General features: G+C 37.8%; 5 protein-coding genes across 7 annotated transcripts; 2 read left to right on the forward strand and 3 right to left on the reverse strand.

Moving 5' to 3' along the window:
• Positions 1–2,214: 2,214 nt before the first annotated feature.
• On the forward strand, positions 2,215–5,426 carry apof (apolipoprotein F). 2 transcript variants are annotated; one of them, XM_082137277.1, is made up of 2 exons: positions 2,215–2,366; positions 3,184–5,426. In XM_082137277.1, exon 2 carries the CDS (start codon positions 3,226–3,228, stop codon positions 4,459–4,461), a length of 1,236 nt encoding a protein of 411 aa, XP_081993403.1. In that variant the 5' UTR covers positions 2,215–2,366; positions 3,184–3,225; the 3' UTR covers positions 4,462–5,426. The 2 variants fall into 2 exon arrangements, with proteins under 2 accessions (XP_081993403.1, XP_081993404.1); XM_082137278.1 differs by having other exon boundaries at positions 2,269–2,372.
• A 1,678-nt stretch (positions 5,427–7,104) lies between these two features.
• stat2 (signal transducer and activator of transcription 2) lies at positions 7,105–22,460 on the forward strand. 2 transcript variants are annotated; one of them, XM_082137236.1, is made up of 24 exons: positions 7,105–7,262; positions 8,266–8,397; positions 8,548–8,695; positions 10,153–10,248; positions 10,347–10,439; positions 10,520–10,598; positions 10,685–10,761; positions 11,554–11,705; positions 11,790–11,948; positions 12,030–12,119; positions 12,963–13,022; positions 13,190–13,210; positions 13,297–13,390; positions 13,525–13,572; positions 15,630–15,713; positions 15,816–15,914; positions 16,007–16,142; positions 16,252–16,304; positions 16,403–16,497; positions 16,590–16,729; positions 16,837–17,025; positions 17,443–17,497; positions 18,342–18,403; positions 20,227–22,460. In XM_082137236.1, exons 2-24 carry the CDS (start codon positions 8,267–8,269, stop codon positions 20,601–20,603), a joined length of 2,538 nt encoding a protein of 845 aa, XP_081993362.1. In that variant the 5' UTR covers positions 7,105–7,262; position 8,266; the 3' UTR covers positions 20,604–22,460. The 2 variants fall into 2 exon arrangements, with proteins under 2 accessions (XP_081993362.1, XP_081993363.1); XM_082137237.1 differs by having other exon boundaries at positions 18,345–18,403.
• Positions 22,071–27,441, reverse strand: gpr84 (G protein-coupled receptor 84). Its single transcript, XM_082137275.1, has 2 exons — positions 27,256–27,441; positions 22,071–25,701 (listed from the first exon to the last, which is right to left on the reverse strand). The coding sequence occupies exons 1-2, from the start codon at positions 27,276–27,278 to the stop codon at positions 24,462–24,464; spliced, it is 1,263 nt and encodes a 420-aa protein (XP_081993401.1). The 5' UTR covers positions 27,279–27,441; the 3' UTR covers positions 22,071–24,461.
• A 15,733-nt stretch (positions 27,442–43,174) lies between these two features.
• Positions 43,175–49,440, reverse strand: prss60.2 (serine protease 60.2). The gene is made up of 8 exons (XM_082137287.1): positions 49,301–49,440; positions 46,841–46,861; positions 46,572–46,740; positions 46,195–46,463; positions 45,958–46,103; positions 44,517–44,730; positions 44,322–44,435; positions 43,175–43,547 (listed from the first exon to the last, which is right to left on the reverse strand). Exons 1-8 carry the CDS (start codon positions 49,347–49,349, stop codon positions 43,543–43,545), a joined length of 987 nt encoding a protein of 328 aa, XP_081993413.1. The 5' UTR covers positions 49,350–49,440; the 3' UTR covers positions 43,175–43,542.
• Positions 49,441–51,292: 1,852 nt separating this feature from the next.
• Positions 51,293–55,936, reverse strand: LOC309474705 (trypsin-like). The gene is made up of 8 exons (XM_082137288.1): positions 55,818–55,936; positions 55,084–55,104; positions 54,823–54,988; positions 54,441–54,709; positions 54,204–54,349; positions 53,684–53,897; positions 53,489–53,602; positions 51,293–51,859 (listed from the first exon to the last, which is right to left on the reverse strand). The coding sequence occupies exons 1-8, from the start codon at positions 55,864–55,866 to the stop codon at positions 51,855–51,857; spliced, it is 984 nt and encodes a 327-aa protein (XP_081993414.1). The 5' UTR covers positions 55,867–55,936; the 3' UTR covers positions 51,293–51,854.
• Positions 55,937–71,854: the final 15,918 nt, after the last annotated feature.

Genomic DNA, 71,854 nt, shown 5'->3' on the forward strand with positions numbered 1-71,854 from the left:
AGCTGCTGTTCCTTTTACATTGTTATATCACAGGAAGAGTGCTTTATTTCTGAATCCCTTTTTTTTTAAGCCATGGCCAGTGTTACAAGGCTGGGGAAGTGTACCTAGTCCAATGGAGAGGGATGTTATCGAGGCCACATCCTATCCATAGGGAGAAACATGTGAAAATACACATATGAACTGACCCATAGGGCAGTGCTACATTTGGAAAGATCACTGCGGTACATCCTGCCTAGACAGGAATGGAACTACTAGATGCAGAGACGGGGCAGAGCAATATCTGCCCAGGGAAAGACACAGGTTTACCGACAGGAAAACTGTACCATGGAAGAATACACATATGGGATTAACAAAGGTGAGTAAAAACACATGGGGCATCTAGCCCAGTACAGGCGCTGACCAAGCGTGCATGCATTGGGTAATCACTGGGGAGTCAGTTGCTCAGGGGAAACTCAATCCAGGGTTCGCCAATGGACAGCCTCCACTCCAACACTCCTTGCAGGAAGGAAAGCACTGAACCGATTGGGCCTCTCCGGGGGTCTTCCTCCGGGGGACTCCACTTCAAAGCATAAGCTTGCCTGGTAAGTGAGCTCTGGCTTGAGAGATAGTGTCTACAACCGCTGGTAGTTGGCCACTTTAGTCCACCTTGTCCTGTCAAGAAGCCACACGTGGAGGTTCCAGAGATGGTTCCCATCCCTGAGAAAGAAGGTCCTTCCTCAGGGGAATTCGGGAGGGAGGGGCTGTCGCAAGGAGCATCAAGTCCAAAAACCTAGTAGATTTACTGGATGAAACATGTTTTTGCGTAGGCCCCAGGTTCAGCTATGTGCCAACACGTCCATGCCAAGGTGGGCCTCAGTCAGGGAGTAAAAGAGCTGGTAGTGTGATGACTCCTCTGAGGCAAACAGGTCTACCTGTGTGTCCCTGAATCAACTCCAGATCAGCTGGACCACCTCGTGAGCGTGAGCTGTCGCGAGAGCATGTCGGCCGCACGATTGAGCTTGCCCGGAATGTAAATGGGACAGAGTGACCCGAGCCTCTGCTGACTTCAGAGGAGTTGAGACATGCGACATGAGCGTACACCGCCCTGGTGGTTGCGACCACAGTGTCAACATGGTCATGCCCTCGCAGCATGCTCTTGCCCCAGGCATGTGAGACAGTGTTCGTGGCTGTCAAATGAAGACATGAAACGACTGCATCCAGAAACACATGGACGGAAAGACATCTTTAAAAAGATGCTCGCTGACCATGCTTGCTCTTTTATGGAAATCTGCTCTTTGCGCTGAAGTGCCCAGGGGAATTTCGTTGCACTTAACTGTGCACTGGTCTTTTAAGATGGCAAAACCCGCTGAATGTGCCTTCTCCATCAGAGAACGATGTCTGTATCCTTTTGTTGCTTGGGGATTGGAAGAGTGGATGCGTGCCACCATCTTATATACCTGTATTTTTCTTTTTAGCAACATTAAAGCAACACTATGGGACTTTTCCTCTGCGGCCCCCCTACAGGTTGGAAGCGGAATTGTCCATTTCCGCTGTCGTAAATCATTTAGCCTACCGCAACCTACTGTCGCACGCACGCCCACTGGTTATCCAGCACCGGCTTTGGAATGAACGATGTCCACAGACAAGGTAGAGTATGATGCATGATTTTATGAAAGTATGATGTATTGCAACATCAGAAACGAAGAAAAACAAAATAATGACTATTGTAACGCTTGCCGTAAAGCAAGTCAAATTTGTAGTTTTCTTATGTCTCATTAGAACTACAGAAACGCGACCGGATCTGGCAATCTTACATAGTATGGTTATAGCAGATAAAGGACCACAAAGCGGAGGCATAAGTGCCTTTCACCCTGTAACGACTTCTTGAACCACTGAAACGATTTTGGAAACATTTATTTTAAGGTAAACATTTTTTACATAGTGTTGCTTTAAGTTAACTGTAAACAGATATTGGATGTTGCATTGAACGCAGATTCAAATATATGGTCTGAGCAGCATGTTTAATGACAGAACCAAGTGGAATTTTGTAAACGGGTGCACAGTCCTGTTCTCTCTCACTGTCACACACACTCACATGCATGAAATGAGTGTTCAGCAATTTATCTGGGTCAAACACAAAGCCCCCACACCCCCACATGGTCTTCAGAGAAAAAGCAGAGCGAGAATGAGAGGAAGAGAGGGGACATGAGGGTAAATAAACAAAACGTCCACTGAACACATTGATCCTCTCCACGTGATGTCACATTCAGGGCAATTGGGCCAGCGAGAGAAAGAGAGAGAGAGGGTATAACGAGGGATAGGGAGATGTACATGTTTTTCATGAAGGCTGGATTCTATCACAGAGGTACTATCGGGATTGTTAGAAGGTAAGAGTCTTATTAATCTCATATTAATATAAAGATCAATAATTCCAAGTATACCATTCAAATGACTTGAAATATAATTTCCTCTGTAATTTAGATAAAATGTAATAAAAAGTAAGGCTATAATCTTTTTCAACTAAATCTGACAGACTGCATGTTTGAGAAATGTACTTAAAATGATATGATGAAATTTATGAGGAACGATTTTTATTTAATTAATATTCCATTTTAAACTATTTTATAATAACATTTTACTTATTTTATTTCAATAATTTGAACGTATTTTAAATATATAAGATGTATATAGAAGTGAAAAACATTAGGGAGGGAGAAGTCTTACCAAAAAAAAAGTGCTCATCCCGTTCCTTCCTTTCTTTTTTCCCAGCTGCACAATGACAAAGACAAGCACAAAAATACCCACTTATCTCATGGTCTCACCCCATGATGTAGCTACAGCTGCAGATATTTGTATAGATACACAGGTCAAAAGTTTGGAATAATTAAGATTTTGAAATCTTAAAAATGGTTGCTGGAAATTCAGCTTTGCCGTCACAGGAATAAATTACATTTTGTAAACATATTACAATAGAAAACAGATATTTATATTATAATTATAATAATTTATAATATTACTATTTTTACTGTAATCAAATAACATCAAATAAATGTAGACTTGGTGCTCATAAGACACTTCTTTCAAAAATATTAAAATAATCGTAATTGTTCCACACTTTCAAAGTGCACATAAACAGCTTCATGTACACTGCACATACAGTTAAACTTCTCTTTTTTTCTTCTTCTTCTTAAAAAAAAAATCCAGAATCCGCGATTTGCTTGGTGCTGCACGACTCCACAGTTCAACATGGCTAAATGGGGCTCAAAACTCAAAATGTTACTTCTCATCCACCTCTTACTGTCTGAAGTAGTATTTGGCAGAGCTCCACTCCCTCAAAGCAGCCTGAGGCCCTCAGTCACTTCAAAAATATCTCAAACAGAGCAAGTAGAAACACAAGTGGTTAAAGATGGTCTTCGTGCCGCCCATCAGTTGGTCTTAAACCTCTCAGCCTCTCTACAAGGTCAGCTGGATCTCCAAAGCAATGCAAGCTGTTCAGAGCTCGCCAATGGAGGCTGGAGAGGGAAGGGTTTCTCTCAGGAGCTATTGGGGTTGGCAATGGTGCCTGTGTTGGTGTCAGCAGGATGTTTGTCAGAAGCCCAGGCCTTGGTAATGCAACTCTATGCAGTGTTGGGCCAAAATGATACATGTGAATTTTTGCAGGACGTGCTGGTGCTGATCAAGAGAGGCAAAGAGAGGGAATTAGCACACATTGTCCATCACACCTTTACCAGTGGATTCCAAACCCCGCCATCTCCTCTAATGCTCAACTCTGAGTCACAGTGCCACTTGCAGGCTGTTATATTTAACATCCATCAGCTAGCTGAGGTAGGTGAGAGAGCTGATGGTTATAAGGGTAAAGTTGGGCCTATGGGGAAATGCAAGGGATGGGTGAGGATGAAAGGCACTCAGTTACTGGGACAGGCTGCAGAACAGAGCAGGCCATTGCGTATTGGGGAAGCACAGCAGGCTTGTCGAAGCTTGGGAATCCAATGTGCAGGTGTGACCCAAGATGTCAAATCTGAATATTATCAAGTTATCTTGAGGCCTGGAAGCAGCATAGTGCCTTCATCTAACTCTGAGAGCTGGACTCAGAATTGTAAGGTGGGTTCTGTACGTTGGCGCAGAAATGGGGTTCCTCAGCATCACTGTGTCAATGAAAAAGAGGAGCAAGTGTATAGTGTTGTGGAGTGGATTCCTGCAGTTTCCACGCTGTATAATCTGGGAACAGCCGTTTACTATGCTTCGATTAACTGCTATGATACTGCAAAAGAGAGAGCCATCTTCAGCACTTTGGATCTGGGCACAGATGCCCTCATGGCTGTAACCGGGGGAACAGCAGGGGTTGCTGGTTATGCGTTGGGAGCTGGTTTAAAAACGGGTGCGAAGGCAGGGATCAGATATCTGCTGAACAACATGAAAGAGGATGGCGACCTGCTAATGAACCAGAACAGCTTGGAGGATGGAAGTATCACTGTCCAATGAAAACCAATGAGGAAATTCAAGAACAGAAAGCATTGCTCTAGGATTTTTTCCACCAGCAGTAAATGATGTTTAAGAAGCTCTATTTTATATGTGTTGTCATAGTTTGCTACTTTACAGTTCACAATATCAGTCCCATAAACATAATATTGAGAGTTAAATCTCTTAATTTCTATTGAAACTAATTAACTCAAATTTAATTTCTATTTAAATGCTGTTTTAATTGCTCGTTTTAATTGGGTTTTCATATGTCCTAAATGTCACTTTCCATTTTGATTGTAATATTATTAATATCCAAAAGGTATGACATTAGCAGGAAGTAACAATTTTTTGGTGGGTAAAAAAATAACGATAGCACTTACATGAGCTTATTGTAGCAATGGATTTTTCTCAATTTAAAACATTCCATTCTGTTAGATAAAGTTACAGAAATCTGTATGATATTTTAATGATGTTCACCAAATGTGAAATTCATGTTTGTTTGTTTTCTGTAAGGAATATTATCAATATTTTAAAAGACATCCCTTTGATGCATCATGTTAAATTGTAAGTCATTGTGTAAATAATGCCTGAGCTTGACCAGAGCATGTTTCTTAAAGTCTGGTATGTCTATTCATAAAAATACTTTTAAAGTTTATTTCGACCTCAAAAGGTTCTGATAACAAGAATGGCCAGTATCCATTTACAACCTACTCAACATATCATTTCTTCGTCAAACAACATGGGTAACATTTAACTATTATAGGGCAGTTATTTAAATCAATAACAGAAGAGCAGAACACAAGACAAGTAGAATATAAGATACTCAGACATAGCTTAAAGTCAAGACTTTAATTTGTAACTGTCATTTTGAATATTGTCATGTATGACGTGTACATGTTGTATTGTAATAATGGAGTGAATGCTGTGAGGCGCGTAATCTTTATTATAAGCATGACGCGAGTAAAAGCCAGTTGAGTTTAATCATATGCAGTCTCCTGTCATCAATATACTGTACATAAACAGGGCTGGACTGGGACAAAAAAATCGGCCCTGGCATTTTGGCCCAGACTGGCCCACTACATATGATCATAAACACCACCCATCTATGCACACCCTTGAATATGTAACTCCTATTCCTTAAAACCACTAATGCCATGTAATGAGAGTATAGGAACGAGTGAGAGTTAACAGATGAAATAAGTACAAAATTATCATTTATTAATACAATTGAACTTTACTCCACAGGTGATGAATCCAAAAAATAAACCACAAGCTGCATTGGCATAGCAATACCTCTGTTTCTCACAGGATTTTTGGTATAACTGTGGTGGGTGGACCTCGGGCCTTGGGGGGTTCGGGTGCATGCAAAACAAATGCACTGAAAAATAAAGGAAACTTTCATAATTAGTTTTGTACTAACTTCTATACTTGAAAGAGAAACACTAACACACGATCTTTCATTTTGACGGAAACTGCATCGAGCTTTTATTTTGGCGGAAAACATGTTTTACAAACACGTCTCATTACAATTCTAGTAAAACGCGGTAACGTTATCGTCAACTACGCAGATGTGGAAATAATGCGTAACTGGGTAGGCCTAATGGGTTCGTGTATAATTTGTATATGAACCCATTAGGCCTACCCAGTTACGCATTATTTCCACATGACATTGACATAGCCTAGTGTTTTGAAAGTGTTCTGCATACCGCGGACTCTACACTCACTCATCTCTCTCCTGATCTTCCTCACTATCATCATCTGCCACAGGAGCTGATGAAGGTCCTGCTGCTGCAGAAAACATATCTGTTATTTTGACACATTTAAGGGTATTCTGCTTGAAGGGCCTGTTTCTTTTTTTCACGCTATTTCTCTGCACATTCCTTGCATTTTATTCTCCATCTCTCTGACTATTTTGACAGACACACTCACGGCACGTGCGAAAGGAGCCCAAAGGAGGAGGTGTTTAAAGATGTGATTGGGCCAGCCCAGTGTCAATCAATAAAATAACCAATGGGCCGCTGATCTGCGTGTTTCATGGTCCGGTCTGTGAGATAGTTTTTTTTTTTTAGATGTATCGTCCCAAAAAGCACGGCGGCCCACCGGGAAACTGCCCGGTCTGTCAGATTCAGTCCGCCCCCGATTACAAATATGAATATGTAACAGTTACACGTAAAATCAGTTAGAACTATTTCTACCAGTAGCCAATTTCAGTTGATAAATTATTTGTTTTTTTAATAAATAAATGTATAATCATGTTTTATATATGCATAGTGTAAAATAAATAAATGTAGAATAAACTTATTACATCTATCCCTTGTTGATCACAAAATGATTTCGTAAAGAGAATGTATGGCTTTTTAAATTTCCGCGGTACATGATCTTCCAGAACATAACTTTCATTTCGTAATTTCTCGGAATGCCAGAAGAGACATCGTGAGTTTCGTTTCTGCTGCTGTTCTACTAAAACCCCTCCGTTGTGAAGAATTTCATTGGCGGGTGCTTCAACCAATGGTGGTGGCCAGTGTGCCTGTCCGCGCCAATGAACGAACGCGAGGGTTTCATACGTAAGTAAATGGGCGGGACTTCATGATTCAGTGGGTGGGCTAAAGATCATCGCGTTGGAAGCAGAAATGGACAGCAGAGGGAGGTTTATAGAACAGCCGTCCGTTTCCTGAGAAGCGCTGGAAGTGTGTTTATTTACTCGCCAGCTGATGTTCGGTCTAGTGCTGTGTTCTTGTCTTTCCTGTGTATGCCTGCAAAAGGCGCTTTATAAGACTAATATTTGAGGATCATTTCTTCAAAAGTGTAGACGATTGTTTCAGGTAAGTTATTGATAATCAACTTACATGCTAACGTAACTTATTTACAATGAGGTGCTCATTACTTTGCAACATAAACATCACTATGCTGTCAAATGTCTAGGCCTAGGCCTAAACCTAGGTTGCGATTACTGTATATAGTAGCCTTTATCATTATTATGACGAGGTATCACGTTTTGTCTTCGCATGATTAGAAACGCAATTCTTGACTCAGTTTTTCCGCTGTTGTTTGAGGAGGAGTGTGCAGGTGTGGAGAACTTTATTACTGCTGGGCCAGAGTGTATGTAACGTTAATGTTTTTCATTTTTTGGCCCTGTAAACACTTTTACACTCTCACTAGTTAGTTTAATTTGTCTACCAATTGAATACGTGAAATAGTCCAAATCTATTCCTGTGATGGCAATGCTGAATTTTCAGCAGCCATTAATTCAAGTCTTCAGGGTCACATGATCCTTCAGAAATCATTCAAGTATGCTGATTCTGTACTCAATAAACATTTCTTTTTATTACTATCAATGTTGATTTCTTTTTAAAGTTCTGTAATTAATTGTTTACTCAAACTTATGTTTTATTTCCATCAAAACAAAGTACTTTTCGAAGAAAACAGTGTTTTTTATACAAGAACAATTGTTACTTGGCCAAAAAAAAAAAAAGCACCATAAAGATCAGTTTTACAGTGGACCTAAAGAGCAAATGAAATCCACAAAAAAATCAGATTCACAGCAAATCAGAAAACTCATTTGACTTTAGATTTTTTTTAAAATTCACATTGATGAGTCTCATCATATTTTACATTAATACCATACACTATTATTTTGTGTTCCAACTTCCAAACTCAGAATTTGGAATTTTCTCACCATGACTTGTATTTGAAAATAACCACTGTTAATGGTGCTTAAACTCAAGCATCTCACTTCTAAAGATTAGAGAGAACAGGTCAGTCCCAGTTCTGTAACAAGGCATCATTTAACCTATCAGCAGACATGAAATCTGTTTTATTTTGTAGGATGACACAGTGGGAGCGATTGCAGCAGCTGGATACAGTGTATTCGCAGAGGGCTTTTGATCTGTACAACGGAGATGAATTCCCAATGGAAGTGAGACATTTCTTGGCATCCTGGATCGAGGCCCAGGACTGGTGAGTGCAAGAAGTCTGCAGATTGTTTTTTTTTATAACTCTCAATTCCAGAATGTATTAATAAACCATGGATAAAGAGATGCAAATAAACTGCATCAAGGAGCGTCAACCTGGCATTACAAGTAATGTGTCTGTCTGTGTGTGTTGCAGGGAGCGTGCTTCTCGGGACTCTTCCCAAGCCGCGTTCCTGTTTCAGGTGCTTTTGGAGAATCTGGACAACCAGTTCAGTCGTTTTGCGCAAGAGAAAGATAGTTTCCTATTGCAGCGTAATTTCAGACGCTACAAACAAAACTTTCAGGTAAGTGTACTTCTGCTGCCAAAAGCATCATTCCTGATGCCCTCCTTGGATTTCTGAAGAAAATACTAAACATGCTAAACAAAAACTATACTGATAGACTTAAGTCCTGTTCACACCAAGAAAAATAACTATAACCTCAACTACTGTACAGTATGTTATCATCCACACCAATTGACGATAATGTGACGCAAGTAAGTGCGCTGTGAGCATAATTGCAGCACACGCTTTAAAGGCACAATATGTAAGATTTTTGGATTTAAAATACCCCAAAACCACTAGAACAATGTTATTTTGTTAACTGGTGTACTTCCATTATCCCAAATATTTCCAATAACGTCTAAATCCGGAGAAATCAGCCATTTTAACCAACTAAACCTGTGACAAAGGCCGTCTTTGAACCTCTCTCACGGTACAATGTAGGACCACCATTTAGGAGCCACGACCACAGAAATCACCACGATTGGTCATCTTTCGTCTGGGACAGCCCAAAATCGTACAATGTGTACCGCCCATAAGTTTCCCTGGCTGTTAATTAGTTTCCACACACCTGTTTCTGTTCACCTTGATTACATTCCTCATGTATTTAAGGCCTGAGTTTCATTCTGTTCCTTTGTCCAGTATTGTCTATGTTAAAAGTGGTTGTCTTAACGTTTGCTCCTACAATCTCCTGAGACTGTTTTTGTTTTCTATCTTTTTTCGTGCTATCTATTACGGCCACCCGTGACGCATACCATACTGAGCTAACGCACAGAGTAACGTTATAACATGACTTTCAGGTTTCAACACACTCAAATCAAATGTGTTTTTAGTATGATTGTTTTGACCTAGTAAAACAGTGCTGTTACCCCACAATTTTAATACGTCAAATAAAGTGACCTGAATGAGTAGTAATTCAGCACTTGCAGCTGTTTCATTTGAATGAAATAAAATAATTTGAATTTTAGTGTTCAAATGTAACTGTAACTGTTTAACATCCGGCTCCTTCTTGCCTGAACTTGAACTTTGTGTTCAAGTTCAGGCAAGAAGGAGCCAGATGTTAAGCGTAACTTTAAACGTTAATAAACATAAACAACAGCGGCTTACTGCGTCATATAAGCATAATAAAAACAGCAACGTAAAATGGCTCTGGGCCCTGCCCTGCTTCATACCACAGTAGCGTTATTACAATTTTAATACATTAGCTCATCCATGAGCAGGATTTCTGCCTGAGTCCCGTCGGATTGCTTTCCATTGGCTGTGGAGGTTAAGACAGCAACTCACATGATTCCACTCATTCATGGCGTCATCAAGCTGCTCCTCAATGTTTTTATTTTTCATCAACTGGAAAAAATTGCTCTTTTTTTCCATTTATATAACTTTATGGTTATGATTATTGTTGTAGTTATGAGCTATTTAGAAAACTGCTGGGTTAATCAGTGACAGCTGTGGGATCATTGGTCACATTATCTTGTTTGCAGAAGTACCAAGAGGAGCCCTATACTCTTGCTGCTATTATCAACTGGTTCCTGGTGAAGGAGAAAGAGATCTTGAATGATGCAGAGCTTGCACAGCAAGTCAGTACCTTAAAGTGTCCATCATCATCATCATCATCATCACCCTTATTATCAACATCACCATCAGCATATTCTGATTCTCTCTCTCAATGTTTCAGGTGCAGACGTTGCAGGTTCAGACGGTTACAATGGAGTTGGAGAGCCAGAGACAAATGGAAAAGAGATTAAAAGAACTCAAGATCAAAGTAGAGGTGTGTGTGTGTGTGTTTGTGTGTATCTGCTTGTATGTGTGTGTTTGTTCAAGAGCATGATTATTTTTTTCTTTTGGCAGGTGATGGAGCACAGCATAAGGTCTTTGGAGGAGCAGCAGGATGAGTTTGATTTTAAATTTCAAACACACAAAATGGACTGTGAGGCTCCGCACTCTTAAACACACTGTCATTGATTTCATTATCTGTCGTGGTATTAATATATGTGTATGTATATGTGTGTTTAGCTTGCACAAAGGAAGAGAAGAACAAGCAAGTAGAAGGGCTTCAGAAGATGCTCAATGCACTCGATAAGTGCAGAAAGGTGGGCAAATTGTTTTGTGCACGTCTGATCTATTCTATTCTATACTATTTATGGTTATTATTGTTAAAGGGGTGGTTGAGTATGATTTCACTTTTCTAACTTTAGTTAGTGTGTAATGTTGCTGTTTGAGCATAAACAACATCTGCAAAGTTCAAAGCAAAGGGAGATATTTGCATTTAAAGAAATCGTTTTTTAAGGACTACAACAAACGGCTGGTATGGACTACACGACATTCCTCCGAGTTAGTGACATCACCAACCCTAAAATGTACATAATTTGTACATCTTTGTCTGACTCAGTTTAAACATAAAAGGCAGAACAGTTTCTGTAATTTTAGTGTGTGTCTGCGTGAGGTAACCGGAGCTGCTAACACACAAGCTCTTGAAACCTGAGCAGCATCTCATTTGCATTTAAAGGGCCAGACACAAAACGGTGCATTTTTGCTAACCCTCAAAATGACAACTTTAACTTGCTATATAAAAATATTTGTTGGGTATTTTGAGCTAAAACTTCACACACACACTCTGGGGACATCATAGATTTATTTTACATCTTGTGAAAAGGGTATTATACCACCCCTTTAATTACACCTAATACTAGAAAAGCAGTTTTGTTAAATGAAAATTAATGGAAACTAACTGAAACAAGGTTAAGTTGAAACACTAAAATTACTAACTGGAATTAAATAAAAACTAAAAATGAAATCTAAATAGTAATATATAAAAACATTTTTTTTTAAATGACAATAGCATTATGTTTCTTGACCCAACTTCTCTCGTATCATTGTCTCAGAACTTCCTGTCTGATATCACGGCTACGTTGGATGCTGCTGATGGTCTAAGCTCAGTGCTCATAGATGAGGAACTGGTGGACTGGAAGCGGAGACAACAGAAGTCCTGCATTGGGGCTCCTGATGATACAAGTCTGGAACAATTAGAGAAATGGTAATGGCACAAGAACTTCTCTGATCAATTGTCTGTACGAACACCATTTGGATCTGTTTTTAAGCCATTATTGGCCTTTGACAGGTTCACTCAGATTATAGAGTGCATGTTCCAGCTGCAGAAGTTCTTACAGAAGCTTGATGAGCTGCTTGGGAAGATGACCTACGCAAATGACCCCATCCCAGTCCTTAAACCCTCTTTAAAGAGTAAAGTGGACACTCTGCTGACTAACCTGATTAAGAGGTATACTCAAACACATACGCAGCATATCCATTACTCTCTCTTCATGCATGTACACTTAATTATTTGTTGGTGTGTTGTTAGCTCATTTGTTGTAGAGACTCAGCCATCCATGCCCCAAGGACGAGGCCCCCTAGTGCTGCGCACAAGTGTCCAGTTCTCAGTCAAAGTCAGGTCAGGCTCTGACATTTCCGCAACATTACACACCACCTGTAAAATAGTGTATACCAGTATTGCTTCTATTTAAAACAATAATGATGGATGTAGATGCTTTTTTTGTCTTACATTGCTTGGGACAGGGGTATATCCTTTTAAACATTATGAAATTTGAGAATATGCACATTCATTATAGTGTATTGTCTTGTACATAGGACTTAATCCTTTACTTAGGAACTAAGTACTTTGTGAGGAACCAAGTACTTTTAAATATTTGTGAAAGTGACCTACTCTCGTGCAAATGTCAGTACTGCTTTTGAATAATTGTGTCTTTATTATGCATGCACAGACCTGTTTATGTAACCAAATCTTTGTTACATTTGCATACATGTGCCTGGGGTGAATGTAATGACTCAAATACAAAGGAAATATTTCGGTTAAGAATTTTATTTTTCAAATTATGACACACAGCCCCAAGCAGAAATTTGTGCCCTGAATAAATTGTAAATTTGCGCTAAACAGAAAAAAATCTTGTACAGTTTTGTTTTTGTTTTTTTTAATAGGTTATTAATATACAGTAGTCAACATTTGAAGTGGATCAAAAAAGTTACTCAAAGATGTCCCAAGACAAGAATGGGTATTGTTCAAAATTCATGTATAACTTTGATAAAAAGGTTTTGATCCACTTCAAATGTTGACTACTTTATTTACCTTTTAAAAAGAATTCACCCATTTAAGCTTTTCCATATATATTTTTATCATATATTTTATTTAAAATATTTAGTTTGGGTTGATGAGATAGAAATGCAGAAAAAAAATGCCCTCACAGACCTGAAAGGACAGTCATTCTCCTCTCTACAGGTTCCTGTATAAAGTTCCTGAACTCAACCATGTTATGAAGGTGTCTGTTTCTATTGACAAGTAAGATCACTGTCTCTCTTACTTTCTTCATTAGGTACAATCTGAATCATATGTGAGAATGCGTTTGCTTGTAAGGGTTGTGTGGTTTGATATAGTTTTAAATTAGTCTGTTGGTGGTTAGGACTCTGAATTCTTACTCTCATCCCTCTCTCCATCTTTTGTTTCAGCACTGTCTCACAAATGAAAGGGTGAGTGTTTCCATACATGCGTTCTGAACACACACTTCCCTCATCACGCCTCCCACCAGAAATTCATGAATACGTGTTTATCGTAGGTTTCGTAGGTTTAATGTGCTGGGCACTTCGAGTAAAGCCCTTAACATGGCTGAGAGTACGAACGGGGGCATGGTCGCTGATTTCAGACATTTGGTGAGTTGATATTAAGTGAATGCACAACAACATCATCTGAGATATTTATAACTGGGTAGACAAGTGATATAAATATAAAGAGGTAATAAAAAGTTAAAGAATTGTGTATGTGATTTGTTTCTTTTTTTTCACAGACGTTGAAAGATCAGAAAGTTGGTGGTGGAGGAAAAGGAATCAATGATGTGAGTTTAAGGAGATTGTTAATAATATTTGCTAGAAACTACATTGCTGCATGTAGCAAACATAAAACCAGCAGTTAGTAACAGAAACAAAACTGGTTTTTAGAGTCAATACTGATTAAGGGTGTTTCCACATCTGTAGATCTTTTGCTTTGTTCCAAAACACGGACCTTAATTATTACAATATTGCATTTCTCCTTCACTTGGTGCATTTCAAAACTTACCCAAAATGTGTTTATGCAAGTCACATGTGCATAACACTGTTCTTTCATTGGTCAGAGTGCACCTGTTAAAGCGGTCAGCCAGTAAAGATGGATTGACAAGACTGACTAGCTGTCGTTAAACACACAAACCAATGTATATAAGGCTACGTTCACACTGCAGGCTGAAACGACCCAATTCCGATTTTTTTGCCCCTATGCGACCTGTATCTGATCTTTTCATGACAGTCTGAACGACACAGATCCGATCTTTTCAAATGCGACCCAGGCCACTTGGGTATGTGGTCCCAAATCCGATACATATCCGATCTTTTGAAATGCGACTTCAGTCTGAACGGCCAGGTCGCATGTATCCGACCCGCACGTCATTGATACGCGGAAAACGTCATAATTCTGCGTTGAAGTAGTCGTCGGTTTGAAAACGGACTGCATATTCGTCGAGCTGAGGTAAATCTGCCGAACGGGTCGACCTCGACGAGCCCGTTAATAATAATAAAAAAAAATCCCACGGCCATTATATATACGTTATGTTAACTTATTTGTGCTGAATCTGATATTAGATAGGTCAGCGGCTGCTGTCTGGCTCTTGTGTAACGGTCGCTGCGCGCGCTCGTGTGTGTGTGTGTGAGAGAGAGAATCACAGTTAAAGTTTGGCTACTTGCCTACTTCCGCAAACAACAAGTGACGTCGTTGACCGTTGAGTACTCTTCTGCGCATGCGGGTCACTTCTGGGTCATTTCACGTTCACACAGGAGATCACAAAAGGTCGCATTTAATTGGAAATGTGAACGGCCTTGCAAAAAAATCGATTTTTTTCAAAAAATCGGAATTGAGCATTTAGCCCTGCAGTGTGAACGTAGCCTAAGGCTTGATTCCCACTCTTAACTGATACAGCTCGATTTGTTGGTACATTGAGTCCGATTGCTTTTTCACCACAAGCAAACTATTTTCATATATGCCTAATGAATTGAACTGAACTACGGGAGAAAATGTGCAGTCAAAATGAGCCAGGTGTGAAAACATCCTAGAGTTATGGGCCTTTCACACAGGACGCGGTATGCGACCAAAGCGCAACCGCAGCGGTGCGCATCATTGGCGAGCTCGCGCGCACGCCGCGGTCAAAGTTCAAAATAGTTCAACTTTTGCCGCTGCGCTCTGTGACGATTACCAGCGCAGCCAATAGAATCGGGGGATCCAAACAAGCACGGAAATCAAAATGGATGAACGTCTAGTCTTGTGTGTGTCGGAATTTCCTGTGCTGTACGATACAAGTTTGAGGTCGTATAGGGACATCGTCAGGAAAGCTGTATTCACAAATCAGTATTTTATGAGGATTTGATGCTCAAGAAACATTTATGATTATTATCACTGTTGAAAACCGTTATTTACATTTTTATGAATGGAAAGTTCAAAAGAACAGCATTTATCTGAAATAGAATCTTTTGTAACATTATAAATGTAGAACGGGACAGATACATTGTTTGCTGCTGACCGAAAGGAGGAACAACAGACGTAATAGAGCTCCCGCTAAAAGTTTTTAAAACTCCGCCTACGTCATAGCGCAGCGCAAATCGCGTTGTATCTGAAGGGCAACGCAGAACCCAGCGGCAAGCGCCGCGCATACCGCGTCCTGTGTGAAAGGCCCATTACTCCTAATAAAACAAATTTGATTACAGTGCTGAAGATAATAATTCCACAAAATAGTTGATTTCCTTATTATTATTATTATTATTATTATTATTTAGTAGTTAATTAAAACAAGTAGAATTGAGTGACCAACTAATAAGTAGAGTTCTGTTTGTATGCATGTGTATAAATCGTGTTGTGTGTTTCCTGCAGCTATCTCTGAGTGTGACTGAAGAACTACACAATATAAACTTTCAGACGCAGTTTGACTATCAAGGCATGTCTGTCTCTTTGGAGGTGAGATGTCTTTTCCTCATTCAAAGCATTCTCAGGGAAGTTTGAATATTCCAGAGATTTGGCTCTACAATTTTTATAACCATACTTCCTTTTTTCTTTCAGACCTCTTCTCTTCCTGTTGTGGTGATTTCAAACTCCAGTCAGCAGCAGAGCGCCTGGGCGTCTGTTCTATGGTTCAACATGCTCTGTTCAGATCCCAAGGTCAGGAGCAGGAGTTACTCTTGGATAATAATTAGCCTTAATCATCATAAAATAATCTGTTTTTTAATTATTATTATTATTTGCATCACTAGAACATCAAGTTTTTTGAAGGCTCTCCTCCGGCCTCCTGGGCACAGTTTGGGGAAATGCTGAGTTGGCAGTTTCTCTCCTCTGGGAAGCGTGGTCTAGACAGTGACAAGTTGGAAACTCTCGCCATCAAGCTCTTTGGTATGCACACATCAACCCCTTTCATGCATTAATAGACCATATTATGTAAAGTAATATTAAGGCCATAAAGTAATCTGGTGTTTGTTAATGATGTAATATTTCTTATCAGGTAAACAACAGAGCTATGACCACTGTACGATACCCTGGGCCAAGTTCAGTAAGGTAAGAACAGATGAACACAGTTATGTAGCTCTTTGTGAAATGCCAGATACTGACACATGAGTGTTTTGTTTACTCATTGTTGTCTGTGTGTGTTTTAGGAGAACCTCCCTGATACAAACTTCACCCTGTGGGTGTGGCTGGATGGAATTCTAAACCTGGTTAAAGGCTACTTGTCAGACCTGTGGAGTGATGGGTATGAATCCTATAGATAGACTGTGAAAATCAAGTTTTCAACACAAAGAAAGTGTGTTTTTTATTTCAACACAAGTATGTTTGTTTCTGTAGCTCTATAATGGGTTTTGTCAGCAAGGGGAAGGAGAGAGTTTTACTGAAGAAGAAGCAGAACGGCACTTTCCTGTTGCGTTTTAGCGAAAGTATCAAAGATGGTGGAATCACGTTCAGCTGGGTGCAGTACTCTAACGATGGTAAAACATGTCATAAAAAGATATACTTCTCTAAGACATTGTTCAATCTCTGAAATCACAAAGCCCAGTGAATGTCGGACTGAATACACACCTTCTTTTTTTGCTAGGCAATCCGAGCGTGCAAACAGTGAAGCCATTTATCAGTACTGACCTGAAGCAGATTGCTTTACCTGAAATCATCTCCAACTTTCGGATCATGGTAGCAGAAAACGTTCCAGTTAACCCATTGTGTTACCTTTACCCAAACACTCCTAAAGACCAGGCCTTTGGCAAATACTACAGTGAAAAGACTGGAGGTGAATTATTTATTGAGAATGTGGTGCATTTTTTTTTGCAATTCCCCAAGTCTAATTAAGGGAGGCATACATTGTATTTTTATGGGCATTTAGTTTGGTGTTTACCTAATGGCAACATCTATTTACAACTTTCACTATTAGGGTCACAAAAAAAGTTAATGTTCAATGCAATGTATGTCAACTTAGATTTGAACTGGGAAAGGCTTTTGCTCAATTTATGTTACTGCTAAAAACAGCTGTATACATCCACACAGCCATGTAAAAAATGATGTTAGATTTCTTTTTCCAAAAGGAATATATAATATATTTCTTCCCAGCTCGCACTTGAGCTAATGTAGAATGTAATAAAAGCTTTGCTTATGCTGTATTTACTTAACCACAAAATAATTTTCTTGATCTTGTGATGTTTTGTTTCAGAGGAGAATCCGTACCTGAGGTACCTCAAAACCAAACTGGTTTTTGTCTCTAAAGAGTAAGTCCTGTTTTGATTTGTTTATTGGTTTAAATTTGTGTGTTGTGTGCATGCAAATAATTTCAAAAGCATGTGAGGTTGTGTGCTATAGGTAATATTTGTGACAGTGCACATGTGCTGTATAGTGCTGGTGTTTAATGCATTAATCATATTGTATGGTGTTATGATGAGGTTTAAGTTCATATTGTGGGCTGGGTGATGTAGTGGGGGGGAAAAAACAGTTTTTCAGCCTTTCAGTAATATTTACTGATAAGATTTTAATGAACTGAAAGGATTCTCATCATATCAACCAAACAGCCACTGTAGCTAAGACTTAATACAAGTAAAATACAGTAAAAAAAAAAAAAGAAAAGAAAAAAGACCAATTAGGAATTGGTCTCGCACACATCCAGGTACATGATTTTAACATTCAGAGTCTTGAGGTGGTACTAGATTAGTAAAGGTGAAAATATTTCCCTTGTCCGCATTCCGCTCCGGCTCGCAGACAGTGTGTGTGTGATGTAATTTTTGTCATCAGCACCGTCCACTGATGTCCGCGAGAGGGAGCAGAACGTGGAAAATAAAGTATATCTGGGCCTTAAGAACAAGATGTACCTTGCCATACTTTCTATCACTGCCTGTGTATGCAGGTTAACACTAGATGTCGTGATGACGTGAGGGTCGCATTGTGGCCTAACAGATTTCATAACGTTACAACAATACCGTATTATTTGGGGAAAAGTCTACCATACATGTGATGTTATGAAGTTTATAAGCGAACAGTTGTGCTGTAAGATTATGGTATGAGTAGACACTGAGATGGCTGTTCTGCTGGTTTACTGGAGTGCTCTGTGCTTGGTTGCAGTAGGAACGGATGTACAAGCGTCGGAGAGGGGCCAGTGTCTGACCTGTCCCCACAGGACAGAGGTGAGTCCTGCCTCCACTGCCCCTCCGAAACTAATCGGCTCAACCTGCCTCTCACTCACTGGATTATCACCAGATGTGTCTTGATGGCAAAACGCTTTCTGATGAATAGAATGTGTAATGAAAAGCCTTTATAAATGCTTCTCTTTCATTCAGAGGCTCAATCAAGTCTAAAAACTTGTTAAGATTCTCTCTTTCCTACTCTTCCCTACCCAAGTGCATTTGATTGACAGTGCACAAAGGGACCTTCTGTGTGTGTGGTGGGCTGTGACTGTGGTTTTTCTGTTTCAATAACACAAATCTAACCATTACAGTATCACTGATGTATGTGAATGGAAGCTTGAGGTTGCATGTGCAAGGAGGGATGCACTGAAATCCATAAGCTGTTTTTTTTTCACGCTATTGCCACTAACTGATAAATAGCTGATATTAAAATACTCCACTGTTTTGTCTAAATAAATTAATAGTAAAACACAAAAACTACAATGTTTATATTAGTATGAAAAATTAATATTAATTTTGAGATTTGCTAAAGATTACATTACACGTTTTATTAAATCATTGTCGTTTTTTAAAGATTTAACTTTTTTTGGCATGTTGCATGTCACATGTAGGGATGAACCTGGTTTCCCCCTCCATGTTATGGCCGATAACTGATTAATAGCCGATATTAAAATTCTCCACTGTTTTGACTAAATTGATAGCAAAACATAAAACGACAATGAGTTGTTTTTACGTTTATATTATAATTTACTGTATAAAATACTGTTTTCAAAGTATAAAAATGGATTTTTGAGATTTGTTAAATATTAGACTACATTTTAACATTCTTATACATTTTCTTTTGCGTTTTTGAAGATGAACTTTAAGTGAGCATTAGATGACGGCAAATGTAATCTTAATGTACAAATAGGGGAAATAAGCAAAATATCCACTCTTTGATGAATAAAAAAAATTAAAATACTCTTATATCGACTAAAAACCGGTGTGGTACTGATATATTGTGCATCCCTAATGCTGTTGAAAAAAAATTCCTAACACTTTAACATCCATGGAACCTTTTCATCACTCAAAAAGGTTTATAAGATTATTAAAATGTTCTTCACACTAAGAAATCAAATTCTTTTAATAACTGTTCACTGAAAGCTACTTTGGGGATCCCAAATGTTCTTCAATGGCATCACTGTGAAAACCTTTATTTTTAAGAGTGAAGTTAAAGGAGAACTTGGTAACTTTTTTAACTTAATAAAACTGTCTAGAAATCATTTGGATGGTTAAACAACCTGTTCTGGTGATATTGGTGACTTTCCCCGCTCCCCCCAGCGTTCCCAGGCGGAAAACCAACCTTGCAACTTGCGCACTGCCGTCCCGGCAAAGTGAAATTGGAAGTCTCGTGAGAAGCGAGAACTAGAACGAGAACGAGCGCGAAACACAAATTGCTTTACGACAATTCGACATAAACACACACGCATGTATGATGTATTACCAGATTACTCACCTCGGTAGACATAGTTCCACACGATACAGTTGGCTTGCTCCGATCAAAACAAACGCACATGAGCAGCGGTAGAGAGGGGGAGGAGGCCGCCGCAAGTGAGTTTTTTACGACTGTGTTGTGAAATATACGCCCCCCCACAGCTGTAGGGGGAGCTCGTGGGGAAAACATGCGACAACAAAAGGGAAAATCAGCGAAGAAGTGACTAGAGTTCGCTAGAGTTACAGAGTTCTCCTTTAAATAGCATCATAATAAGTTGTTATTATTGTAATGCAGTTATTGGGTTTATAACATGTGTCTCTTGCTGTGCCATCTCCTTCATCTTTGAAAGATCCTCCTTCATTTTCTGAGGCGGGTGATGATGACAGCTTCCTCCAATGGCCTGAGAAGTCTCCAATGCTCTCCAGCTCTACCATTGATTCATTTCTGCTTAACAGCATGTTGGACATTGATGTCGAGAGTACTTTTCAAGATTCATTTCCTCAACTTGCTTCCCCCATTGATTCATCATTCTGCCAACAAAACATTCTAGAGAGTAGCATGGATATCCTTAAAGAAGCAGTCTCTCCAGATACTGATGTTCAATACACATTGCAAGAGTTTATAAACACTCAAAACTTGCTAAATAGCTCAGAGCATTCTACACCAGAGGACATCATCCATGGTTTTCAAGACTTTGGCTATCCTAACATGCCGCTGACCCCCTGAATTTGATTCATGACCCGTGAGGTTAGCCAAAACTAATCTGTCAAGCCATATCATGTTTTCCGTAGCTCTGATTTATGTTGTAAATAAGTATCAAGTAGAGATGCAAAATACTAAGCTTATTAGTTCATTTTCTTTACTGATTTCATTATTTCTTCATCCAGTTAATGTGTAAATCTGTATGTCCATTTATCTGTTACTTGCGTGTCTATTCTCAGAGTAAAGCCTTTGACTAGGCGTAGATGCCCATCCACGTCCAAAAAAACTGATCTGACCCTACCATTCGTTAGCTGCTACTAAATATTTGTCCCTATAAAAATAAGCTGGAAATTTAGTTTTATTGATAATAATTCAAACAATATCAGAGCATGTTTGTCTTGGGTGAATAGCACATTTGTTTAGAGATCACAGAGTTGAATTTTTTTATGTCAAAAAAAAATAATAATACATATTTCATATTTGATTCAAGTATTGATCATGCTTTTATGGTCCAAGTAAATGATCACCTTTTATGCAGGTTGGAATGACAGTTTGTATTCTTCTATTCGAATGAACTGGGCCTTACTGGATGGAGGAGATTTGATAGTGAAAGCGATATACTTTATTAATGTGTCAAACACCTTTAGTAATGTGAATCAGGCAGCATGAGCTAATGTTTTAAAAGCATTTCATGTCTGTGGTGGGATTTCTCAGTGCGAACAAAGCAGTGAAACCAGTGGAAGTTTTAAAAACACTGGAAAAATGTCTTTGCATTTTAAAAAAGAGCACTTTAAAAGAGATACAGTGCTTGGATTAAATGTTATAATTTACATTTAAAGGCACCAACGTTGACTACTATGATTGTAGTCTTTTAATAGTAAAACAAGTTTATTCTTTGCTGCATTGCACTAAATTCTACCTTAAAATTTATTTTTGTCTAAAAACATTTAATGTAAATGATGAATGTCTAATCACTGTTTTTTTGATGAACAGGATTATGTTTTTTTTACTCTAGGATTCGAGGCACTTTTTTTGTCTTTTATGATCCTTTTCTATTTGGTAAAACCACTATTGAGACTAGAAAAGTACCCGAATGCTTTGCTTTTGCACCTTTTGCTTATATTAAAAATATATTTTAAATAGTCATCTATTACAAAGTTTTGATTAGTCAGATACTGTGATTAACTTCTCTCAAAATGGAAAGGATAATATAGACCCTTACATTTTCTATTATTTTGAAAGTTGAATTAAGTTCAAATGTTCTGTTACCCCAGTTGAATGCATATTCTTTTGAGCTTTATCTTGTTGGAGAAAACACTTTATAATTGTTTTTATATCTCTTTATAATATCTTCCATCTGAATTACACTGATTGTATGAGTATACGAAGAGTAGTACTGTGTTGTTGATGACAGAAAAATGCAATTGAATGGAAATTTGTAAGAACGGAATGCTTCTGATTTCTTGGCAAACAAATTTTGTTTTTTGTAAAAAAAATTTACAGATAAAAGGTTCTGTATGTGTTCATCCAGCTGTATCTGTTTGGTACCAAAGAAGATAAGACAGTGTCTGAAAATCATTTAGGGAGAAAAAATGGTCCAAATGAATGTTTCTTTTGCTCTTTTTTTCACTGAAATGACATACCATGTCATAGCAATTAAATCGCTTTATCATGCAGAATAATTTAGTTACCCCATGAGTACTTCTGTTGTAAATTTTTGACTTTGTATCAAATGCATGTAACCATGTTTTGTATACACCGTCATTGTCCGAGAAAATAAACCATGCTGTAGTTTGTTTTGTATCTGTGTGCCAGACTTCTTATGGGTAAATGTGTTAACAATGGTGCAATGTTCTCCAATAAAACATCTAATGAGAGATATAGGGCTGTCATGATGTCTTTTTTTTTTTATTGAAAACCATGACACTTTATCTGATCAGGCAAACTGTTTTATAGACTCATAATAGAGTGATGAGATATTGTGTTAACAAGTTGGGCAAAATTAGATCTGTCACATGTTCCACTGTATGCACGCATTTCGTATACACTTGCAAACTAGATTTGGAATTGGTGTATTATGACTTTTTAAACATTGAATTCACAAATAATATAATAACCAACTCTTGTGGGCCATTCTGAGATGATCCATGAGCATGATACCTGGTATTTTGACCTCCAATTTCTAAATTCAATTTGACCTCAGCTTTGACGTCATATGTGTTATGGGTCTTCATTTGTTACAGTGTTAGGAATTTTTTACAGATTAGACAGTCGGGAACACTTGTGAAATTTATGGTTTTGTATATGTGTGTAAGTTCAGCACAAAAAAAAAAAAAAAGAGGAAGATGACGAAATAATTATATAAAAACACATAATAATAAAAAAAAAATTATAAAAAAAAAACTATTTCTGTAAAAGCAGGAAAAAAAGCATTTTTTGTTTTGCTTTTGGACTTTGTTTCTATTTACAGAACCACACAGGAAAGTGAGGAGAAAAGAATGGGATCGGGACAGACTTTCCCAGACAGCAACATAGTGTCGGCCCAGATCCGGCCCACATCTGGTACAAATGTATTCCACACACCAGACACTATGTTGCTGTCTGGGTTTACTTTGGGACTTTGATTAGCCACAGCTCATATACAGTCAAACCAAAATTTATTCAGACACCTTCAACATTTCTTACATTATCACAGTTTAATCGCTATAGTTTAGAAAATGGTAATAAATTATGACAAGAACTCAAGAGTTATCAAATCACTGGTTTTGGTCATCCTTCTGTTAGACTGTTTCACAAAAGAATTAGGTTGAATAGCTGTCAGCTGTTAAATTTAAGTTCACAGTTAGATAATACCAATTTAGGTCAACCAATTACGGAGACATGCTTAATTTTGTTCAGTCTGTTGTGTAAAAAGTTCGCATTAGCAATTTAAGAAAAAACACTTAAACAAAACATGGTCAGGTCAAAGTGTCTGAATAATTTTTGGTTCCAAATTTTATAAATTTTACTGGTAGCCCACTGTATGAAGAATTTTTGGGTATAATATGTCACAGTTTACTTTATTTTGCTATCCTCACTTACATAAATGAGCTATAGTGTCCTGCACCCACTAGTAAAAAAAAATATATAAAAAATGATATCTGGTGTCTGAATAATTTTTGGTTTGACTGTCACAACAAGCAAGAGCAAAGAAGCAATTCAGAAAAATCATAATACACAAGTTATCTTTTTTGTTTTAATTGTAGAACACTGACATGATGTGCAACACATTAAAAAATTCAACCTCTTATTTCATATGTTAGAGGTCCAGCTTACACCATATATATCAAAACAGAAATACCACAGGAAGCAAAAGAGGACAAGAAACTTTTGTGGTTTCATATATGAGGTAATAAATGAAGCATTGAGTCATGTCTGTTCTTGTTTTCTCCATCACCCCGCTTTACATGTCCATGTTAATTTGTGCGTGATGTAACCAATGTTCTTTATGTTATTATGAATCATGTGGTGGTGGCACACATAGTTATTACTCTGCCTATGTGCAATCAGTAAAAAAGAGGAATTTTGTGCTTTTGCAGTGAAAAGCCACATGTCACGTTTTCTTTCCAATCTTTGATAGAGCTGGAAAATCCCAATACTTAAAAAAAGAAATGCTTATGGACCATGACTAGCTAAATTTTAAAGTGCAAGCTATCTGACAACATAAAAAGTGAATGGAAAATAAAACGAAAATAAAATGTTCTCCTCAGAATAAATATGCAATGAGTGCATCTCCATGTCTCATTATGCATAATACGTGAAATCACTGACCATATATAGAGCAAGATCACTTAATAGCAGTAGCTTTCAGTCATGTTCAGATTGAAATGAATTCATTATCGCTTATCTTATTGTGTACCAACGGTTTCTCCATATCCAGGTTAGTGGATGTAAAGCTTTGCCTAGCAGGTCTTTGTAGGCCTGGTTAAACTGCCGGTTCATGGCTGCATACAACAACGGGTTAATGCAACTATTTAACCAAGTGAGGTTTGCACAAAACATATGAACGACCTGTGGTGCGCGATTTGCCTTATCGGCAACATTTAGCAGCAGAAATGGTGCAAAGCAGCCGACAAAACACAAAAAGACTGTGAAACACATCCGAGTCACGCGTTTAAATTCATTGTCCTCTCCTGAGTTGGCAGCTGGAGTGATCTGGATTGCTACCGGAGCTGGTTTAGAAGATGTTTCTACCCCATTTGAGGAACTTTGAATTGTACTTATGGTGTTGTTTGACTCTTGTGTGGTTGTGTGGCCTTCTTGTGCTCTGTTCTTATGCTGCTCTGCTCCCGCCCCTTCATTGCTGATCTCACAGCTTTGAGTTGTTTGAGTTGATGAGGCTCCGGCACTGATCCCGCTGTCATCTGTCGTCCCTTCGGCTTCAGCCCTCTTGCGTTTCGATGAGTGGCGACTGGGCCTGTACTTCAGGAAAGCCTTGGCGGCTACGCTCACCTTACGGTAGATCAGAAAGTAGAAAAGACCCACACAACCAAGGCCCAGGAAGAAGTACATGAAAAGCAGCACGGTGGTGTAGGGCCGGCCCTTAGTGCGGTGAAAACTGCAGGTGCACACTTGTGGGGCGAACACGTAGACGGGCCAAAGTGGGGCGAAACTGACCAGACCCAGTACCCAGGAGGAGATGAGGAGCACCGCCACTCCACGGTGGGACAGGAGCAGACGGGCACAGCGAGTAGTGCGATGCGCAACAACCAGGTAACGGCTCATTGCGATGAGGCATAATGTTATAATGGACACGCTGTTGGACAGGAACAGTAGGAGTCCAAACATCTGGCACCATGTGGCTCCGCCCCTCCAGTGCAGGTGCAGATACGAGTCAACACTGACAGGTTGGAGCATGGTGCAGTATAGGAGGTCAGCGAAGGCAAGATTTACTATGAGAACATTGAAACGTGTCCTCAGGTTGACATCAGTAGCAAAGGCGAGCACCGTCAGAATATTCCCTATGGTTCCTACAATGGTCACAGCCGATCCCAAGAGGACGCCAAAATAACGGTAGCCCTCTACAGAGGGCGACGCACAAGAAAAGGAATCATTTCTCAGATAATCGGTGTCGTTCCACATCCTAAAAAAGAAACGAAACGTTAAGCTCATGAAATATCAATGTAACATCCACGTGGCCTCAAAGCACACTTCTGTAGCGCAAACAACCTGGCTATACATAAGTGTTTTATTGACATTTCACTTTAAGGGCTGCTGGTTTCATTATTCTTCGTGACCCTGTGACTGGATGCCGCAATTTAAGGTCACTATATACCACATCCTGTTGCCTTTAACACCTCTGAAATCTCAAAATACACTGCACACTTCAAAACTGCCACAAATCAACATTTGAGCTAAATGGACAGCAAATGTGGAGATTTTAATAGAATGCCTTTTGCCCCCGAAATCACATTTACATTCACATTTAATCACATTTTTTCACACAAAAAAACCATTCCACTGTAAGTTAAATTAATTAGGCTAGATATTACATGTAATTTGGTAGTAAAACAAATTGATAAAGTGTCATTTTGGAATTGGGGGGGGGGGGGGGATTTATTTGACAAATTCATTTCCTTAAAGGAGAACTCCGGTCAATTTTAACATTGAGCTCATTTTGTTGTAAATTTGGAGTGCTGTCAATACAGAGAACAATGACAAAAATCGGTGTTGCCTACACCGTGTTATCCTCTTTTTAACATTTGCACCCTGTTGACTTCAATGGGGCATATTTTAAACCTGCTTTTACAAGTGCAAGTTTACATTACAAGTGCATAGGTCATGTGAGTGATTCCTTTAGAGTTAACACGGGTGAATCTGACGGCAGTAGATGTGAAAGATAAAGTTAATTCGGCCAGCGCTCATACCTGTGTTTACATCCTGTTTTCGGTTGAAGTCCAAAGTAGTCGATTGTCGAGTTCACGCGCATATGTTTAGTTACCTATGATCACGCACGTGAACTCGACAATCGACTACTTTGGACTTCAACCGAAAACAGGATGTAAATACAGGTATGAGGGCTGGCCGAATTAACTTCATTTTAACGGATGGTGTAGCAATATTGTTGTCCAGGTGGAAATCGGGAGAAATTCGGGAGAAAGGTCGGTCCGGGAGATTTTCGGGAGGGGCTTTGAAATTCGGGAGTCTCCCGGAAAAATCGGGAGGGTTGGCAAATACCCACTCATGTCCGGATCATAGAAATATTCAGAACAACATCGCTCTTTATTTCTTAGTAAGTTGTACAATTATTTATCCTTTAGTTATCTCCAGATGAGAGTAAATTATTTTGGTGTGCTTAACTCATAAGAAATTATAGGGATGCAGGTTCACCCACCAACATTTAATTAAGATATTTTGATGAACCAAACAGAACACTTAAACACTTCCACAGAAGAAAGTAAGTCATACAGAATTGAAACAACTTGAGGAACTAAATAGCGACAGGTTTTACATCTTTAGGTGAACTATCTCTGTCTGTGTCAGCACATTTGCAAATATAGCCTATAAGCTAAGCATATATAAATTAAATGTAGAACGAATGTCAGACATCCATTTAAAAACAACAACAACAACAACAACACACAGTTAAAAGATTCATTAGTTAAAAAAAGGTTATTTTAGGCTGTCAGTGGCTTACCTTGCTACAGCTGTGGCGTCCATCCTCTATTCTCTGGTTCTCTTTTTTACCTCCTTCCTGATTTTTATAGCTATCCCTACTTTGTTCCCCTTTTCATTTAGCACTGTTTGTCTCTGCGTACAAATGTCTTTTTTCTCCGTTTTTTTCAAAATAGACCCTCCAGACACGCCTCCACCGCCTCAAAGCTGTACTGTTTTAACACAACACTGCATGTGTGCGTGTGTTTGAGAAGTTCAAGATGTGAGTCAACTCAACCCTGTTTCACAATCCTGGAAGAAATTTACACAGTAATGGTATTTTGCCAATAGATATGAAGCAACAAAGAAAAGGAAAGTTGGTAAAAAAAAAAAAAAACTTTGCAAAATAAGCAAACTTTCTACTTTGATGATTCAGAGCTCAGAAACCAGCTTGACTAATCAAATAAAATTTTGAATTTCTGTCATCCTTGAAATCACTGTTCTCTTCTGTATGTTCCTCTTTTACGTAATAAGTCATTAAGGTTGAAACTGTTCAAACAATTCTAACAACCACCATCTTCGCTGAAACATAATTGTCAGTTTGGTTTTTAAATGAAGGTTTATGATACCAGCACAATATGACAGAGAGCAAAGTGTTTACACAATACACACCAAAATATACTTATACAAGCAGTTTGGCTGATAAACGATGCATACTGAATTGCGGCAACACTGCCAGTTTATTTGCTTGTAAAGTTTCTTACATGTCCATAAATGAAGCAAATCAGTGGCAGGAGAGACTGATATAATGAACTTGGAATAAATTTCAGTTTCAGCTTTGCAGAAATTTAATCTCTGAATCATAATGGCACGGCTGTATTTGCTCAAGATAAGCATGCTTTACAACTAAACCACCCAAACACCCAAAAACATGAATGCATTTAGCAGATGCTATTATCCAAAGCGACTTACAACTGAGAAACAAAAGCAATACGTCATAGAGCCAACAATATTTGTGTAATGCCAGGTTCAGAAAGCAAGCTAGACAGACAGATACACTTTAGCATGATTTTTATGCTCTTGGAATACTAAATGTTTATGACACTTTAAGATTTTTATTTTCTTGCATATTTACTGTAAAAATTATGATCAATAAGTTATGACTACATGTTTTTACATGGCTTTAGCTTATCAAAATAAGTTAAGCAATTTTCAACCTTTTTTTAATAATTTTTTTTAAGTCAGTTTAATGTAATTTAAGTTGTTCATTAGTGCACTTTGACTGATCCTCATCCATCTTTCCACTCAGACAAAACAGACAGACAGACATGATTACAGGTATTTACACAATAGTTTCACCCGCTGACATTTGACCTCTGAAGCTGCCATTTGCACATCTTTAAGAATGGTGGTGTTGTAGATGTCTTGATTATTACTATAGTTGTTTTGAGTGGATGAAGGGGATAGAGAGGAAGAGAGAATGAGGACTAGTTTCCATTTCCAACTTTTTATTTTTTTCCAACTTCCAACAAAGTCAGTGAATCCCAATAGAGTAAGAAAAATGAGTTAATTAATGAAATGTGTTAATAAATATATAGGCTACTAAAACTCAGTGTACAGAATGGCAACATATATATATATATATATATATATATACACTTTTATAATATGAATATTACTATTATAATAAAAAAATTGAATTATTACATGTTTATTTTAACTTCTTCAGGGTTGGGCCATTTCTAGGCTTTTCCCCCCGACATTGCACTGTGCCTACTTCAGAGATCACTGTTCCCACCTATTTTGGCCTACCATCAAATGCCTGACCTCTTTAGAAAGCTGAGACCCTGTTTCTTAGGAAAGTTTCTTTGTGAAGTACTGGCACAGAGTTATAGAGGCTAGAATAAAAAAAACGTTTGTAAATACGTCAAGATTTCAACGAGATGAGAGTATTTGTGTTCGTGCAGATCACTCACCTTACATCAGGTACCACAGAGCCCGCCAGAAAGCTTGCCTGTGACAAGATGGCCGCCGGTGATGACGTTAGAGACGTCTAGCCTTTATTATGTATATCTATGGTAGCTGCATCCCAATTCGCCTACTTATACTACACCCTAAAAGTATGTACTATTTTTGAGAAGAAAAAGTACATACTTTTGAGTGTGTAGCAAAAGAGTAGGCAAGCTTTGGGACATACAACTTCGTCAATGTGATATGAGCAACCTGTCTGTCTTCTAGTAGCTGTGTCAAGAGAAATCTGAATCATTCCCTTCCGAAACTTGCAGAGACGGAGAGTGTGAGTAGGAGGTGTCCATGAGCTAGGAGCAGGAGCAACTTTTGCTAAGTATTCTGATTCATTATTTTGTCATTTTGCCTCCACATCCCCCCGATTGTCCGCGAGCTTCTCTTCCTGTCCATACGGTCATTTCTCTACTGTGCGACAGAGAGTCGCGTGGTTATGACGCAATCGTTAGCCCATTTTTTACAAAAACTGCTTCTACAGGGCCATAACGTAAGATACAAGGTAATGGAGCCTTTTATACATTTTCGTGTTTCTTTAGAAATAAATAATGGACAAATGGAGTCTTTAAACACCTCAGATGTAAAGTTATTCGCTGTCAAAGTGACGCCAAAATGAATGGGAGTCAATGGAATGCTAACAGCAGGTGGGGGTCTGCTAATCAATGGTGGCGCCCAGGGAAGCTTCAGTTTTTTCTGAAACATTACCCCCCTTTAACTAGGGATGGCAGACGCAAAACAGTCGTTCCGAAGCTTTGCGAGATCCCAAAGCGCAGATGTTTCGAAACACTGATCCGAAGCGTGATTCAAAACACCCATGTCACGTGACTATGGCCAAACGAAGCCTCGAAGTGTTTCACAGGTGTGGTCCGCCGAATCAGCGTTTGATTGACACGGTCGGGAACAGACCACACAATCGCACATCTGTATAAAAGTGAAATCAACGCATATTGACCTCGTGGGTTTTTGTGAGAGGAGTTTGATTTTGAGATAGCGGACTTTTGGTGATATAGTGACATAGTGCGATTTGATTAGTTATAGGCTATTTAGGCTTACATTTAAATGTACACAACACATTGACTGATAGGCTAGAGACAGACAGAGTATACATATAGTGACAAATTAATAGATACATAGATATAAATATAGACAGCTAGATTAATAGATAGATACATATATAGATAGATTAGATACATATATAGATAGATTATATACATAGATAGATTATAGATACAGATACATAGATTATATCTAGATCAGAATCAGAATCAGAATCAGAAAGAGCTTTATTGCCAAGTGTGCTTGCACCCACAAGGAATTTTTCTTGGTACTGAAGCTTCCAGTGCACATATACAAATACAAATACAACAAGAAACATAGTAATACAAATTCTAAGAATAAAATATATAAAAAAAATAAAAATAGTATAAAAAGTCAAAAAAGGGGTCACAGTTGGGTTTAGTCTGAATAAACATTTACAGATTATGAACATATTTACAGTATGTTGAGTAATATGAATTATAATATAAATATAAATATCACCTGAGTTAGAGAATATTACACTAGACAGTGGGAGTCTAGTGCATGTTACAGATTATGAACATATTTACAGTATTTTGAGTAGTATGAATAATATAAATATAAATATCACCTGACTTAGAGAATAGAATATTGCACTAGACAGTGGGAGTATTGCACTTACAGGCATATGCATTGGGGGGCATGTTAAGTGTTCAGAAGGGAAATGGCCTGTGGAAAGAAACTGTTCCTGTGCCTGGATGTTCTTGTGGCCAGTGATCTGTGTCGCCGTCCTGACGGTAACAGTTCAAACAGGGGGTGTCCAGGGTGAGTGGAGTCTGTGATGATTTTACCTGCTCTCTTCCTCACTCTGGAAGAGTACAGGTCCTGGAGGGTTGGCAAGGTGGCACCAATAATCCTCTCTGCAGTCCGGACTGTCCGTTGTAGTCTCCTGATGTCCGATTTGGTAGCTGAACCAAACCAGACAGTGATGGAAGTGCTTAAAACAGACTCAATGACAGCTGAGTAGAACTGGATCAGCAGCTCCTGTGGCAGATTGAACTTCTTCAGCTGGCGAAGGAAGTACAGTCTCTGCTGGGCCTTTTTCACAATGGAGTCAATGTGATTTGCCCACTTCAGGTCCTGAGAGATGGTAGAGCCCAGGAACCTGAATGACTCCACTGCTTCCACAGTGCTGTTCATGATGGTAAGAGGGGGGAGTGCTGGGGATTTTCTCCTGAAGTCCACAATCATCTCCACTGTTTTGAGCGTGTTCAGCTCAAGGTTGTTATAGCTGCACCAGACAGCCAGCTGTTCAACCCCCAGTCTGTAAGCAGACTCGTCACCATTTTGGATGAGACCGATGACGGTGGTGTCGTCTGCAAATTTCAGGAGCTTGACAGAGGGGTCTTTAGAAGTGCAGTCATTAGTGTACAGGGAGAAGAGCAGTGGGGAGAGAACGCACCCTTGGGGGGCGCCAGTGCTGATGGTGAGGGTCCTGGATGTGAGCTTCCCCAGTCTCACTCGCTGCTGCCGGTCCGTCAGGAAGCTGGAGATCCACTGACAGATTGAGGATGGCATGGAGAGCTGAGTCAGTTTGGCTGTGAGAAGATCAGGGATGATGGTATTGAAGGCCGAACTGAAGTCCACAAATAAGATCCGTGCATAAGTCCCAGGTCTGTCAAGATGTTGCAGGATATAGTGCAGTCCCATGTTGACTGCATCATCCACAGACCTGTTTGCTCTGTAAGCAAACTGAAAGGGATCCAGCAGGGGTCCAGTGATGTCCTTCAGATAGGCCAGCACCAGTCTTTCAAACGACTTCATGACCACAGACGTGAGAGCGACAGGTCTGTAGTCATTAAGTCCAGTGATTTTAGTTTTTTTGGGAACCGGAATGATAGTGGAGCGTTTGAAGCAGCAGGGAACTTCACACTGCTCCAATGATCTGTTGAAGATCTGCGTGAAGACTGGGGCCAGTTGGTCAGCGCAGGCTTTTAGACAAGCAGATGAGATGCCGTCTGGGCCTGAAGCTTTCCTAGTCTTCTGTTTTTTGAAGACTCGGCTCACGTCCTCCACACAGACCTTAAGCTCAGGTTGGATGGCAGAAGGGGGGAGGAGAGGGGTTGCAGGAGGTGATGGTGGATGTGTGAAGTGCACATCAGAGCGGGTGTGAGGTGTGAGTCTGGGCTTCTCAAACCTGCAATAAAATGCATTGAGAGTGTCGGCCAGTTGTTGATTCTCCACAGATCGGGGGGATGGTGATTTGTAGTTGGTGATGTTCCTCAGGCCTCTCCAGACTGATGCCGGGTCGTTGGCTGAAAACTGGGTTTTCAGCTTTTCAGAGTAGCTTCTTTTAGCAACTCTGATCTCCTTTGTCAGTCTGTTTCTGGCCTGGTTATACAAGATTTTATCCCCACTTCTGTAAGCATCCTCTTTGGCATGACGAAGCTGTTTGAGTTTCCCAGTAAACCATGGTTTATCATTAGTGAATGATAAGAATGTCCTGGTAGGAATGCATGTATCCTCACAGAAACTGATATATGATGTTACAGTATCTGTGAGCTCATCCAGATCGGTGGCTGCAGCTTCAAAAACAGTCCAATCAGTGCAATCGAAGCAGGCCTGTAGATCCTGCTCTGCTTCATTGGTCCATCTTTTTACAGTCCTTATTACAGGTTTAGCTGATTTCAGTTTCTGCCTGTAGGTCGGTATAAGATGAACCAAACAGTGATCAGAGAGCCCCAAAGCTGCCTGTGGGACGGAGTGATACGCATTCTTTATCGTGGTGTAACAGTGGTCCAATATATTACTGTCTCTGGTAGGACATGTAACATGCTGTCTGTATTTTGGCAGTTCACGGGAGAGATTTGCTTTGTTAAAATCCCCAAGAATGATTAAAAGAGAGTCTGGGTACCTTTGTTCCATTTCAGCTATATGTTCAGCCAGCTGTTGTATCGCCGCGCTCACACACGCGTCTGGAGGAATGTAAACATTCGCGAGAATACATATCTAGATACATATTTAGAGACATAGATAGATTATAGATACATATCTAGATACATAGATAGATTCAGATAGATACATAGATAGATAAAATGGAGGCTCCCCAGAAGAGATGCTGTACATCTGTGGTGTGGGAGCATTTTCCGTTTAGAAACCCCAAATAAAGTGAGATGTGTGTATTGTGATCGGCAGCTAGCCTACTACAACAATACATCATCCATGATGCGCCATTTGAGGAGAATTTGAAATTTGCGTATTTGCCCAGAACTCATGATCCACTAACTTACAGGAAAGAGAGAGCAGTAATCTTTCCTCATTTGTATGTCCTAGCTAAAAATATATATTTGCACGTCAGCAACAAGAGTCCCTTGTGAGAGGATTTTTTCAAAGGCTGGAGAAATTATCTGTAAAAAAAGAAGTAGGCTAAGTCCTTCCACAGCAGAGAAATTAATATTTTTTAATAAAAATCTCTAAAAAAGTGAGACATTGTGGCTTGATTTATTTTATTAATATTCATTTTGCAGGACCAAAATAACATTATGCACAGTGAGGAGGCAACAGGTTACAAGCTTCACATATTAGAAAAATACAATAATAAAAAAACAACACATTTTTTTAATGGCTCGTCAAGGTTGTTTCAGATCAACACCTGCAAGTGACCACTAGGTGTCACCGTTGAGACGGGTGTCGGATTGATTCGAAGCATCGAAACAATATGGCCCATTTGGTTCAACTGTTTCATTGCTTCACGAAGCCTCGATCTGCCCACCACTACCTTTAACACGCTAGCATTCTGCTAATGAACGCTGATTGGTCAGTGAAGGACTGATTATGACCAGAGATACGGCTTGATGGCATCGTGTGTGTGTGTGTGTATTCAGCGTGGTCTTCAAAAAAAAAAAAAAAAGCTCTGTCACCTGTGTCAGCTGTGTTGTCGATGCCTCGAGAGAAAAGAAAGTGCAGAGCGCGAAAGCACCAAAGTGACTGAAGGATTGCCGTAAAGCAGTATCTCTGGTCGTACGATGTGTATGACGTCACTGACATTTTAAAGCCTTTTTAAAGCAAATAAGTGACTCTAAAAAATCTAACACCCAGCAATGTGTAATTTCTTTGCATCTCCTTTCAAATACAACATTCAAATTACTAGACAAAAAATTATATCCTGAGAAAAGTGGATTTTGAGGGGTATACGCTGATTTCACGCAGCCGTTATTTTGAAATCGAAAGCGAGGCTCCGGTGGGAAGAAAACCGGAAGTGTCGCCTTTAATCACAGGAGAGTCGTGAATGCGATGGCGTATTGTTGTGTTTAATGATGGTGTGTCAATTCTAAAACTGTACATACATTTCTTTCATACTTTAGACTATATACAGTGAAATTCATTTATATATAATTCAGAATGTAAAAAAAGAAGCAGGAATGAACTATATATATATCCTATATTGAATATTAACATCCAATAGTGTAAATCGCGGCAGCAGCTTCAGGTTGGTAATCCAAGGCATTGTTGTTTATCTTTACTTCCGGGGTTCTTCCCACCTGAGCCTCACTTTCGATTTCAAAATGGCGGCTGCGTGAAGCGTATAGACCATAGATATTATATAGAGACTAGATGCCCTATAGGGACGTCCCGCGTGACGTCACGCCATTTAGAGCAGCCATCTTGACGGAATAGAAAATGCTAAACCGCTGGTGATAATACAGCTCGTCGCGAAATATTCATCTATTTACCAACCTTTGCGGTGATGATTGAAAAATCCTTCCCCGCTGGCGTCCAAATCAAAGAGTTGCTGACCCATCCGGACTCGTGATACCGATAGCCTGCTAAGCATTTGTATGCTTTTAATGAAGCTCCGGTGTAGCGTGATGGGAAGTGAATAAGGTAGCTGTAAATGTCACCGAACTCAATGTCAGGAAGTTTTTCTACACATTTAATGCCTGTAAAAAGAACTCGTGGTGCTTCATATGGATCTATGATTCCTAATTATTTTATCTTCCTCTTGTATATTTCTTTTTATGATGACAATGACGTGAAGAGTTAGCTGACGGCCGCTGCGCTAATAATAGATAGGCTAGTGGCCAGTGACCGCGACGCTGAAGTGTGTGAGAACAAATGAATAACATCAGTGCGAACCACGAACATTTATTTATTTATTTGGATTAAATATTGAAATATTACATTTTAATCATTCTGTGTCATTTTTCAATGTCAGTCTTTTCACTATTTACATGTTTACGCCCAAAATGCTATAATATTCAAAGTAGTTGACTGTCGTTCTCCTCTACCCTGTGTACATTATTGATTAAATACTAGCCTAACGTTAGCCTATTTAAAATCGTTACAGGCACCTCGCGAGCATTCATTCATTCAACTATTTTAAAAGACTGGAATGAACACCAGCACACACAAGCAATCTTTTTTTATAGTCAATTTAATAAATAAAAATGGTATGAAAAACAGGTATGAAATGTCAGAAAGAGAAAAAAAACTTAATGGGAAGACGAGCATAGGACTGCTGCAGCTTAGTGGATAAATATATTTAGCCTATTTATTATTAAGATTGCACAGTTGGAAAGAAAATATATTTATAGGAACATTTCAGCAGGCTCAAGATAATTATACAGTGACCATTATTCATTATTTTAATCAATTCGCAGCCATATAAGTGATAATCCGCATTCTCATGTATGTGCGCTTGTGCAATAGTATTCCGTCAAAATGGCTGACACGCGGCTAGGGGTCACGTGACTGGGAGATCCCTATTGGCCGCTGGGCACTGAGAAATGCGGCCGCCATCTTAAACCGGTCGTGTTCCTAGTTTCGTTGCGTGGCAGCAGTGAAGATGCTAGAGCACTGTGGAGTATTTTCCTGTTCTAATCGGCGGACCATCGCAAATAGGGCCCAGGGGATTACTTTTAACATTACCGTACTATTGGTTGTATTTTGTGAATAGAATATTACCAGATAATTGAGAAGGAGCAAGGATCTTTGATATTACTGTACTGATATCGTAGCCAGCTAACGTTAGCTAGGCAATGTTTACTGCACCAGCCGGTGTTCACCTGACATGGAGAGGTGGGGTAAAGTAATAATTACAAGAGCTTCTCGGTTATTTTAGTCCCGTCTGAATGTGCCATCTCAGTAATCATTTCGGACAATGTCAGTAAAGATTACGGCGACTTTTACCTTCTGTAAAAAGGTCCAGGAAAATTACCTCAGGTAACGTTAACGTTTATAGACGTGCGAATAGATCCTCTGTAAATCAAGTAATTTCGTGTTTAAAAGTAGTTTCCTGTGGTTTTTCAAGTATTGAGACGCCTGAAAAGGCATTCAGTTGCGTGTTTTCTCCCTCCCTCAACTCAAGTGTTTTCCACATACCATTCAGATCAGAAAGAAGTTCGAAAGCACTTGTAAGAGGCACGAAACTTACTTTTACCGCAATCCAATCTTAAGTTAATTCATACATTGTTCGACCGGACATAACTGTTATATATATATATATATATATATATATATATATATATATAGGCCTATATAGGTTATTTGTGTTTGCGCACGTGATATCAGGAAGCAATGTAAATGTAAAACACACACGTTTCTTCAACTTATTAAAATATCTTACTTTACTGCAACTATCTGTTTCTGCTTCTTTATCATATTTATAGTGTGTGATTTATAAAATACCTTATATCCTACATCACATATTTTGATTTTGGACGTCTGGTCACTTTATATCTTATATCAGAATATTATATTACTGTTAAGCCTACTATGAATATTAAAATACGCCGAACCATGTGTCCTGTATAATAGCTACATGAATGACCTTTGCAGCAAAAAAACCCGCGTGAAAATCAGTTCGGAATTCAGTGAGGTATGATTAATTAAATGCGCTGACAGCTCATTGCACCTGCCATACAGATTACACTGAGTGGAGCGGGTGACCGGTCTAAGATGGCGGCCCCACGGCTCGCCCGCGCCAGTAGGCAGTAGCGTATGAGGCGCCGGACTGGACAAAAGAGAAGCGAACTGCGCGAGCGAGCGACAATGCTCGAGAGAGACCGAAAGTGCGCGAGAGAGACCGAGTGTGTCTGCGCGCGCGAGCGAAAGTGCGCGAGAGTATGGCAAGCCAAGAGGCTCAGAAATACGCCATAGATGAATCGCGTTTAAAGCCAAACGCCGTAAAATACGGCGTTTTAAACCGTATTGGACGCCGTAAAATACGCCGTTGTAATTACAAACGCCGTAAAAGACGCGCGAAATACGTCAATGACGCCGTATTTGACGGCGTTTTAGTGTGCATGGAAAGCGCCGCTTTTTACGCCGTTCATCTCGCCATATGACGCCGTAAAAAACGCCGTTTTGGTTGCACAGAGCGCGCGCTATTTACGGCGTTTTGCTTATAGTATAATGAGACACGCCCACTGATTTCCACAGCCAGTAAGTTTGAACTGTTCTCTCCCAATCAATGATGAACTGAGTCAGACCAGACGAATTCAGCACGGATCATTTGTGGTAATCCAATTCGTATGCTTCCAAGGAATTATTAATTTTATGTTAATTATTAATATTAATCCAAGCTAAATAATAAACTGAAATTAAAGAAAATATTAAAGATCATTCAAATCAATAAAGCAAAATGAATAGGATTTTCACATTTTAAAATTTGAGCCGGAACATGTGAACATGGGTGACACATGACTTGCCTGCTTGTTGTGCTAGTTGAGATTGCTGTTTGCCTCGATCGTTTCAGGGAAAAAAATGTCAAAAAAACAGCTAAGTTTGCTTACATTTTTAAAATACGCTGGCCAGTCAGATCCCAAACAAGCAAAAATCGTTTCTGCTGATCAAGAATGTGGAGACCATGGTGGACACAGCAGTAGTATCGACATAATATCTCGTTATTTCGAGATATTTCACATATTATGTCGAAATAACGAGATATTATGTTGATATAACATTATTATTAATAATAGCCTACATCTTTATTTGAATGTGCTGAATGTTGCGCTTGTTCAATTTAATAAAACTTTAATTGTGATCATTAAAATAACTGAATATTAAATATTTAGTGGCCAAGTTTTGCGCAGCTCCCCCTGTCAATGATCTAGCACCCCCTCAGCACATGCGTTAAAAATTCTCTGGCGCCGCCCCTGCAGAGAAGCTACGTAGGCAGTGTAAATTTTATTAATTTTTTTTCGTTACCTCCAACCCCCGTTTTGAGTCGCCGGATTGTTCAGACATTGTATCAGAATTATGGATAGAGTATAGAGTTATGGATGTTATCCTGTTTTTTCTCCGTTCACAGAAGCACTACAGGTGAATACGATGATGAATCCCCCTATTCTGTTGCTGCTATTTTACATGCAGGCTAAAACAAAAAAAATATTTTTGGTAGGCCTATTTTTAATGGGTCACAGTCACTTGTTCATTCTAATTTAATTTAATTTTAATTTAACATAATCTTGTCGGTTAATGAATGGAAGATCGCGTCGGTTGAAGGTGGAAGCAAAAAAAACCCGAAATGAATTCAGTTTGTTGATAAAAAAAAAAAAAAACATTTCTCATTTCCGTTTAGTTTAAGTTTTTCAACTAGTTATATTTTCCTTTATTTCAGGTTTATTTCGATTAGCATTTCAATGTTTTTAATAGTTTTAGTTTTACCTAACTAACCCTGCCTGGGCAAAACATCGACAGAACTGTCAATTTTACAACTCTTTCAAGCCACGAATTTTTACAAATATTCACGAATTATTTAATGCCGGTCTGGGACACAATATTAGGCCAATCACACTCATCCAGGCCAATTAACCTACAGCTATTGTTGCAAGCATAATTTACATTTCTTTTAAGAATAATTACTCAAATGTGGTAAAGAAATAACTAGGCTATGTTATTTTTATTAATGAATATAATATGAATAAAACACGAATTTAATTAGCCTACAAAAATCGGAACACTATTTAATTCTGGAAGGAGAAGCTTATATACCTACCAACAAATCTGCCACATTTTTTAGAAATAGCAAAAAATACATTCGTCTTATTTTTTTTTTCAAATAGGCCTATTTAAAACACACAAATTCATAGGGCATTCTATGGGTTATATCAATATGTTGTTATTCAGCACAGATGGAAATGTGCCGAGTTAAGCCAATACGACTTGGATTCTTTTCCTTGTTTAATAACTCCTCATATACGAGCATAAGAATTCGAATTGGATTACCACAAATGATCCGTGCTGAATTCGTCTGGTCTGACTCAGTTCATCATTGATTGGGAGAGAACAGTTCAAACTTACTGGCTGTGGAAATCAGCGGGCGTGTCTCATTATACTATAAGCAAAACGCCGTAAAATAGCGCGCGCTCTGTGCAACCAAAACGGCGTTTTTTACGGCGTCATATGGCGAGATGAACGGCGTAAAAAGCGGCGCTTTCCATGCACACTAAAACGCCGTCAAATACGGCGTCATTGACGTATTTCGCGCGTCTTTTACGGCGTTTGTAATTACAACGGCGTATTTTACGGCGTCCAATACGGTTTAAAACGCCGTATTTTACGGCGTTTGGCTTTAAACGCGATTCATCTATGGCGTATTTCTGAGCCTCTTGGCTTGCCATACGAGAGAGACCGAGTGTGTCTGCGCGCGCGAGCGAAAGTGCGCGCGAGAGACCGAGTGTGTCTGCGCGCGCGAGCGAAAGTGCGCGAGAGAGACCGAGTAGTGTCTGCGCGCGAGAGAGACCGAGTGTGTCTGCGCGCGAGAGAGACCGAGTGTAATATAATATAAAATAAAAACAAGAATTAAATTATTACCACTGAATCAGCAGGATGTAGCTTATACTTTCTTTCTCTCTTAACAGACTGTTGTCTTCAATTCATATTATTATTCAATAAACCAAACCCCAGTGTTACCCGTCCCTAAATAGAACCACAAAACTGGCAAATTACTGATAAATTACACAATTAAAAGAGACAACTTCTTTCAAAATATCGATTCAGTGACCATGACTTGGATAAAGACTTGGAAATGGAGAACGGACGACATAAACTCATGGATACCAAGAAAGAGAACAGAGACTATGCAGACTGTGATTTGAATCAGATAGAAGATGGAAAAACTTTTTTGTCTGTCCCAAGTAGCCTACTACAAGGGAATATTTTTTCTACAATTTGCAGCACTGAATTTGTCATTCTTTAGCCTACTCTAAGTGACTCAGAGAAACATTACTATTTTGCTCGAAAAAAAAATATTATTTTATATTGTAATTATTTTTTATATGCATTGTATTTATAATTAATATTAGGAAAGACTAGAGATAGTATCTTCTGTTATAATTATTATTATTGCAATTAATATGACCTATTATTATTTAAATAATATCAAATAAGCCCTGCATGACATAATGATATTATTATAAATTAGCATTGGTCTCTTAAACATATGTATTTAAGCACGAAAAAGTAAATTATGAGTTAGAATATCAACAGGTGATACAGTACGTGAGCAAAGGCACTAAGTTGCAGGTAAAATGGGCCAATATAAAAAAATAGAACAACACAGGTAATTTCGGCTGAAATCATTTTATTTTTAACAGTAAATTGACACTGCTATCTTAAGTCTGATAAAGCAAATGCATTTCATTACGCTAAATAGAAAGTTTAACGAATATTTTATTAAAAAATACAATTCAAACTTAACTGATCATAATCATAGTGTTTATGTACACTGGTGTATTTTGTGTGCATGTGTGTATGCTTGTCAAATAATGTCAAACATTTTGTTAAAGATGATAACATCTCAGAAAAAGAAAGAAAAAAACACTTTATTTCCTGTAGCTACATATCAGACCAATTAGATGTTTTGCTGCATTCTTATCAAAGGGAGTCTTTGCAGATATACCATCTAGATGCCATTATCCTCTCCACAGCTCTCGTGGTACTGATCTCGATCTCGGTGAATAACATCCAGTCATTGTTATTTGACGCTTAAGAAACGTAAAACCTGGTTGTGGTACAGTGTTCATTAACTATATAGGTTATGAAATCTTACTATTACTGCCTGAATTCAATCTTATTAAATCGTATATGAAAGTTTTTGCTCGAATAATTTATATTTATTAAATAGTTCAAAGCAAGACGTGTGTAGTAGGCAGCCTACTGATTATTGCTGTCCATTAATCTAACGTCCATGCCTCGTCTTATATAATAATTATATATTACTTTGTACCAATTAGCCTACTAAACTAATGCTCGGACACACTCGGTCTCTCTCGCGCGCAGACACTACTCGGTCTCTCTCGCGCGCAGACACTACTCGGTCTCTCTCGCGCACTTTCGCTCGCGCGCGCAGACACACTCGGTCTCTCTCGCAAACTTTCGCTCGCGCGCGCAGACACACTCGGTCTCTCTCGCGCACTTTCGGTCTCTCTCGAGCATTGTCGCTCGCTCGCGCAGTTCGCTTCTCTTTTGTCCAGTCCGGCGCCTCATAGTAGCGGTCGATAGGGCGTCTATCTATATGATGTCTGCACTCGTCCTGTGAGCGCCCTCATATGGAACCAGAGTGGAACTGCAACCAGTTCAGAAGCCGGAAGTTTACTGAGAGTGAAACTTCTCCCCTTATTAGACATTCTCTGGATGTACTACAGGCCAAAAGTTTGGAAACATGACTATTTTTAATGTTTTTGAAAGAAGTTTTTTCTGCTCATCAAGCCTGTATTTATTTGATAAAAAATACAGATTTTTTTAATATATATATTGTGATATATTATTACGATTTAAAATGATTGGTTTTCAATTTATTATACTTTAAATGATCATTTATTCCTGTGATGCAAAGCTGAATTTTCAGGATCATTACTCCAGTCTATCACATGATCCTTTAGAAATCATTCTAATATTCTGATTTATTATGAGTGTTGGAAACAGTTCTGCTGCCTAATATATTTGATGAATAAAAGGTTAAAAAGGAACTGCATTTATAAAAAAAAAAAAAATTCTAATAATATAAATCTTCTTTACTATCACTTTTTATCAAATTAACACATCCTTGCTGAATAAAAGTATTGATTTATTTCAAAAAAAGAAAGAAAAAAAATGACTGACCCCAAATTATTGACCAGTAGTGTATATTGTTGTTACAAAAGATTTCTATTTTTAAAACATTTGCTTCTTTTTTTATTTTTTTTTATTTTATTTTTTTTATTCATCAAAGTATCCTAAAAAAGTATCACAGGTTCTGAAAAAATATTAAGCAGCAGAACTGTTTCCTACTTTGATAATGAATCATCATATTAGAATGATTTCTAAAAGGATCATAGACTGGAGTAATGATCCTGAAAATTCAGCTTTGCATCACAGAAATAAATGATAATTTAAAGTATAATAAATTGAAAACCAATTATTTTTAAATTGTAATAATATATTACAATATAAAAAAAAAAAATCTGTATTTTTTATCAAATAAATGCAGGCTTGATGAGCAGAAGAAACTTCTTTCAAAAACAGAAATAGTAATGTTTCCAAACTTTTGGCCTGTACTGTATGTACTAATATTCTATTTTCGAATACAATTTTGGACGGATAGTATGCGAATTGGGACGCAGCGACAAAATTTGTGATATGATATGTATGTAGTAAGAATTTACCTGTTCTCACATCGCTCCCTGTTGGAGAGATTTATTACAGCATTAAAAGACAGACAGTGTTTAAAAGTATTTAATGATTCTTATCAAATCCATGATATCATTATACATACATTGCTTATTATAAAAACGATATATGTTCAAGAATTTAGTGACATAAATATGAATTTAAACTCAAAGAAATCCCCACTAATTGTTCAGCAACATACTGTGATCACAAATGAAGACATCAATTTTAAATTCCATGTCATTGTTATATATAACATTTTTATATAAGAAATGTACATTTAAAAAAAAGCTTAATGAAGAAAAAAAGTTTAAAGTGTCTACAATTAATCTAGCTGGTTACGAGCTACAACTGGAAAGGAAGAAAAATAAAAGAGAGAGAGGTAATAATAGACTACTAATGGAGTGAGGTAAGTGCTGTTGTTAAATTTATGTTGAACATAAACAATATACATTTACACCCCTGAGTGAAGTCAGTGCAGCAGATCTTTGACAGACTGTTTGCACTGTGCAACGTTTCCAAAGCAGCGCTGAAGTAAAATAGTAGAACATGCAGATAAAGATATTTTATCCCCTGACTTGTGTGCAAGTGAGGTGCTTATTAGCCTGTTTTTGAACAATCCAGGGAGTTATGACATACTTCACACTGCAGAGACACAAAAACAAAAGTGAGTTGGAGCAAGAAAGAGTTACTTTTGGTCTTCACTTTTTGGACATGCAAAGTGTAGCCTATGTTTAATGCATGTTATGGTGTGCAGCAATAAAACATAGCCCACCAAATCAAATAATAATAAACTAATAAAACATATCAAAGCAAGTGGCATTTATTGAATTTAAAAAAAAAAAAATTTAAGCAAGACATTTCAAGAATTTTAGGTTGAAAATGAGGTTCCAAACGTAGGTTCGGGAGGAGCCTAAAACATTCAGTCCCGTCAATCATCATTACGAGCATACTATAAGCAGCAGACACCACGTCATCCCATTGACAAATTCTTCAGGCAGCCCTCCTTCTCCCCCTACATTTTTCTCTCTACTTCTATGCGCAGTTCCGATATAGTTTTTTTTTTAAACTCAGAGCTCGAGCCAAGCCTCAGGTTCGAGCCTCATCCAAGGACAGCAAGCCAAGTTAGTTTAATTTTAACCTTTAAGGCTAAATAGGCAGGTGAACTCATGAAATGAATACAAAACAATAGATATACTTTTCAAAATGAAGACAAAAACACTGACTTCATACATACTTCCATTAACAATCACCTCAAGTAATTGCAAAAAAGTAAAGTAATCTGGGAAAGTGACTAGCACCATTTGTTTGCAGATGTCACGTGGTTTGATAGTTTGCTTTTAAGGCAACAACTCTTTTATAAGTGAATTATGTTTGTGTTTCTTTGTGTATTATGGAAATGAATGTGTTTGGGCTTACCGGCACAACGCTGTCTATAATCACTGCAGCATTTTGTTGTGCAGTTAGTATTGCAGTTGCAGCGATTGAAAAGGCTATACTTCTCGTTGCATCTTCCCCTACAGGAGGTTGAGGCTGCGCATACAAACAAGCATTAATCAAACAAGTATGCTTTGAGTGGATATATGTGTTTAGGTGTGTGAGAGAGGGTTTTACTTAGGCTGGCAGAGGAGCATGAGTTTGGGGGGTTGAAGGTGACAAATCCCGGCAGGTTCGTACCAATGTTGTTCGTGATCCAGGACTGATATCGAGACACACGGGTGTAAACCCCAGGAGAGTTGGGATCGGCACAGCCATACCCCCAGCTGGTGATACCAGCCAGAACCCACACTGTACACTGCTGACTCACCATTGGACCACCAGAGTCACCCTACAGAGAGGGACAAAGAGAAAGAAAAAGGAGATGGATGGGGTGCTATTTGATCAAGATGGGACAGTTACATGCAACAGGAAAATGGCAGTCCGGGTCCGCACTCCAACCTCTGCCCCACAGGAGCACTACAGCCCTTGTGTTTCATGTATATTTACACTACTGGAGCTATTCAACATCAAACATTTACACTAAATGAGCAATGTGAATTCCAGGAATATACAGTAGGTTTTAAAATGCTATCTTGAATGTTCACGGAAGCTGTACAAGCTTAGATTATTTGTAGTGAAGGGGGTGAATTGGAATCCACTGCTGCTTCAATGTATATGTAATGAGTGATTATAATCAAGGTATTAATCAATATATTTCCTTCTAAATATCAAATGAGTTGAATGACTTCTCTGGAGATTTTACTTTGTTATACAAGTTACCAGTGTGATCACTGAAATGTTTTTTTCATGCATTCTTTAATGTCTTTATTTGATATCTGAATGCAGTAACAGTGCTTGCTTATTTAGCCCGGCTTCCAGAAATGAAATAGGGACATGTTTTGTGTTTGAGAAAGGTCTTCAACGTATTAAAACAAATAGGGGTCATTGAAGCCAATAGTTTAAGGGACCATTTCTCAGTGAAAGCCTATATTTTTTCCATTTAAAAGTGTCCTATCCTTGAGAGAAAGAACTTGTTATCTTGATGTTTTGAGACAGGACTCCTGTTTATAGTTAGAGCCTAGCCAAATCCAACCTTGGAACCGTGTCGGTGTGTGTGTTAGTTTTCTTGGTTACAGGTTAAGGAACAGGTTGTTGTTCGGGACATGCTGGCACCCAGCAACCCAAATCTGCGACCTGGAAGGTCACGACATGCCTAACTTCAGGGGTTAGAGGGGTCATTCTATTCTAAATGTGATGTGGATGTGGCCATGCTGGGTGAGTGGAAAACTAGAGAGAAAAGACCTTGAAGAAGGAGTATGAGAAGGGAATTTCCTGGGCTGGGTGTCAGGTCTTGCTCACGTCACGGGGTCGCTGCTGTGATTTTGTGACTAAGCCTCTTGCAAGAGAGTAAATATCTTTTAAAATACAATTTGATTCTTGGTGTCTCTTATGCAGTGATGATGATTGTTTAATTATTGTTTTTGCCACAACAGGGTCTTCTTTCAAACATCTGGTCCTTGGGTCCTAAACTGTTAACCCCTAACAGTAGTAATAATCTGGTTGGGGTTTGTTGTACCTGGCAGGTGTCTTTGCCTCCCTGCGTTAAACCAGCACAGATCATGTTGTTGGTAACAGATCCAGAACCCAGCAGAGTATTACATCGAGTGTTGTCCACGACTGGAACCATAGTTTCCTGCAGAGTCCCAGGAGCAGGTAGGCTCACTGAACGTACACAAACGCACTCATAATTATAAATAAATGATGTTATAAGTTGATGCAAATGTGAATTTATGAGTTTGTGTGTGTTTTCTACCTCCAGACTGAACATCTCCCCATCCTGTGATCCAGCTGCTGGTGCCGGCACTGAAGACGCTGTTCTGGGCTGCCAGACAAACAGGTTTAATATAGTTATTGAAGGTAACAGTGGAGGAAAGGCGCAGCAGAGCGATGTCATTGTCATTTGTGTTGCTGTTGTAAGAGCTGTGAACGATTTTCGTTCTCACAGTTCTTGTGACTTCATTGGCATTGGATCCCTGCTGTGTCCTCCTTCCCAAATACACACGCAGACTGGATAAGGTCACACTAGATACAGTCAAAGTACATGTAAGTGAGAAGAACAAAACAATATACCAAGTACCTTCTACCAATAAATAAATAAAAATTAAAAACGTGTTTTGATGTGAATTTTACCTAGGTAAACAGTGAGCTGCCGTCAGCACCCATTCATTGTTGATGAGGGAGCCTCCGCAAAAATGACCTCCATAGGTAGGGCTGTGCAGACTGACCTGCCACGGCCACGACCCATCGGGAGCGTTCACACCACCCACAATACGGGTGTTTAGAGGGGCTTGTCCACAAACTATGAGAGAGAAAGAGAGGAGAGTGATTGTTCACATTAGCATATCTACATTAATTATTTGACTTAATGTCGACATCTGAAGAAAGAGAAAAGCTCTTACCATTCAGCTGAGAAAGTGAACCTGCAAGGGCAGAAATAAAGTGCACATTAGAATAATTCATTTTGATGTTTTCCTTAATAATGACACTGCCAGAAATCCTTGCTCTGATAATGGTAGATTAAACTTGTGAGACTGCACATGCAGAAAACATCTCTGGTCAAACAGGTTTAAATCAGCCTTCTTGCTATTCAACAAGAGACATCCTGCAAGTACATTCCATATGCATGGTAGGTGTGGCTCACAATATAAAACATCTATAAGTTTCTGTAAAAGTAACAAAAGAAATAAATTTTTTTTTTGAAATATTAAAAGAATGTTGCCCAGAAAGAGAATTTAACAGATTATCTCACAAACCTTTTTGCTTTGAATCTTATGTAAAAATAGTTACTGTGAACATGGATGTACACTGCGATTTTTTTTATTTCAGTCAAAGCGTGAAAAGACATTGTTACTTTGCACACACACACACACACACACACACACACACACACACACACACACACACACAACAATTTACCACTTTATTTACAAAAATATTGACCTGCAACCCAGTAACACGACGCATGCGTGTTGTGCTGGCAAACGCACTTTGGATAATATAATTTTGTAAATAAAATCACTCGCGTTGCTATTTAAAATTGAGGTTAAATCACTGGAGTCACATGGATTACTTTTATGATGTCTTTACTATCGTTCTGGACCTTAACTGTGCTCCCAATGGAGGGGCAGAAAGATTTCATTTGTGTTCCGAAGATGAACGAAATTTCGGGTTCCAAACTAAAGTGAACAAAGATGCCTTCACGAAGGGTAGCCTACATGCTAGTTGTTTTGTTTTGTTTTGTTTTGTTCGTGATATATTTCACACATTTGTGTCATGTGGGTGATTCTATGATTGCAGGTAGGCCTACATTTGGTGTCCAAAGTCATTATTTTTTGTTTATTGTTTAAAAGTCTTAATCATGATTTCATTCGTGCCATGTGCTCTTAGCATTTATGCTAGCAAGTGGAGTTTTTGGCTAAAAAGTTTAAAATGGTCAATTCTGTTACCAAGGAAGAGTAACGATGTTGCCTAATTAGTCATCGACCCCTCGAATTTGACCGAGGGAGCGAGTCTGATATGTATGTAGCCTACACTTTAGGCAGCTCCACATACCACAATGCAACGCGATTTTGACATCACTGCATATTGCGTTTAATTTACCACCACCACAAAGTCATTCATAGGTACGTGATCAAAGATTAGTTTTAAAGGATGAAATGATTGTCTACAGGGGGACTCTAACTTTTTGAAATGTATCTCCAATTATAGAGTCACCCATTTCATGTTTAAATAAGTTTAATAAGTAATGCGTTATGTAATGCAGGGTCCAAACTTCAAAGATGAGATTGCACATTTTAAAGTTGAGAGCAGAAAAATACACTCTCACACACAAATATATATACATTTTATGTATATATATATATATAAAAAGTAAAAAAAAAAAAAATTCTATATGTGTTTGTGTGAGTGTATTTCTCTGCTCTTAACTTTAAAATGTACAGTCTCATCTTTGGACCCTGCATTACCTAACACATTTCTTATTTATGAAACTTATTTAAACATTACATGGGTGATTCTATAAATATATTTATTTGCAACAGTTATGTTGCAATAATAAGACATTTATGTCATAAGAACAGCTAATCAGCAAGTGCCCTGCTCCCTCCAATGTCCCCACTTCAAGGGCTCTGCCCTTTGAAGGGAGTAGCCTAGGGCATAACACTTCTGTTTGGAATTTGCCTGTACTTTACTGAACTGCAAATTTCATGTTGATGAGTAAGTCATGCACTTATTTTTAAGTTGCACCACTTAGGGAGGGAGGGTTTTCAATGTGGAAAAACTATAACCTCAAATAAAAATAGGTCTAACTATTATTATTATTTACATTAAAACTTTATAATGACAACTTTGGGGCACTATTCAATAGCCTATCTAACATTAGAGTGAACTTGCAATGTGTAGAAAATCGGATATCAATAAAACACGTTAAATTCATTTGAAAGGATTATTGCTGCTTCTATAGTCATCAGTGTAGCCTATATTTAACAAACTATACACATTTTTTGCTAGTACTTAGGCTATATTTAAATGTCAGAAACATAAAATAAACATTATATGGTTAAAAACACAGAACAGTTGTGTTGAGGCTAGCGCTGCCAGCCAAAGCGCGAACGCAGATTTTAATTTAGCAGTTGATAACGTGACGCACTGAAGTTCTAATCACACCGGTGTGATCGCACGTTTCAAATGGTTAAATGGCAAAAGTAAAAATCTATAAAAGACTCTGTTATGAGTCATTATTTTCATTGACTGCTCTTTTGTCCTGTGCCACAAAGAAAACCTAAAATATATTCACTTTTTAGTATTATGTCTTTGTTAATAGTTATCCTCGCTTTAATAGACATATCATGAGACCTTACCTTTTACACACATGAGCAGGGTCAAAGTCACACACGTTGATCTCCACATCTTCACACAGTCACTCTGTTCCTTAGCAGAATGGATGCTGGTGGTAATTTGGTACAAAGTGACTCTTACAGTCCCTTTTATGTGTGTCTCTCAAATTGCTCTTCTTGTCACTCACTCACCTGCCCACTTCTTTTCCCGTAATGCAATTCCTCCGTTTCATTCTTCACATTCTTTTATGCCAAAGATGACAAACCACTCTTCACTGAGAAAATTTTTTACACAGTCTGTACTTCTTGTAGGCATTGTTAAGGTATGATTGTGCAGACATGCAACAGGAAACATCTATTAGGTCCTTGTCAGAGAAGTCACAGAGACATTTTTATATAGGAAATTGATAACTTTCTGCTCATTTGATAGTTCATAATTTTCATAATTTTTCAAAAGAATTTCAAACTGGCCCAACAAGTGTATTTCAGAAGAAAAAGAAAAAATGTGGAATGGCAAAGGAAAATATCTTAAGACATCATGACAACACATTCCTTCTGTCTTTTTTCTTTTAGTCTTTCTTTTCTTGCTTTATTTCTGGTAACACATGCATAAAGAAAAAAACATACAGTACTACTTAAAAGCCATGACAATAATGCCCTTTATTCTCAGACACAGACAGTGGGGTGTGGTGAATGATTACGTATGGAAACTTATTGTCAGATGGCAACCATTATTACTCATAAAAGACTTACTCAAGATAACTGAGTCAGTTTGTGTTGAAATCAGGGCTCTGAACCGGTTCAAGGAACAAAAACAAAAGCTTGAAAACTAACAATTTTAGATATGGCCTTGCATGCAACAAATCAGTTTTAGGGTAAGTTAGTCTGATATGTAGTTTGCTGCTTACACTTCAATTTAAAAAAGTTGTATAATTTGTAATAACTTGTAAATAGTCTTGATAATATTGGAAATTTCAAAAGTTAGGGTTGAAATTTTTGTGGTTATCATTGTGCTGAAGAATATAGATGCATGAAGGTAAACACTACATTGAGCCTGTAAGCAATGGCTGTGTTGATGCCATGACAAATGTAATATCCTACTTGTTCATTAAATTTATGAGTTAAATAAGTTACGTTTAGCATGTGCTATGATGATATCTGTGGATTTTAACTGAAATAGATGTTTAATTAGTTCCAAATACTACTATTCATTTAATTGTAGCAATTAATCAACTTAGCTATGTAACAAATTATGAAGTTCCTCTAACTCAGTAGCATAATTTTAACACATACATTTTTTAATATTGTGTATTCAGTAACAGTTATTCAATGTAAAAGAAGAAGGCTAAATTTCATTCCATATTTGGTTTGTTAAACGGCATATTTTCAGCATCAGACCGATTTGTCTGTATTGTTAAGATAGCCTAATATTCTCTCTCTGGACACTGACACAAAACTTGAATTATAGCATTAGTCTTTCTGGTTTTATGCTCTGCCCCAAAAATTGTCTTGAGTTTCTCAAATTGTATTCCAAAAACAAGACTTCCAATGAGTTCTACGAGGACGTGAATGCTTTTTACAAGTTTTACAGCTACTATGTATGAACTCGGAAAGAAAACGTAGTCTGTCCCTTTAAAGGTGCAGTATGCAATTTTAAAATCGTTGTTGAAATTTCCAATCCAAACAAACACACCCCTCCCTTCATTGCTCAGAAATGCACAAACGCAATGCAAGAGTAAGCGAAGCAAAATAATGACTTGCAAAAATTAAAAGGAAGATGACGCACGAACAACAAGAAAGCACAAAAAAAGTACATATAGTACACAACATTATATACAAGCAAGAGTTTCTCAGGCATGCTGGCGTGCTGTCCTGGGAAGGGCTCAGAGCCAGAAAATTTGGTCTGAACACAGAGTAGCTACTCCCCCCTATCCCTGACTGGGATAGGAAGCAGCCAATAGTGAGGTGGCGGATGGATGTTCATCCCGAACTTTGTTAATAAAACATAATTAAAACTGTGTTTTGAAGTATTTATTGATTCTGATAAAGCAATGACATATCATTATACATTGCTTAATATAATTACATACGTTCAATAATTCAGTGAAATAAATATGAATTTAAACTCAAAGTAATACCCACTTATTTGTCAGCAGAAATGCAATCACAATCAATTTTAAATTCCAAGTCATTATCAGATATTACATTTTTATAAGAAATGTGCATATGCTAAATGATGAAAAAAAGTTTAAAGTGTCTACAATTAATCTAGCTGGTTACGAGCTACAACTGGAAAGGAAGAAAAATAAAAGAGAGAGAGGTAATAATAGACTACTAACGGAGTGAGGTAAGTGCTGTTGTTAAATTTATGTTGAACATAAACAATATACATTTACACCCCTGAGTGAAGTCAGTGCAGCAGATCTTTGACAGACTGTTTGCACTGTGCAACATTTCCAAAGCAGCGCTGAAGTAAAATAGTAGAACATGCAGATAAAGATATTTTATCACCTGACTTGTGTGCAAGTGAGGTGCTTATTAGCCTGTTTTTGAACAATCCAGGGAGTTATGACATACTTCACACTGCAGAGACACAAAAACAAAAGTGAGTTGGAGTAAGAAAGATTTACTTTTGGTCTTCACTTTTTCGACAAGCAAAGTATGTTTAATGCATGTTATGGTGTGCAGTAATAAAACATTTTTGTATCTGTATATCCGCATTATATATCAAAAAATCAAAGCAAGTGGCTTTTTTAAATTTTTTTTAAATAAACATTTTTAAAGTAAGACATTTCACAAAAATTACTTTTATTAGGTTTTAAATGAATATGATACAAAACAATAGATATACTGTTCAAAATGAAGACAAAAACACTGACTTCATACATACTTCCATTAAACGGACAGTATGGAATTTTTCGCCACTAGGGGTCGCTAACCTATTTACAATAACAAAGGCATAGTTTGATGACGCAACATTTGCTAAGAATTATGGATCTTGTCGTCAACGTCAAGCCGACCGATCTAATAATGTTTATGGATGACTGAATACATCGATGCTTTTATCATGACTGTGATATGAAGCAGTTCGGGATTGCTAAGAGACAGCTATCAGCTCCACACGCGACGCGAGTCCCGCAGATATAAAAGGAATATGGACATTTCATTCTACCGAACTACACGCAGAATTACTACTCACAGGTCAGTTTATTAGACAAATTAAACTTGTGAGGTAACGCAGCGCTGTTTCACTTGGTCTAACATTACACTAGCACACTAAACTGCATTTGAATGTGTTGAAATGTATGTGTTAGTTTGTCTGTATGAGACTAGCAGTAAGCTAGATCAACATTAGAATAACATACAGATCATATTCTAACATTTTATCATTGTTGAACTATATAACATTGATTAGTTTTATGTAAATGTGCTCACCTGTTTAATAAAGTAACATGTAGGAGCGGTCGAAGTCTCGGACATGGGGCTCTCGTTTATATACTGTCTATGGGAGCTCTAGGCATCTCGAAAACACCGCGCTGATATTGATTCTCGTTTTAGTTCTCCTTTTGTATCCAAAGTCTGCTTGCCATGGTCCATAATGTTTGAACGAAACAACAACAGCGTGCAAATAGACATTGCGAACTACAAAGTTGTCCGCGTCAGTCGCTTTGGTTACTATCAGAGGGCTCTGGTTCATAGCTCTGGTTGCTATGACAATACGAGCGGAAACCAGGGACAACCCGGATATGACGCCATTGACGGCGACAAAACGGAAATAAAGAAACGGGACGTTTCTCGAATTAAATTACAAATTTCTCCTGGTTTGAAAGTTGTTGGAAACAGTCGGGATAATGTAAGTACACAACTAAAAAAAATATATAACATAGATATAGTGATTTTTGCTATTTTTAAAGCAAAAAAGTTACATATTGTGGCTTTAAGGCTAAATAGGCAGGTGAACTCATGAAATTAATACAAAACATCTATATACTTTTCAAAATGAAGACAAAAACACTGACTTCATACATACTTCCATTAACAATCACCTCAAGTAATTGCAAAAAAGTAAAGTAATCTGGGAAAGTGACTAGCACCATTTGTTTGCAGATGCCACGTGGTTTGATAGTTTGCTTTTAAGGCAACAACTCTTTTATAAGTGAAGTATGTTTGTGTTTCTTTGTGTATTATGGAAATGAATGTGTTTGGGCTTACCGGCACAACGCTGTCTATAATCACTGCAGCATTTTGTTGTACAGTTAGAATTGCAGTTGCAGCGATGTGAAGGGTTATACTTCTCGTTGCATCTTCCCCTACAGGAGGTTGAGGCTGCGCATACAAACAAGCATTAATCAAACAAGTATGCTTTGAGTGGATATATGTGTTTAGGTGTGTGAGAGAGAGTTTTACTTCGGCTGGCAGAGGAGCATGAGTTTGGGGGGTTGAAGGTGACAAATCCCGGCAGGTTCTGACCGATGTTGTTCGTGATCCAAGACTGATATCGAGACACGCGGGTGTAAACCCCAGGAGAGTTGGGATCGGCACAGCCATACCCCCAGCTGGTGATACCAGCCTGAACCCACACTGTACACTGCTGACTCACCATTGGACCACCAGAGTCACCCTACAGAGAGGGACAAAGAGAAAGACAAAGGAGATGGACTATTTTATCAAGATGGTACAGTTACATGCAACAGAAAAATGGCAGTCCGGGTCCGCACTCCAACCTGTGCCCCACAGGAGCACTACAGCCCTTGTGTTTCATGTATATTTACACTACTGGAGCTATTCAACATCAAACATTTACACTAAATGAGCAATGTGAATTCCAGAAATATACAGTAGGTTTTAAAATGCTATCTTGAATGTTCACGGAAGCTGTACAAGCTTAGATTATTTGTAGTAATAATCTGGTTGGGGTTTGTTGTACCTGGCAGCTGTCTTTGCCTCCCTGCGTTAAACCAGCACAGATCATGTTGTTGGTAACAGATCCAGAACCCAGCAGAGTATTACATTTAGTGTTGTCCACGACTGGAACCACAGTTTCCTGCAGAGTCCCAGGAGCAGGTAGGCTCACTGAACGTACACAAACGCACACATAATTATAAATAAATGATGTTATAAGTTGATGCAAATGTGAATTTATGAGTTTGTGTGTGTTTTCTACCTCCAGATTGAACGTGTCCCCATCCTGTGATCCAGCTGCTGGTGCCGGCACTGAAGACGCTGTTCAAGGCTGCCAGACAAACAGGTCTAATGTAGTTATTGAAGGTAACAGTGGAGGAAAGGCGCAGCAGAGCGATGTCATTGTCATTTGTGTTGCTGTTGTAAGAGCTGTGAACGATTTTTTTTCTCACAGTTCTCATGACTTCATTGGCATTGGATCCCTGCTGAGTCCTCCTTCCCAAGTACACATGCAGACTGGATAAGGTAACACTAGATACAGTCAGAGAACATGAAAGTGAGAAAAGAACAAAACAATATACCAAGTAAATTTTACCAATTAAAACTAAATAACTGCATAATATGCGTGTTTGGGTGAATCTTACCCAGGTAAACAGTGAGCTGCCGTCAGCACCCATTCATTGTTGATGAGGGATCCTCCGCAAAAATGACCAAAGGTAGAGCTGTGCAGACTGACCTGCCACGGCCACGACCCATCGGGAGCGTTCACACCACCCACAATACGGGTGTTTAGAGGGGCTTGTCCACAAACTATGAGAGAGAAAGAGAGGAGAGTGATTGTTTACATTAGCATATCTACATTAATTATTTGACTTGATGTCGACATCAAAGAGAAAAGATCTTACCATTCAGTTGAGAAAGTGAACCTGCAAGGGCAGAAAGAAATTAGAAAAAATTAATTAAATGTTTCCCTTAATAATGACCCTGCCAGAGATACTTGCTCTAATAATAGTAGATTAAACTTGTGAGACTGAACATGCGGAAAACATCTCTGGGCAAACAGGTTTAATTACACACAGTTAACAGCCTTCTTTTCCCCAACTATTCAACAAGTGTTTAATAGTTGCCCCATGTCCTGCAAGTACATTTCAGGTGTGACTCACAATGTAAAACATTTATAGGCTTCTTCTGTTCTTGGATTATTAACAGAATATGGCCCAGAGAGAGAATTTAAAAATTATCTCTCATGTTCATTGCAGTTCAGAAATCCCAAACTTTGCTTAGTATCTTATGAAAGAATAGTGACAATGTTCTTCCCCAAGACGCATGCAGTTCTGTTTATTAACCGCTATAGCGCCAAAAGTTACAAACTGCAGCTTTAAAATAACTCACTAATCCATGAGTTACCGGTCAAATGAATCAGCCAAATGAATCAACATGATTCACTTACTGAACTGTAAGTTTAATGGTAATGAGTATTTTCATAGCTCTTAGACTGCTCTTATGTGCTGTACCACAAAGAAAACAAATATTTATTTACTTTATAATACTTAAATATATAGTTTGTCTTAGTTTTTTATAGTTTATAGTATTATGTCTTTGTTATCCTCGCTTTAATAGATATATCATGAAACCTTACCTTTTACACACATGAGCAGGGTCAAAGTCACACACGTTGATCTCCACATCTTCACACAGTCACTCTTGTTTCTTAGCAGAATGGATGCTGGTGGTAATTTTACCAAGCGACTCTTACAGTCCCTTTTATATAGTTGTGCTTCTCAAATTACTCCTTTCATAACTCACTCACCTGCCCACTTTTTTTAAATTAATGCTCCTCCTTAATCTTTTGTCATTCTCTTCAATTCAATTCACATTTATTTGAATAGCGCTTTTCGCAATTCATATTGTTTCCAAGTCTGTGTTCCATATCTGTGTCCAAATAATATATTTCAGAAATGTATACAAATCACAGTTAGCTAACATAATAATTTTAGACAGAAAAATTAGCTCATTGAAGTGATTATTACAAGTGATTATTACATAATGATTAGCCTACAATATAGAAATTTAGCATTGGTGATTCAGAGTTTGTGTCATCTGAAGTCCTTGTAGGAGTTGGCACCGTCTCTTACATGTGTTGGGGTATCTGAAGTCTTCATAAGAGGCTGGATCCAAACTGAAGCTCACATACTCTCTAGTTACCTTGATCGGGATGGGCATCCCAAGATAAAACAGAAAAACAAATGAAAAATAATTGGCTGCTGTTCATAACATTTCAAGCAAAGATAATCATGTGCATTTGATCTGATATTACTGGAGTGAAAGGTTATGAGATGTATTATGTGAATGCTTGGCTAAAGAGATGTCTTTAGTCTAGATTTAAACTTTAAATTGAAAGTTTACGTGATAATATGTCATGGCCAAGAGATCATTTTGTCAAGGTAACGACATCCTTATGTTCTGGCCATGCGATGTGAAGTCGTGGCCTCGAGATCTTATTGTGGGAACGACATCTATAGCTATTTCTAGCTATCTAGCTATTTCTCGTGGCGACGAGAACTATCCTGCATGACCATAACAACTTGGGATTATCAGAAATGGATATTATCAAAACATTAATATTTTATTTTGAATTAAGTATAACAAAAAAAGTGCGGAATTAATAAATTATAGCTATTATTAACATATAATACTGTATGCCTATACTATTATATTATATTCAGTAGTGCAAAAATCACCATTTCCGCAAAAATGTTGAGCAGCACAGCTGTTTTCAGCATTGATAATAATAATAAAAAATGTTTCTTAAGCAGCAAATCAACATATTAGAATAATTTCTGAATGATCATGTGACAGAAGAGTGGAGTAATGATGTGGAAAATTCCGCTTTGCAACCACAGGAATTTAATTATAATGTAATTATATTTCACAATATTACTGTTTTACTGTATTTTTTATTAAATGAATGCAGCCGTGGCGAGCAATGAGCAGAAGAGACTCCTTTCAAAAACATAAAAATGTTTAATGTTTCCAAACTTTTGACAGATGATATATATATATATATATATATATATATATATGCTTTACAGTGTCTTGGATCTCTTTAATATTTTTTGTGTTTGTCTAGTGTCTGTGCAGACGTGATCTGTCTGGCTCTCAGGTTCCCCTCCATTTCTCTCACCTCTAACATAATTGTGAAATCACATATCTTACCACATAAAGAATTAACCGTATGCTGAAGCACCAGTAATACAGTATTCATTAAAACCTCTACGTTTAAAACTTTTAACTCAGAATGCAGTTCAAAAAACAAGTTAATATCACATTTAAAATGTATTGTATCTCAAGAACTTATTCTAACATATCATAGCAAACGTTTTCACCCATTAATAACACTGTGTCACTCACTGTTTATTGACTTTAAAAAGATGGCATTCCAAAAGGTATATTTTGTTTTTACTTTAAGTCTCTTGGATTGTGAACAGACACCAAAATTAATTATCAAAATAGGGCAGGTGTGACAATAGCTAAACCTCAGGGCTGAGGTATATAATTTGCGGAAATTAAAATAACTATTCTTGCCTTGAAGCTCCGGTTCCTCCAGGGGGATTTTTCTATATTCAGAAAACTTTAAATTGCTTTGGATTAAAGTGTCTGCTAAATGACTGCTTATTTAGTAGGGCTTGTCCATATAAATAACATAACGATATTAGCAACAACACCTACAAAATATTGGTAATTAAAATTCTGTACATTCAGTTATTTTCAGGTCTTTACAAAAATGTTTGTCTTTTAGTATAGCGTGAGTCCAAACTATTAATAGATGCTGACAACCATACAAAGAACCTGAGATCCTGTTGAGAAGCACTTTTCTTCTAAGCCATATGCACGGAGCTCATGTCAATATGGTACATTTGAGATGACGCATTTTGGAAGCTAGTTACAATGACATGAATATTTCAAACGAATTTAAAAATAGCAAGTCATGTGGAAAAAGCTGCTTAAACAAGTATTGCAGGAACAACAAGAGAATAGACTGTAGAGATAAAACTAATAAGACAGTACAAACATGTTAAGACTGTGCTTATGTACTGTAACATCACACAATGTAATTATGTACCTGGTAAATATGCATAGCCAAGTGTTAGAGATTTGTTGAGCGATGTTTGTGTGTATGTGTTTTGGCATTATGTTCAGTTGGGGTCAAGATTAAAATTTTCTTGGAGGATTGTATTTTTCTGAAGCTGGTTCACTGTTAGGGTGATATCATGAGAAATCTTGACCTTTTGTGATAAAAGAGTTCATTGTACAATGAAACTCTCTGATGTTCAAGGAACTTCATGACAAAAATACATTGAAGCTGTTAGTAACTGCCACTGCCACTGACTGTAAAAAATTATCCTTAAGCAATTTCAAAGTGAAACGTACTGAGAGATGCAAAATATTTAATATCAAAAGAATGAAAAATATGATAATGACGCTTTCGCTTTCAGTGGTGCTTTGGCACAAGTTGTTCATAAAGTTTAAAAAGGATCAGAATGATCAGAATTTGTACATTCCTGTTTTTCTATTCAGGATCAGGTAATCCATCATACTTTTCAAGATTACCAAATCCTCCGGATTCCAGTGCTCTAAATGGCACAATGTAGTTAAGTTAACTACTTTAACTTAAGTTGAAGTTAAACCATTAAAAAAAAAGTTGTTACTTTAAATAAGATACATTGGCCCTCATTTATAAAAACTGCGTACACCAAATTTCCAGCGTACACCTGGCGTACACCCAAAACCACGGTGACTTTGAGATTTATCAATATGGACGTTGGCGTACGGCACGCTCAAATCCTACGCCAGCTCAGGAGGTGGTGTATGCACGTTTTGAGTTAGTGCGGAAATGCGCAGGAAAACAATTCCTAACACCACAAAACGCACTGACAAACTAAAAGATATGATATATTATGACCCACTGTAAAAAAACAACAGCATAGTAATTATAAACTTCAGTGTTTATTTTTGTGCAACGTGGACTTAAATTTTTAATTTGTGTGACTTTACCAAAGCATTTGATTTGTAGGCATATGTATTCCTTCAGTTGCGAGCCTGTGCGCTTTACCTGACGTTTCAAGCCTTGTTTATACTTTCGCCTGGCTCCGCAGCGCGAGTCTCCGCAGACTGCGCGCGCACCTCCCCAAACGGACGAGGCGTTTCGACGCGCTCGCCGTTGTAGCCTACTATTCTTTGAAACGGTGGTTAGGCCAGGGTTAGGCCCGGCAGGTGCGCACGGACTGGGTTCAGTAATGAAAGACTTTCAATGACCAAAAAATAATTCAGACTGACAAAATAATAAAAAATTACATTCTTCTTCTTTTAAATAATAATAATAATACTAATAATAATAATAACGACATTCTTCTAAATAACAATAAGCATCATTAATAATAAAAATCATCATCATCATCATAATAATAATAATAATAATAATATTACAAATTGTCATGCAATTATTAATGTGAATGAATGGTACTCCACATCACATCATCATCACTATTGTACACCCCAATACATGTGACGTGATACGAAATTAAATGCTAATTGTTTCAAAACACTGTAAAATAATGCATTGTGATAGGTCATTTGCTCATCCAAGTTTCTCTTCTTTGCCGTCTTCCGTGTGTCCATGGCGTAAAATGAGGGCGTGGGGGAAGCGGAGACTTGAATATATAGGGGCGTGTTATTCTAATGACGATCGTTTTCAGCCGCGGCATTTATCAAGGGCAGGTATTTCAAAGGTACACACAGCTACATAAATCAGGCGGTGAGAGGAGTGTAAGCATAATCTTACGCCAACATATACGCCCGTTTCTATGCAAGAATGATAAATGAGGGCCATTTTGACTGAAATAATATATAAAAAAATGTCACATTTTCATTTAGTTTAACTTGATGTAGGCCTACTAAAATAACTACAACTGAAATAAAAATAATAAAATGACAAAAAAAACATCAAAAATATTCATAAAAACTAAAATAACACATGAATATTTTGTAATTTATTAGTATATTAGTATAGTCCATCAGTCTATAAATTAATTACTACTGTGCGACAGAGAGTCGCATGTTATGACGCAATCGTTAGCCTATTTTTACAAAAACTGCTTCTACGGGGCCATAACGTAAGATACAAGGTAATGGAGCCTTTTATACATTTTCGTGTTTCTTTAGAAATAAATAATGGACAAATGGAGTCTTTAAACGCCTCAGATGTAAAGTTATTCGCTGTCAAAGTGACGCCAAAATGAATGGGAGTCAATGGGATGCTAACAGCAGGTGATGGTCCGCTAGCCAATGGCGGCGCCCGGGGAAACTTCAAAATAATATGAAACCCTGCCCCCCTGATCAAAGCGCTGTGCTCGGCTTTAGGGAAGTCAATGTCACCAAAGAAGTGGGTTTTTGGTTGCCAGGGCAAGACAACCCTGCACAGATTCCCAAAGAACCCAGCGTTAAGGGACCAGTGGATGGAGTTTGTTTTTCCAGAGCATCAACAGAGTTGTGCAAGTGTTCTTGTTTGTTCCCTGCATTTCGACGATGATTGTTTTATAAACAAAGCCCAGTTCGACGCCGGATTTGCAGATCATCTAATGCTTAAGGATGGAGCAGTCCCAACGATAAAGGTTCACGGTCGTGCGTTGGAACCGCAGGCGGTGAGTAAAACTGCTTCAAATGTCTGTTAGCATAGACTGTAAAAAAATATGGACGTAGTGTCCGTGACGTCACCCGTAGGTTTCTGAAGAGCATTTTTGAAGCCTAAAGTGGGCGGAGTCGGCCGTCGCCATCTTGGCCTCGCGTCAAAAATCTACTGATGCTGGAGGAGCCTGGCTATGAAACCACGCTCGCGGCTCACCGCTCGACGTGATTGAGTTAGCTCAGGAGATAATGCTATATGCCAGGGTTTTTCAACTGGTTCTGTGCCAGGGACCACCATTCTGACTAACAAGTAATCGGCAGCCCACTATTGTGTGTGTGTGTCTGTGTGTGTAGTGTGTGGATTCCTTTGTCAGATAGCACAGTCAGACGTCGAGTTGAGGAAATGGCTTTTAAATGAGTTTGTCATGTCATTTTGCTGTGTACTTAACCTATTCACGGCTCCATCAACATTTCATGCCAAATCACTATATTTCCTTGTTTAAAATGTACTGCAAGATGCAGTTTCTTTCCAAATCGCGATAATCGCCAAACCTATTTTTAGCCTAAACGCGATAGCCTACATCCTCTCAAGAAATCAGAATTCTCTCTCTCTCTCACCCTCAAATCACTCGCACGTATCGCGCCAGACGCTCAATTTATCTCATTCGCGCGACCGCGCCGCGCTAAACGCCTCATTCGCGCTGCAGGACCTCCAGATGCGCGTAAACGCATCTTTACATTGACTTGACATGAAAATCACTTGCGCCAGACGCTCTATTCACGTTTGGTGTGAACGCTACTCACTCACTCACACAAGGTCATGTTGTGATTTGTTTTATGTAAAGCGGACAATGGTTCTACTTTTTATGGGTTCGACACTTTACTGAATGCCAATGTATTTATTACTGACTGACTTGCCTTTTTTTTTTAAGACAAACTTTTTTTTTATGGAAAAAAAGTGATTTTAATAGTGAAATTACGTAGGCTGGAATGCATGTCACGGACCACATGCAATGCCGGGGACCACCGGTTGAAAACCCCTGCTATATGCTACTGAAAGTACCCTATGGAAAGTACTAAGTCTGCGACTGCACAGGGCCTCGCGCTAAAGTGACAGTTGATGATGTAAAGCCAATGAAAAGTTCCTGTTTTTGCCCTTCGAAATATTATTAAAAGACATGGCTACAAGTGAGACTGTGTATCGTGATTCTGTACTATTCTGCTAGTTGAAAATGTATTATGCAGTAACTTAACTATTATTCTGAGAGAGTGTGTCTGACAGTGATTTATGTGCATAACAGTTACATGTCAGTCATTCTTTTTTTATAGTCTATGGTCCGTCAGCGCGGAATCGCTCGTTAAGTTCGTAGAGAGCTTATTCAGTCCATTTTAAATTCTGATTTTGGCCGCCTCTCAAATGGGTTAAACCATAGATATATTACCTATGAAGTTCAAGTAAATGCGCTAGAAAATCCGCGCTCATTCAAGGATGTGCATTTATTGCATGGACGGAGAAAGCACCGACACCTGCAGGATTTCATCTGACGGTACATAAGCATATTATAATCTATCTGTTCCGTGAGAGCAGAACAAACGAGCCTTTATATCTCTAGACGTTTTTAAATCTGAAAACTCCAAAAACCAACGAAATTGTCAGACATCCATTAGTGCATGTTCACAGAGGAAAACAACTGAAATACAGCGCTGGTTGTTCTCTCGAACGATACTCGACGACAACAACGGAATCCTAAGCCGTGGGCGAAGTAATGGGTATATTAAATGGTATGAAATAATCCCGAAAAAAGCACAAACACTGCAGAGATGGCAAGTTCAGCAGCTAAAATTTGCTGAGGTGAAGTGAGTAGTGACGCGGCTAACAGCAAACAAACGGCTAGCATTGACATCAGCGGCAATCCACCTGTCACTCAAAAGTGGACACACCCTTAATTATGCAGAACTTTAAATATTAATCAACTAAACGGATGAGTTATAAAAAAATTCACCCCCCTCACAGTTGTTATGAAGGGCAAAATTAGCTGTATAGACCAAAGCCACATAGAGATCCAGGCTGTAAACATGTTTTTTTCTGCTGTAAAGTTGGTAATTTTAACATGGGGGAGATACAGATTTGACTCACTTCTGCAGCCAGCCTCAAGCGGCCAGTCAATGAATTGCATTTTAACTCACTTCCGTGTTGGTTTCAAGAGAGAGACGGGGAGGTTGCTGCTTGGTTGTTAGCTATCGGCGCGTAAGCACATCTTTAGCTCCGCCCACACGGCACGCCTCCAGCCGCTCGGTTTTTTTCGGAAAGACTCGGTACAGCCTATCTTTCTTTTATTAATATAATAAAACTAAAGACTTTTTGGAGATATGAAGGATGCAATACTACTCTATAGGTACTCAAGATTAACATGAGATTGACTGAAACTGAGTGTTTCACCCCCCCTTTAAAAGTATATAAATGATATAGGCTAATATAATTATATAACCCCGGTGTCCTGGCCACATTCCACCCATTGGCCCTTACCAATCATGGCCTCCTAATAATCCCCTTCCATTGAATTGGCTCCATCACTCTCTCTCCACCTATAGCTGGTGTGTGGTGAGCGCACTGGCGCCGTTGTACTGTGGCTGCCGCCGCATCATCCAAGTGGATGCTGCACACTGGTGGTGGTTGAGGAGAGATCCCCTGATATGATTGCAAAGCGCTTTGGGTGTACAGTAGTACATATGAAAGCGCTATATAAATGCCTCATTCATTCATTCATTCAATATAAATTATATAATATAAATGAAATGGTTATAAAATAATTTAACTAAGGTTGAAAAACATTCTATTCTTTAAAAGTATATAAAATATAAAATATAAAAATCTACTGAAGCCAATTCATTCAGTTTTAGATAAACAAAAGAATAAAAAATCATCTTACATTTTTTTAGAGAGTTGAATAAGCTCTTCACACATCAATGTCCATACCATTGATGTCCACAAAAAATTGCAATGAGTCTCTCAACCAGAGGCCCCAGCTCGTGTGTGTCAAAGCAGGGCTAGGGGTGCGCGCGTGTCTCTCTGTGTGTGTGTGTGTGTGTGTGTGTGTGTGTGTGTGTGTGTGTGTGTGTGTGTGTGTGTGTGTGTGTGTGTGTGTGTGTGTGTGTGTGTGTGTGTGTGTGTGTGTGTGTGTGTGTGTGTGTGTGTGTGTGTGTGTGTGTGTCTGTGTGTCACAGGCGCCCCCTCCACATCGGGCTCTGTGAAAGTTTATTTAGCACCCATAAAAATGATTTATATTTCACACAAATAATATAATAATATACAATAATATATTACTAAAAATCTACTGAAACCAATTCTTTCAGTTTTAGATAAACAAAAGAATAAAAAAATCATCTTACATAAAACATTCTATTCTTTAAAAGTATATAAATTATATAATATAATATAATATAATATAATATAAAATCACAGAGTGGTTCTCTCTCTCTCTCTCTCTCTCTCTCTCTCTCTCTCTCTCAGCTCCGTCTGTCGGTCTCTGACTCAGAGGGGGCCTCACACCCTCCGCATGTGAGCTCTGACCCCCTCCTTCGCATACCAGAACACAGTGAGGAAGAGCGTTGTCCTATGTTAAATCTTTAAAGTGTGAAAACATACACATCTTCTATTTATCTTTTAGAAGATTACTGTAATGATTTTATTTAACGGTGACCTAAAGTATAATTGTTATTAAACAATGTCTGTTCAAAAACTTTAGATTGTTGAAAAACTGTACTTAGTCGTCTTAAATGTCATTTATATGAAAAGATTCAATCAGCATTTTTTGTTCATGCGGGGTTTAAATTTTTATGGTGGGGGCTTTTCATAGCTATAATGATTTTTGTACCGTAACTGCATATTCTATCCCGTACACCTAAACACAGAAAACTACATTTTCAAAAATGAAATAAATAAATAATTTTATATCATTTCTAAGCTGTTTTGCGCACGTGCACACACATGGTTCTAAAAAATGAATTAATCTCTATTTGAAATTAAATTATTATTAATAAAATATATAACCAATGAATAATAACATTATGTTACTAAAATGTAAACAAAGTTTTAAAAACAGCCCCAGATCCTTCAGGGATAAACTACAGTGTGAACTGAAGCTTCAGACCCATACAGAGACGAGAGGAGTTGATGAGTCTCGGGGGACAATGTCACAGTAAATCTAGTCTGCGTTCCAGAGTACATCTAGAGTTTATACTAAATTCATTTAAAAGCATAACCTTATAAATTAGATATTTTAAAATTAAAAGACTGTTTAAATCAAATCTTTAAAGTTTTATTAAAATCATATCTTCTATTTATCTTCTTAGAAGACTTATGTATTATTTTTACTAAACAGCGTCTGTTCAAAAACTTTAGATTGTTGAAAAAGTATGCTTAGGCGTCTTAGATCTTATTTATACAAAAATATTTCAAACAGTATTTTTGTTCATACAACATGTTGTCAAAGTTTGGCTTGTCGTTGTGTTGTTTTTAAGAAATCCGAGGACTCCACATTGCTCTTATTTAGACTAAGTTGTATCATTTGGAAAATCACCACACATTTTCCAGAGATGCTGGTGGTCCGTGGCGCGGCCCAAGTAAAGTTTGTCTTGAGCGAATATTTAATTTTACTCGTCTTGATTCAAATCATGATCTTACTGGTAGCTATGATCTATTACACGTATAAGATCATTTTTACTCGTATCTCCCGAACTATCCTTAATCAGTGTGGAAACACACAGGGTGAAACCCTTTACTGAGAATATACTATCGGTTATCTACTCAAAATATATGTAGAAGTTTAAATCCGGTGTTTAAAATCTGTCTGGTGGCCGCATGAACAGACTTCTGATGATACTATCTATTGCAGGAAGCATGCCCTTTGACCTCCTCGATTTTGGAGGCTTTTTTTTTTTTTAAAGACCCTACTACAAGTTAGTTCTCCCAAAAGAATTTCTCCCATCTAGCGGTGAAATTCTATTTTGCATTTAAACGAAAAGTGCTCTCTAGCGCCTCGCTTTTCACCTGCGGTAGCCGTTATGTGCCAAGAAGCTATGACAACATGTCTTCCAATAGCACATCACCGAGTTTAACTATACATGTTCTACTGTTATGCTGCCTATATAATGATTTACACCAGGGCCGGCCCTGACCAATTTGCTGCCCTAGGCAAGATTTTACCTGGCGCCCCATGCATCACAGCCCATTTCACCCCGTCATTGTGTTCATGATTTAGCATATATATATATAGGCCTATATACACACACACACACATTACAGCCTAAACACAAATACCAAGAGCATTACATAGCATTCAAGTCAAGTCCCCATTATCTTTTATAGCACGATTTACAATAAAGATTTAATGTGAACTTTGCTATTTTGAATAAACCTGTAAATAAATATCATTACTATGCCATAAAATGTACAGGCCAAAAGTTTGGAAACATTACTATTTTTAATGTTTTTGAAAGAAATTTCTTCTGCTCATCAAGCCTGCATTTATTTGATCAAAAATACAGAAATTTTTTTTATATTGTGATATATTATTACAATTTAAAATAATTGGTTTTCAATTTATTATACTTTAAATTATCATTTATTTCTGTGATGCAAAGCTGAATTTTCAGCATCATTACTCCAGTCTTCAGTGTCACATGTGACATCCGGTCTATCACATGATCCTTTAGAAATCATTCTAATATTCTGATTTATTATCAAAGTTGGAAACAGTTCTGCTGCTTAATATTTTTTCATAACCTGTGATACTTTTTTAGGATACTTTGATAAATAAATAGTAAAATAGTTTTTTTAAATGTTTTAAAAATAGAAATCTTTTGTAACAACAATATACACTACTGGTCAGTAATTTGGGGTCTTTTTTGTTTTTTTTGTTGTTGAAATAAATCAATACTTTTATTCAGCAAGGATGTGTTAAATTGATAAAAAGTGATCGTAAAGATGATTTATATAATTAGAAAATATTTTTATTTTATTTTAAATAAATGCAGTTCTTTTTAACCTTTTATTCATCAAATATATTAGGCAGCAGAACTGTTTCCAACACTCATAATAAATCAGAATATTAGAATGATTTCTAAAGGATCATGTGATAGACTGGATGTCACATGTGACACTGAAGACTAGGGCTGGGTATCGATTCAGATGTTACAATTCGATTCGATTTCGATTCGCAAGCTCTAATTCGATTCGATTTCGATTCTCGATTCGATTTTCGATTTTCAATTTCGATTCTCGATTCTCGATTCGATTTTCGATTTCGATTCTCGATTCGATTTTTCCAATTTCGATTCTAAATTAATTTCGATTCGACTCACTCAATGAATATTAAATACAAATCCTATATTTATTAATAAAAGAAAAAGAAAAGAAAAAAAAGTGAACACGTTTTCAAGTGTTTAATTAATAAAAAGAAATTAAGAGCTACAAACCTGTATATTAAACTCTTTTTATTTTAGGTACACTTGGGTACATTAAAACAGAACCCAACTCTATATTTCAAATGCATACAATGAATAGACAGGATTTTGATGCAAGATGAAAAATTGATGCTGAAAATTGGACAAGTCAGAACAGTCGCATGTCTTGATCAAACAGGTTAACAATCCTCACATAAACCCACATATAAAAACGTTGCATATAATATAATATGTGCCCTTCCTGTCTAACAGCTAGGCCATACAGAAATTGAATAAAATTATCAAACAGTCTGTGTTGCATTAATTATAAATTATATATTGACTAATCAAAGTTACAAAAGTTCTTTATTCAAGAGCAGTGAGTGTTTTTCTCTGTTCTCTTTGTTCTTTGATTAACTTAAATGACAGAGATAATTAGTGGCTACAGTGTACTGTCCCTTTAAGACCAGCCGCTGTTGACAGAGACGCGGAACTCACACGCGGACTCATTCTCTCACGAGGCACAACTCTTCACGTTCGTCATAAGACTGCTCTTATGTTATAAAGATACTCGACAAAAATACATTTTGGCATAATTGTGTGTGTTCTTCGTTCAAGCGCGAAAGATAATTCTATTCTGTGCTGTCTTGTGCGCACGCACGATATCATCGCAAGTTTTTCTGTCACAGTCACGACAGCATTTTGGCAGCATTTTGGTCATATAGCCTAATTGCGTATAGGCTTGTCATAGCGATTGCGATATGATTAAACGTGCAGCACTAATTGAGGTTATTTTATCATTTAGATAAAACTACCATAAAATCTCACAGCATTAGCTATAAAATTGAGTTTGCAAGCCTATGAACAGTGGAGGAAAACTAATACATAAAGATGGAAAAAAATCGATTCTTGGCGTTTGAGAATCGATTTTGAATCGACCACATTTTAAAAAACGATTAATCGAAAAATCGATTTTTTTGCCCAGCCCTACTGAAGACTGGAGTAATGATGCTGAAAATTCAGCTTTGCATCACAGAAATAAATGATAATTTAAAGTATAATAAATTGAAAACAAATTATTTTAAATTGTAATAATATATCACAATATTTATAATTTTTTCTGTATTTTTTATCAAATAAATGCAGGCTTGATGAGCAGAAGAAACTTTTTTCAAAAACATTAAAAATAGTAATGTTTCCAAACTTTTGGCCTGTACTGTATCCCCACAACTGCAACTGTAGAGTAAAACATTAATAAAAAAGTGATAATAAAAAATGCGTCTTAAAACTGACATGATTGTTACAAAACCACACAGTCTGGGGACTCTGGAGAACTCAGAACAACTGCTAACATTAAGTTTAAGGTAAAAATAATGCCATGAAATTATAGTATCTTACTCCTATGCCATAAATTGTTCATTCACTACATCACTTTACCTCTGTCTTTATCCCCTTTTATCCTCTTCTCTTCTTTTTGACACTGTATCTATCGCAGACTATGCTCATTTATAATGTGTCATGTAAATTCGGCCTTCCGTCACAATCAGGAAACTTTCACCGCGTCTAGAACTGGCGCGAGCTGCCAGGCCCGTTTCTACGAGCTGTGTGTTAACAAAAGCAGTGCTGTCTACATTGGATGCGGAGTCGCGCACGCTTCACAACAAATTACCAACAACTGATCGCGCGCGCGCTCTGTTTCTGACGCACTTCAAGCACTCGATGGGCGGGGGACGATTGGTGAGCCGAATTTTTTTTTTTTTTTTTTTTTTGTAGTATTTCGAATTAATGGTTTTAAAATAGTATTATATATATATTTTTAAAAAAAATGTCAAAAATAAAATAAAATAAAAAATCACTCGTTCACTCATTCTGGCGCCCCTATGGATGAGTGGCGCCCCTAGCATTTGCCTATACCGCCTATGCCGCGGGCCGGCCCTGATTTACACAACCAAGCAATGAAAAAAGCTTGTCATTTAGACCGTAACTTTGACTTACCTGTCGAGAAGAAAGCAGGCGACTTCAGCGGCCCTTTCAAAGTCTTTCTCCTTCATTAGCTCTTTCCACCTGGGAAAAGCTATCCCGATATTTATTTACATCCCGATAAATTAAATTTTAGCTTTTTGGCCACGAGGATTCCTTCTCCTGCATAACTATGATCCAGCATTATATTGTCCCGGGCAGTGCAGCCTTTTCAAATTTGCCGGGGGCAGTATTAACGCCTCCCATATGGTCTAGCGGTTAGGATTCCTGGTTTTCACCCAGGCGGCCCGGGTTCGACTCCTGGTATGGGAAGACATTTTTTTTTTTTTTATATTGCCAATAAAATTCAAGTTATTCAAGTTCATCAATAATCATTTTTAGTTATTCATAGTCTTAGAGGCCTACACGAACTGCAGAAACAAGCAGAAGATATGTAAAAACTCATACATGCTGTTTCAGTACTGAATCATTTTCACAAATACAATTATATTGAATTCAGAAAATGTCACTATGGAATATTTACTTTAGCTATCATAATTTCAATTTAGTATGTCATCATTTAAATTTATCTCATAATTATGACGCATAGTCATAATTTTAATTTCAACTGTTTAAGTCATAATTTCGACTTTTTGTCATAATTATTACTTAATTCAGAATTACAATCTTTGTCAATTACGCCTTTTTAATGTAATACTTAAAACATTTTTAAGTCATAATTTGGTAGCACTATTTTGATGGTCCTTTTGAACGTGCTGTTGACTATAGTAGTGTTGCACCTGCATGTCCACTAACTCGCTTGTGAGAGTCAGAGTGTGTAAAGTAAACTCTCATTAGTGTTAGTAGAGTATTAGTGGACTGGTAGGGTTAGGGTTAGAATAAGTTGAGATATAGTTGAGTTACTTATAGTCAGTAGAATATCTGTTGGGGAGCATCACAATAAAGAGTTAGCAGATATTAAGCACAGTCTATTTTTTCAGATGTTTAAATGACAAAATACCATTTTTTTCATCCGAGTGAATCTACACATGAGAGGCCTTCAGAAGTCATAACTTCAGGGGTCAACAGTTTAGGCCAGTTGTCGAAAACACTACATGTGTAAGGTAGTTTTCCAGACTTTTCCCCAAAATCAAATACCGTATTACATATACTAATCTGTATAATCTAGCTTTAAAGTTAGAATAAAAAGTTAAAAACCAAACATATCTTCATACCTGTTGTGTTCTGACACAAGGCCATTAACTGGTTCTTTTTGTTTTATAAATGTACTTTGCTTATTTCTACAAATATCAACCTGATAAATATGGACTTAATACACGATTAAACAAGATAATCATGCTACCCAATACGTCTGACACAACGTTTTTAAGAAAAAGCAGTGTTTTAAAATACAACTAAACCATGATAACGGATGATTTGTTGACAGTCCTACATAAATGCATGTTGATTACTAAGTTTCAGGTATAGTGCAACCACGCAATGTTAGATTTCTCTAACATTGCGAGGTCTCACTCACAACGCAACACTTTGTAAATAAAATAAAATAAAATAAAATATCATGTTAGTCATGTACTGTAATTTTAAACTGTAATTAAACCATATTTTATTTATTAATATTATGTTGATTTAAAGTTTTTGTTTGTTTGTTATTAACTAACACTTCAACATCCAGCACAAAATTAAAGAGATATATGAGCTAAGGATGTTCTCTGACCCCAAATAAACAGATAATGGAATGTTCACAATCCACAGTTAGATATTCTCCTATGTGTGTAAGTAGTTGTGCTTAATTCTTTGGGTGTATTTTTACACACCGTAGTGATGCAACCTATGGACACACCCTATGGACTAACTTTAAAATACAATCTTTACACAGGAATCACACATGTCCTTACAATCCATGTAAGATTCAAAAGACCAAATCACTAAGAAAAGAGGGTTGAAAAGCGCCGTTTATAATAAATACACAAAAGTTTCCAAATGATGGTTTTATTACTCCACTAGATTTAGTCATCTTGTTGCACTGTATGTGTTTTGGGTGAAGACGTTTCTTTGAGAGCCGTCAACATTCAGTGTTTATTGAAATAAATGACCATTATTCAAGTATATTTGTATAGCGCTTTTCACAATACAGATTGTATCAAAGCAGCTTCACAGTATTAAATTAAAATAATACAACAAAGTTTGTTTCAAGTGGAATTTATTGATTGATAAAATTAAATTAAATATCCACAAAATAAAAAATCACCATTAAGAATTTAAGTGATAGTCTTTCTGTTTGTGAACTACATTGATACTTCGTATAGTGCAACTTCCCCTCTATCTACGAATCACACAACGTGCATGCTGTTTTACACTTAAACTATTACAACAGAATCACATCTGACTATGGCACTGAGAGAGGCATATTCATCAAAGCTTGAGGCTGTTAAACAAAGTTCCACACTTTGGTAAAACCTGCTGATAAAATTGCACAAAAGTAAATTCTAATTCTAATTCATCATCATGAGCCATTTAAAACAAATGCAGAAAAAACACTATAGTGATCAGTTTTAGCTTTTGAATGTC

This window comes from Leuciscus leuciscus, assembly GCF_965113295.1.
Source record: "Leuciscus leuciscus genome assembly, chromosome: 14".
Classification (NCBI taxonomy): domain Eukaryota; kingdom Metazoa; phylum Chordata; class Actinopteri; order Cypriniformes; family Leuciscidae; genus Leuciscus; species Leuciscus leuciscus.

What these genes read in the sequence shown, in the direction of transcription:
- apof (XM_082137277.1), top strand. Translation starts at nt 3,226, where the DNA reads ATGGCTAAATGGGGCTCAAAACTCAAAATGTTACTTCTCATCCACCTC.
- stat2 (XM_082137236.1), top strand. Translation starts at nt 8,267, where the DNA reads ATGACACAGTGGGAGCGATTGCAGCAGCTGGATACAGTGTATTCGCAG. An exon ending in TGGATCGAGGCCCAGGACTG is followed by an intron (nt 8,398 to 8,547) that starts GTGAGTGCAAGA and finishes TGTGTGTTGCAG; the next exon opens with GGAGCGTGCTTCTCGGGACT. An exon ending in CTGGAACAATTAGAGAAATG is followed by an intron (nt 11,706 to 11,789) that starts GTAATGGCACAA and finishes GGCCTTTGACAG; the next exon opens with GTTCACTCAGATTATAGAGT.
- gpr84 (XM_082137275.1), bottom strand. Translation starts at nt 27,278, where the DNA reads ATGGACGCCACAGCTGTAGCAAG. An exon ending in GACGCCACAGCTGTAGCAAG is followed by an intron (nt 25,702 to 27,255) that starts GTAAGCCACTGA and finishes TTTCTTTTTTAG; the next exon opens with GATGTGGAACGACACCGATT.
- prss60.2 (XM_082137287.1), bottom strand. Translation starts at nt 49,349, where the DNA reads ATGTGGAGATCAACGTGTGTGACTTTGACCCTGCTCATGTGTGTAAAA. An exon ending in GGGAGATGTTCAGTCTGGAG is followed by an intron (nt 46,104 to 46,194) that starts GTAGAAAACACA and finishes GTGTACGTTCAG; the next exon opens with TGAGCCTACCTGCTCCTGGG. An exon ending in GAGGCAAAGACACCTGCCAG is followed by an intron (nt 44,731 to 45,957) that starts GTACAACAAACC and finishes CCCTCTCTGTAG; the next exon opens with GGTGACTCTGGTGGTCCAAT.
- LOC309474705 (XM_082137288.1), bottom strand. Translation starts at nt 55,866, where the DNA reads ATGTGGAGATCAACGTGTGTGACTTTGACCCTGCTCATGTGTGTAAAA. An exon ending in CCTGCTCATGTGTGTAAAAG is followed by an intron (nt 55,105 to 55,817) that starts GTAAGGTTTCAT and finishes CTGCCCTTGCAG; the next exon opens with GTTCACTTTCTCAACTGAAT. An exon ending in ATGCTCCTCTGCCAGCCGAA is followed by an intron (nt 53,603 to 53,683) that starts GTAAAACTCTCT and finishes TTGTATGCGCAG; the next exon opens with CCTCAACCTCCTGTAGGGGA.